At 36.1% G+C, this 72089-nt stretch overlaps 1 protein-coding gene and 1 long non-coding RNA gene across 4 annotated transcripts; one reads left to right on the forward strand and one right to left on the reverse strand.

Annotated features, from left to right (window-relative positions):
* Window positions 1-5503: 5503 nt before the first annotated feature.
* LOC110462508 (failed axon connections-like) lies at window positions 5504-31793 on the reverse strand. Of its 3 annotated transcripts, none has more exons than XM_021516481.1 (6): window positions 31623-31793; window positions 12274-12442; window positions 11157-11353; window positions 7452-7563; window positions 6957-7094; window positions 5504-5716 (listed from the first exon to the last, which is right to left on the reverse strand). In XM_021516481.1, exons 2-6 carry the CDS (start codon window positions 12436-12438, stop codon window positions 5558-5560), a joined length of 771 nt encoding a protein of 256 aa, XP_021372156.1. In that variant the 5' UTR covers window positions 12439-12442; window positions 31623-31793; the 3' UTR covers window positions 5504-5557. The 3 variants fall into 3 exon arrangements, with proteins under 3 accessions (XP_021372156.1, XP_021372155.1, XP_021372154.1); XM_021516480.1 differs by lacking the exon at window positions 31623-31793 and adding an exon at window positions 31245-31312; XM_021516479.1 differs by lacking the exon at window positions 31623-31793 and having other exon boundaries at window positions 12274-12522.
* Window positions 31794-55170: 23377 nt separating this feature from the next.
* Window positions 55171-58350, forward strand: LOC110462446. The gene is made up of 4 exons (XR_002464284.1): window positions 55171-55205; window positions 55807-55925; window positions 56844-56970; window positions 58234-58350. It is a non-coding gene; the product is annotated as an uncharacterized LOC110462446 (long non-coding RNA).
* Window positions 58351-72089: the final 13739 nt, after the last annotated feature.

Below are 72089 nucleotides of genomic sequence, written 5' to 3' on the forward strand. Positions count from 1 at the left end.
GTAAATGTCAGAGATTATGTAAAGTTTTCATTTCTTGAGGACAATTACTAAACGGATTTTCTATTGGGAAGTCGTGCGCGCGTATAATTGGCTGATGACGAGTGGGAGAGTTTGATGCTGGTTGCAACTCCCACTCGTCAGGACGGAGTTGAGTTGCTGCTCTTCGACATGAATTCAAGACTTTAAATTGAATGTGACCTGATATGAATTAAACTAAATAATCCGTATCTGAATCGGAAACTGTACTTATCATTTGTATTGTTTGGTATTATTTTGAAATCTCTATCCAGAGGAAATAAATAATCTGTCTGTCTGTCTGTCTATGAGTGAAAACCTAACACAACTATGGGTATCAATAGCCTCGATACGTCAAGTCATTTGAAAGAGAAAATGTATAAAACTGAAAGAAAAAAGCACTACCCTAAGACAGGAGAAATCACCAAAAACTCCTCATATGTGTTGAGGTCATTTCATTACGAACCGACCCCCTAGGAGAACTTACTATAGTCAGAGACGTATACATTACAATAATATATACGTCTCTGCTATGGTTTATACGGGGTTTGTTTTGTCTTCACTATCTCTATACCTGCAAAGAATATATAGTTTCATACTTGGTTGGTAACGATAGCAAATAGAATACGTTTTTTATGGCATGGAACCTCGGGAATTCCTAAAAATGTCAGAAGTTGTTGAGATGAGAAGCATTGGTCGTGTTACAACAATGGCCATACCTTAAGTTCCTCAAGGAATCAAGGAATCTTGTTCCTGCCAAACACGTAGCTTAACCCCCGCCCCACCCAAACGCCAAGTTATTTATTTTGCTCATACGGAATTTGTCTTATTCTTAAATTTTATAATATTCTGCAGTAATCCATGCCATAGCTTGACAACTGAAATTGTAATCTTACTATACAATAATTGAAATAAGCGAGCATTAAAAAGAGTATGTCATTGACTGGCGTCTTTCTGTGTTCATCGTTCATGACGTCGATTCAAATCAAAGCGTTAAAACTTCAATAAGATATGCATATAATTCGATTTGGCTTCTTTTTATGTCATTTAAAATGCGTTGTAACGTGTTTATTTCACGTTATTACTACTTTTAATTTCGCGTAATTACGTGTTTATTTCGCGTTATAACATGTTTATTTTACGTTATTACGTTTTTATTTCACGTTATTAAGACTTTTAATATCGCGTTATTACGTGTTTATTTTGCGTTTTTACGTGATTTTTCGCGTTAATACATGTTTTGTTCGCGTCATTACGCGTTTTGTCGTGTTATAACGTGTTTGTTTGCGCAGTTACGTGTTCTTTCGCGTTATTACGACTTTACAGTATATTTATTTCTTATATGTGATCCTAATAGGCTTTCATAAATATAGATTATAAGCCACAAACAATATATATTTGGGGGTTTAGAAAATTACTGATGGAGTTTCGATTACGTCCAATTTTCGACTGAATATTGTCATCATTGTTATATTATATTAAAAAATGACAAATTACCACAACTCTGATTTTTGCCGAATTTTTATATGATATTCTACATGCATTACAATAAACACCTAATTAAGTTATGTATTCAACAAACATCCGAATTTTGTAGTTGAAAAACGCGCGCAATATATGCATGTATATATTTCAAAGCTGCACTTATACAAAGGTTAAATACTGATTTTACCCTTTTTTCCGGTAAAGTGACTGAACTACTGGAATCGGGGCTGGTGAGGACCGTTAAGATAGGATAACTCGTCCGGACTTCGAGCAGGTTTGGAATATTCTTTATTTCACCCCAACGGAATTATACTAGTGTAACGACCCGTAGAATAGTAGTTAGTATTAATTTTTATTTGGAAAGCGTTAATTTCTGATAAAGTTTAATGTTTTTGCTATTAAATTAACTTGAAACGTTTATTTTGTCATTAATATTTTAATTGCATTTAAAACTGTTCATTTTTACAACAATGCATCTTGTCGCAATAATAAGTCTCAAGAGCTAATGTTCGTTGTTTACCTGTATGCGACGTTAAATAAAGTTTCTTGTATCTTGTATCTTGAGTTACTCTGCTCTGCGCACAACTACAATACTAAGATCGGAGTACTTTGGTTGTGACATTTAAAAAGTCAGCTGATAACACGTAACTGTGTTTGAAGTTACTTTTCAAATTTTGAACATTGTGTGGCAAATAGAATTTTACGTTGTTGTCCATTTCATATTGAATTTATTTAACTCTTTCAATAATTTGATACGACACTCGTCAAAAGGATCGTGTCATATAAAATTATTGAACAAGCTTAAGAAATTCAATATGACATGGATACTCACCTAAGATCCTTTATATATGTAAATATGCACCACGTTAACCTAGCGTTATGTAAATTAATTATGTTGTAAATCAATGTATGTGTATTTTCATATTATTATTATGTTTGTATGTATTCTCCATTATTGTAGTCAATACACGAGATTGATAATATCAATAAATAGTATGTAAGTTTTCAGTTATGAATATATGCGCTACTCTCCGGAAAGGTGATCATATCATGCCCACTAACAGTACCACTTCATGTAGTCGATACTTTTGATTGCATGCTAAACATTTAATTTTTGTAGACATTTTTAGTTTTAATATATTGATGATTCATTCCGTTCTTGCATTTAAAAGACTGTAGGAATTATTAAGACTCTTGAAAACAATACAAGGTTAATTAAATTGGTATCATCACACTGTTCAGTCCACATGTATCGCAAAATAAACTGAACTCTGCATTTGTAATCCCCCCGGGCTTTTAATATAGATGTTATTGTATCAAATCTTTAAATTGATATGATGTAATGTAGCCAGAGCTACCTCTGCCTCTGGCTCCAACACCAGACACATTTCAGTTCCTTTGAAAAAAGCAAAACAGGTTGCTTATTTCATTCGGAGACACTGATCCCTAAAGGTAACTAATAGGATCCCAGTAGAGTGATAACCAGCCCCCCTCCCTATCCTGGATACTCAGCAGATCTGTCCAGTGCCATTACTAAATATTGTCACAGCCAAAGTCAGTTGGTGACAATTATAACGTGTGCTTGATAGAAATCTGCCTGACGCCAAGATCCTTTGTTGAAATTGTTGAAAAACCACAATTAGTCATCCCTGCCCTGAATTCACATGTGAGGTCTTGATGTGTAATAAAGACGGTAACAAGTTAAAACAATTTGTATTTTTGTTCCCGTCTTATTTATTTTTTGTCTGGTTGAGTTATTGTTTTTGTAGTTTTGTTTGTTTGTTGCTTGTTTGAGGGGGAGGGGGCACGGATCTGCGCCTAAGTTGGATAATGTGAAAGAATCTTCGCCCTCGACTGAGAAAAACCGATCCAGCTAAGTACTAGTAGTCATCCTCGATACTCCAGGGGTTACGATCACGTCCACTCTCTTTAGCCCTGCATTATGTCATGACCAAATCGAAGGCTCGGTGTACACTCCCTGAAGACAAGACAAGGAGGCTAGTTTGATCTTTGAATGTGAACCAAAAGAAATGTCCGGTAACGGTAAAATTGACTGACGTTTAGGATGTTTAGTTTAGTCGATTTTATATCGCCGATAACACCACTACCAGATTCCAAGTCGTTTGTCATATCAATTTCAGATTTTATATCACCGATATCACCACCACCACTATAGATTATAAATCACTGGCATCACTACTATATATTCTAAATCACTGGCATCACCACTACAGATTCTAAATCAATGGCATCACCACTACAGATTATAAATCAATGGCATCACCACTACAGATTCTGAATCACTGGCATCACCACTACAGATTATAAATCACTGGCATCACCACTACAGATTCTAAATCACTGGTATCACCGCTACAGATTCTATATCGCCGATATCACCAGTACAGATTCTAAATCACTGGCATCACCACTACAGATTCTATATCGCCGATATCACCACTACAGATTCTAAATCACTTGCATCACCGCTACAGATTCTAAATCACTGGCATCACCAATACAGATTCTATATCGTTTTGCATATCCATTACAAATCTATATATCACTGGCATCACCACTACAGATTCTATATCACTGGCATCACCACTACAGATTATAAATCACTGGCATCACCACTACAGATTCTAAATCACCGGCATCACCACTACAGATTCTATATCACTGGCATCACCACTACAGATTATAAATCACTGGCATCACCACTACAGATTCTATATCACCGGCATCACCACTACAGATTCTATATCACTGGCATCACCACTACAGATTATAAATCACTGGCATCACCACTACAGATTCTATATCACCGGCATCACCACTACAGATTCTATATCACTGGCATCACCACTACAGATTATAAATCACTGGCATCACCACTACAGATTCTATATCACCGGCATCACCACTACAGATTCTATATCACTGGCATCACCACTACAGATTATAAATCACTGGCATCACCACTACAGATTCTATATCACCGGCATCACCACTACAGATTCTATATCACTGGCATCACCACTACAGATTATAAATCACTGGCATCACCACTACAGATTCTATATCACCGGCATCACCACTACAGATTCTATATCACTGGCATCACCACTACAGATTATAAATCACTGGCATCACCACTACAGATTCTAAATCACTGGCATCACCACTACAGATTCTATATCACTGGCATCACCACTACAGATTCTATATCACTGGCATCACCACTACAGATTCTATATCACTGGCATCACCACAACAGATTCTATATCACTGGCATCACCACAACAGATTCTATATCACTGGCATCACCACTACAGATTCTAAATCACTGGCATCACCACTACAGATTCTAAATCACTGGCATCACCACTACAGATTCTATATCACTGGCATCACCACTACAGATTCTATATCACTGGCATCACCACTACAGATTCTATATCACTGGCATCACCACTACAGATTCTATATCACTGGCATCACCACAACAGATTCTATATCACTGGCATCACCACAACAGATTCTATATCACTGGCATCACCACTACAGATTCTAAATCACTGGCATCACCACTACAGATTCTATATCGTTTTGCATGTCCATTACAAATCTATATATCACTGACATCACCAAAACTGTTTATTACACCTTTAAAGCCACTACAGATTTTCGTCAATATAATGATTCTTAAAAGTGTTTTACGGCATTGTCCTTTTATCGTTATTTTTCCGATGATTCAAATTAACAAACCGATCAGTGAGCGCTCAATATCCACTGTTTGGATATTTGTGAATACATGCTTGCGATATACATATGCGGTATTTTGATTCGTATTTGCGCATCTCTGCGATGTAACGTAAAAATGAAATTTTCTTGGAATATCGGTCATTTTCAGTAAACAATACACATTGCTTCGTAGAAGCATGTTTGCACGTTGAGCAAACCCCAAAAGACTTGTAAGGAAACAAGACATTCATAAATATACCTTAAATCAACGCAGGTGCCATTGTTTTGTCATACTTTTAATATTTTTCATTTATAATTGTTGATCCTCCCAGTGAGGCCAGAACTGTTCCTTTATTCTATTGATGTAATCCAGTACATTTGAACATTCCTCTTGTATGACCGTCTTCATTGGAAAATCCAACGGCACAAATATTATCTGGGCAAGAAAACCAAATAATGTACAGTCAATCTGTGAATGAAAATAGATGACACAACTTAGACATACAACTTATAGATGCTTCGCGTTTGTAAAAACAGAGGTTGTGACTGGTTCACAATTGTATGAACAGAGGATGTGGCTGGTTCACGATTGTATAGACAGAGGTTGTGTCTGGTTCATGTTTGCATAAACAGAGGTTGTGGCTGGGTCATGTTTGTATAAACAGAGGTTGTGGCTGGTTCATGTTTGTATAAACAGAGGTTGTGGCTGGTTCACGTTTGTATAAACAGAGGTTGTGACTGGTTCACGATTGTATAAACAGAGGTTGTTTCATGTTCACGTTTGTATAAAAAGAAGTTGTGACTGGTTCATGTTTGTATAAACAGGGGTTGTGGCTGGTTCATGTTTGTATAAACAGAGGTTGTGGCTGGTTCATGTTTGTATAAACAGAGGTTGTGGCTGGTTCATGTTTGTATAAACAGAGGTTGTGGCTGGTTCACGTTTGTATAAACAGAGGTTGTGGCTGGTTCACGATTGTATAAACAGAGGTTGTTTCATGTCCACGTTTGTATAAAAAGAAGTTGTGACTGGTTCATGTTTGTATAAACAGGGGTTGTGGCTGGTTCATGTTTGTATAAACAGAGGTTGTGGCTGGTTCATGTTTGTATAAACAGAGGTTGTGGTTGGTTAACGTTTGTATAAACAGAGGTTGTGGCTGGTTCATGTTTGTATAAACAGAGGTTGTGGTTGGTTCACGTTGTATAAACAGAGGTTGTGGCTGGTTCACGTTGGCTGTCGATATTTAACATTTATACAAACGTGTAGTGAATGTTCTCTGAGAGTCATCTGCTATACATATAGCTAACGGACAACATATGAGCGACAAGGATAATCAATGCTGATATATCATGCTTAGATGATAGTGCCACCAAATCAATAACATTGAATTCCATATTTAAAACATTTTATACCATCCTTTTTAGATTGATAATCTTATTTTTTCGCAAATGTGGATAGATAGTATGCATTCCTTCCTTGAGAATATGATAGAAAAACTTTGATAAAAAAGGTTAAGATTTCGTTGCCGCACAGTTCTCATAGTAAAATTTAGTTTCAGAGAAATAGAACTGTCACCAAGCTATACTAAGAAGTTTGTTAAAACCTAAGGGATCACAGAGAATACACTGGCTGCTATAATTGAAATACAATAATTGAAGGTTTCAAGGAATATTCTTCATATGTATATTAAGGTTTATTTCTTCGTAATTACCAATGATGGCGTATCTCCAAGGAAGTACTTCTTTTCCCCAAGGTAGGTAGATATAGCTCTGATGTCGTCACTTCCTATTTTGTAAATTTCTTCGCTACTATGATGACCAATTCCATGCTTCCATGCTCTGTCTTTTACCTAAAATGAAAACTATTACCTGTTAATCCCTTCCTCTACAAAAAATCACCCTGCAGGTTTGTGGAAAGAATATGCCTGCTGTGTCCCAATGCGTGTCCTATAATGCTTCCTATTTGGTGCCCTGACAAATCGGGGTTTTTCTTCGGTGTTGTCTGCTAAATGGACATTGAAGAAGCTCATATGAATCTAATGCCCCCATTCCAACATTTTTTAAAATTAACATAATCTTTCTATTTTCACTTATTTTTCATTTTCTTCTGCCTTGATTCGCAATACCTCACTTTTTGCCGTATTGTTGAACGTTTATCCAAGTGAGGAAGGCAATGTGTTATCAGTGTATTCAGGCGATCAACTTACGCTGCTGGACAGACCGGCCCCGACCTTTTCTTGCATCTCCTCTGGTACTTGGAATTTAAGGTAGTTTCTGTACTCTGTCATATGTTCAACGTACCGGTACCAGAATATCGACCTTATATAGTGCAATAGAATAAACAGAATAAATATATAAATAAATAAATAATAATAATAATAATAGTTTCAAAGAAATAAGATATTTCTGGAATATTTACATTTCGTTATTTTTTACTGTCCTTTAGTGTTTAGAATACAATTTGTATGTCGTCATTTTAACTGTACGTAACTGCTTAGATTACAATATGTCGGGCAATATTTACAATGTTTGGATTGTTCCTTAGAATTTTAAATGTCCATTCCGTCCGTCTATGTTTCGATTATCCCTTATTGATTTAGACTCTCCGTAGTGTTTGTGTACTGTTCGTGAGTGTTTGTACTGTCCGTGAGTGTTGGTATTGTCTGTGAGTGTTTGTCCTGTCTGTGAGTGTGTGTACTGTCTGTGAGTGTTTGTAGTGTCCGTGGGTGTTTGTACCGTCTGTGAGTGTTTGTACTGTCCGTGAGTGTGTGTACTGTCTGTGAGTTTTTGTACTGTCCGTGGGTGTTGTACTGTCAGTGAGTGTTTGTACTGTCTGTGAGTGTGTGTACTCTCCGTGAGTGTGTGTACTGTCCGTGGTTGTTTGTACCGTCTGTGAGTGTTTGTACTGTCAGTGAGTGTGTGTACTGTCCGTGAGTGTTTGTACCGTCTGTGAGTGTTTGTACTGTCAGTGAGTGTGTGTACTGTCTGTGAGTGTGTGTACTGTCTGTGAGTGTGTGTACTGTCTGTGAGTGTTTGTAGTGTCCGTGGGTGTTTGTACCGTCTGTGAGTGTTTGTACTGTCCGTGAGTGTGTGTACTGTCTGTGAGTGTTTGTAGTGTCCGTGGGTGTTTGTACCGTCTGTGAGTGTTTGTACTGTCAGTGAGTGTTTGTACTGTCCGTGAGGGTGTGTACTGTCCGTGAATTTTGTACTGTCAGTGAGTGTGTGTACTGTCTGTGAGTGTGTGTACTGTCTGTGAGTGTTTGTACTGTCCCTGAGTGTTTGTACTGTCTGTGAGTGTTTGTAGTGTCCGTGGGTGTTTGTACCGTCTGTGAGTGTTTGTACTGTCAGTGAGTGTTTGTACTGCCAGTGAGTGTGTGTACTGTCTGTGAGTGTTTGTAGTGTCCGTGGGTGTTTGTACCGTCTGTGAGTGTTTGTACTGTCAGTGAGTGTGTGTACTGTCTGTGAGTGTGTGTACTGTCTGTGAGTGTGTGTACTGTCTGTGAGTGTGTGTACTGTCTGTGAGTGTGTGTACTGTCTGTGAGTGTGTGTACTGTCTGTGAGTGTTTGTATTGTCCGTGGGTGTTTGTACTGTCCGTGAGTGTGTGTACTGTCTGTGAGTGTTTGTATTGTCCGTGGGTGTTTGTACTGTCCGTGAGTGTGTGTACTGTCCATGAATGTGTGTACTGTCTGTGAGTGTGTGTACTGTCTGTGAGTGTGTGTACTGTCTGTGAGTGTGTGTACTGTCTGTGAGTGTTTGTATTGTCCGTGGGTGTTTGTACTGTCCGTGAGTGTGTGTACTGTCCGTGAATTTTGTACTGTCAGTGAGTGTGTGTACTGTCCGTGAATAAGTGTACTGTCCGTGAGTGTTTGTACTGTCAGTGAGTGTTTGTACTGTCCGTGAGTGTGTGTACTGTCCGTGAATTTTGTACTGTCAGTGAGTGTGTGTACTGTCCGTGAATGTGTGTACTGTCCGTGAGTGTTTGTACTGTCCGTGAGTGTTTGTACTGTCTGTGAGTGTTTGTACTGTCTGTGAGTGTGTGTACTCTCCGTGAGTGTGTGTACTGTCCGTGGGTGTTTGTACCGTCTGTGAGTGTTTGTACTGTCAGTGAGTGTTTGTACTGCCTGTGAGTGTGTGTACTGTCTGTGAGTGTTTGTACTGTCCGTGAGTGTTTCTGTCCGTGAGTGTTTGTACTGTCCCTGAGTGTTTGTACTGTCCGTGAGTGTTTGTACTGTCTGTGAGTGTGTGTACTGTCTGTGAGTGTTTGTACTGTCTGTGAGTGTTTCTACTGTCTGTGAGTGTCCGTGAGTGTTTGTACTGTCCGTGAGTGTTTGTACTGTCCGTGAGTGTTTCTGTCCGTGAGTGTTTGTACTGTCCCTGAGTGTTTGTACTGTCCGTGAGTGTTTGTACTGTCCGTGAGTGTTTGTACTGTCCGTGAGTGTGTGTACTGTCCGTGAGTGTTGGTACTGTCTGTCAGTGTTTGTACTGTCCGTGAGTGTTTCTACCGTCCGTGAGTGTTTGTACTGTCAGTGAGTGTTTGTACTGTTCGTGAGTGTTTGTACTGTCAGTGAGTGTTTGTACTGTCAGTGAGTGTGTGTACTGTCCGTGAGTGTGCGTACTGTCCGTGAGTGTTTGTACTGTCAGTGAGTGTGTGTACTGTCCGTGAGTGTTTGTATTGTCTGTGAGTGTTTGTACTGTTTGTGAGTGTTTGTACTGTCCGTGAGTGTTTGCACTGTCCGTGAGTGTTTGTACTGTCCGGGAGTGTTTGTACTGTCCGTGAGTGTTTGTACTGTTTGTGACTGTTTGTACTGTCTGTGACTGTTTGTACTGTCCGTGAGTGTTGGTACTGGCTGCGAGTGTGTGTACTGTCCGTGAGGGTGTGTACTGTCCGTGAGTGTTTGTACTGTTCGTGGGTGTTTGTACTGTCAGTGAGTGTTTGTTCTGTTCGTGAGTGTTTGTACTGTCTGTGAGTGTTTGTCCTGTCCGTGAGTGTTTGTACTGTCCGTGGGTGTTTGTACTGTCAGTGAGTGTTTGTTCTGTTCGTGAGTGTTTGTACTGTCTGTGAGTGTTTGTACTGTCGGTGAGTGTTGGTACTGTCTGTGAGTGTGTGTACTGTGAGTGTTTGTACTGTCTGTGAGTGTGTGTACTGTCCGTGAGTGTTTGTACTGTCGGTGAGTGTTGGTACTGTCTGTGAGTGTGCGTACTGTCCGTGAGTGTGTGTACTGTCTGTGAGTGTTTGTACTGTCTGTGAGTTTGTATACTGTCTGTGAGTGTTTGTACTGTTTGTGAGTGTTTGTACTGTCCGTGAGTGTGGGTACTGTCCGTGAGTGTTTGTACTGTCGGTGAGTGTTGGTACTGTCTGTGAGTGTGTGTACTGACCGTGAGTGTGTGTACTGTCCGTGAGTGTTTGTACTGTCTGTGAGTGTGTGTACTGTCCGTGAGTGTTGGTACTGTTTGTGACTGTTTGTACTGTCTGTGAGTGTTTGTACTGTCCGTGAGTGTTGGTACTGTCTGTGAGTGTGTGTACTGTCCGTGATTGTTTGCACTGTCTGTGAGTGTGTGTACTGTGAGTGTTTGTACTGTTTGTGACTGTTTGTACTGTCCGTGAGTTTTTGTACTGTCTGTGAGTGTTTGTACTGTCCGTGAGTGTTTGTACTGTCCGTGAGTGTTGGTACTGTTCGTGGGTGTTTGTACTGTCTGTGAGTGTAGGTACTCTCCGTGAGTGTTTTTAATGTCCGTGATTGTTTGTACTGTCCGTGAGTGTTTGGACTGCATGTAATTTTGTTTTGTTTTGCAATATTCCCTCGTTTGATAGTGTTTTTTCTACATTTTCAAAAAAAGCCAGTGCATTACACACAGCGTAACATGTACATGTAAGGATTGGTTCATTCAGCTTAAATAAATTTGATAATACCATGTTGTGTTTTCCTCCACCATCTTTAGAAATGATCGACCCACCGCCTTTTGTTCAGGATTCATTCCTGGGTATGTATCCTTTTTGAAATATTTTGATAAATATTCAATGATGAAGTTGGAGTCTGGCATTTCCTCTTCGTTAAACATTATAAAGGGAGATTGTTTTTTGCTTGAAAACCCCATGTGATCAATAATCTATAAAATAAAAAAACGTAAAACATATAATTGTTAGTTATTTTTATCTCTTGTAAATTCATATAACGTAAATATACAATGATGGACTTGTGTAGGTTAAAACGAGGATTTGTCGACCTTAAAAACGTGGTAAGTGTTTCCCCTGGACCTTGGGCTCAACGAATATAACATTTCTCGAGTCGATTAATCCTCGTGTAAGACTATATAATGTTACATAAACAGACGGGGCCACACTTTATCATCTATATACTACTTTATACCACCTACCGGTACCATGATAAATTCATTATTATTGGTTGTCGGTATGAGAAGAAGTTGAGAACGATTTGAGAACAACTTGAGAAGAACTTGAGAACGGCTTTTCCCATTCCACAGCACTTGGGAACGCATTTCGCAAAAAAGAACGTATGCTTGCGCCAGATGACGCATGAAACCGGAATTAGTGTCCTTACAAAAGTGATCCGCGTAAGAAAATAGGGTGTCATAAACATATGAAAACAAAGTTACGGAAAAATATTGTGAGAATAACAACACCATTTTAGGTGAAAATGTGCATATGGAAAAGCCAATGACGATAGGATTATTTTAAAAATATTTTTTTCCATGTAATTTAAAGGTTCATTGTATTCCTCCGCGCAAAACTTCTATTTGTTTACGTTTGTCACAGGCGATCGTTGACCATTGAACTTAGAAGTCATTTGGAAAACATGTACAAATGTATAAGGTAGTAGTATATAGATGATAAATAGTTTATCATACAGTATTTGCAGTATTTGTCGTTTGAACAATTTTCTCATCGCTCGCACGTAGATAAAATCGAGAGGCCACCGCAGGTGGACTCGAGTGTTTGTACTGCATCAATGAGGCAGAGCAGACAAGAGAAAAAGAGAAAATACAATGGGTACATAGCACTGTATTACCTCATAGGATATATCGTTCATCCTCAGCCACGTCTCTAACTTCATGGCGAATGGTGATATGTTTGGAACACATTTCGCCATTGCTCTTGGAAACACATGAAGATACACGACATCTGTCTTCCACTCCGACTTCCACTGCACTTTGGCCCCATCAGTCTCTGCCATTCTACTGCAATGGAACATTGGTGTACATATCAACATTTATTTGACAAAGAGCTATGGCGGGTCCCCAAAGGTGAGACTGCTATATAGTGCGCGCGTGCAACCGTGTACTGTTATGACGCGTCCTCGGGTATTTTTTATACAGATAGCTCTATCTGAATCCTGTGTCTTAGAATAGATTAATGTAAACAGACGAATTCAAGGCTACGGCTATTGATGCATGCGTTTCACGATAAAGACTCAGCAAAATGCTTATTTCGCGCAATTTCTATGAATTTAAAACAAATAATATGCTGTACGTAACACTCGTAAAATAATTACCAACAACTTTTGAAAGGATTTAATTTCCATTACTACTGCCTGCGTCATGCCGTTACCTCCTTTCTTACAAAACACACATCTTGATTTTGTTTTTCCTGCACCTATGAATGGCAAAATGATAAATACAATTTTTAAATAGCATGTCTTACGTGTGTGTTGCGATCCTTACTTTGTGTTGCAATCATCCTGCATTTCAGACAAATGAAACTATCCACAACGACGATTATTCCCTTATTCACTTCATATTGTTTGTTTGGCCTTCTTTTGTTCTCACGTAACAGTCCCACATTTTTTTTTTTTTGTATTTCAGCATAATTTGCTTGTGTTTAAATAATAGATAAAATTACTTATGCCAATTCGAGAGTAAAACAATTCTTAAATATCTTTTAAGGTGATGTCTTATCTACAAAGCGTAGCTGTACTGTACACGTGCACAGTGATTTGTTGACATGATTCCATAGAAGATAAATCAATAGGTATGTAATTAAAATATCAATAAAATGTACCATTGATTTGAAAAATATTTTATTAATAAATTAAGGAAAAAGATTACATGCCTAAATATTAAAACAAAATGAACGTGGATTCGAACTTGCACAGTTCACTCCGTCTGGTCACAAGTCAACTGCGTTACACATTCGGCTACATGAGACATAGACGAAGAGAGGATTACAAACTGTTTTAACCAAAGAAACACACCTGTCGAAGTTTAAGAAACTCGCTCATCCCTGTTTTTCATCATTTTGAGCACTTTCCCAAAGGAGGACCACTTTTCCGGAATACGATTTGTTTTTTGTATATTATATCATGGAATAAAAAAAGTTGGTTCTCGGATGGGAAAGTGTTGAAAGTATTTTGTTAAGTCTGGGAAACCCCATCATTTTCATAGATATAGTGAATATGGCTATATTTGCAGTATCATATTAACAATACCTAATATCTCAGCAGTTCAAAAAATCATATTCAATTGGTTTTATATCTATTCTATGCATTTGCGCTGCTAGAACTTATTTATTGATTAATATTTTTTCCGCTTTTCATAAATGCCGACTTAGGGAAATATGGGCAGTTTCCCGCCATAGCTCTTTTTGCTTTTGTGTTTATGGAAGTGGGTATTGCCCTACATGACCGTGATAGGTGACACTAGCGGTGAATGATTAGTGTTCAAGTCATAATTGATTGAACATAAACAGTAACTTATTGGAGTTCTACAATACGGATGTATACAATAAAATACATATGTAAAAACCATCAAAACTTATAGGGAGTGTACGATTAGGTTAAATCAGTACAATAGGGGGATTACAATGGGGGTCTCCTATAGGGAGGTCTACCATAACATAAATACATAACAAGGATAAAAACGTGTAGGGAGTGTACGATACGATTTGATCAATACAATAGGGGGATTACGTTGGGTTCTCCTATAGGGAGGTCTACCATTATTATTCTCTTTATTTCCTCCAATTTGAAGATTACGTTTAAACAGAATAATGCGCACATATTTACATTACAAAAAAATCATATTGAATACACATAAGCACCAAATAACATACATGACATATACAGACTTAATTACATTGAAGTCATACATTCAATAAATATCATTAATGAGTGTATATATGATGAGGTAATACATACATCTTTTATCGATTATTTGATTTATATTAATCTTTATCAGGATGTGAGATTATATCTACACACTACCTGTAGTATAGTTTGTGCATCTTTTCGACAGCTGCTACTGATTTCAATCTAAATTCATTCATGTCTAATACATTTAATTCGTAAGTCAGTTGTCCCCCAATTAGAATATGAATTAATTTGTGATCTGTCAGAGAGTGTATGTACGCACTCAGCAGAATACCAGTATCACTAATGTTTTGCGATAGAGCACCACAACTTGTCCCTTAGGTGTTCAGTATAGCTACACTTTAATATAATATGAGTTAATATATCTTGGTAAATAATACCATATCTATGACATATCTCTATGGCTTTACCAGTACGAATATTTATTATTAATTTCGTAACATATAATATCGAATCTTTAAACTCCGGGAATTTCATTGCCAGTTTTCATAGTATATGTGGTTGCAATATATTATGAACCATTACAAATCTGTTAAAATCACTATCATTTGACATTCGCTCTTTCCAATCATGTTCCTCTTTCAACAACACAGATTTATTCACAATTATTTTCCATTGCCGTTTTAATGGGAATACACTCATTCGAATATACTTGTTCAACATATTATAAAGATTGAACTTTTTGAAAATTCTCAAAATATCATTTAAAAGTCCAAAATGGTCACCAGATCTGTTCAGCATTGATGCGTATAGTCTTCTTAAAAATCTACGTGATGACAATGTATTTTTATCTAAATAACACAACCTTCCAAAAAACAGCAATTTTCTTATATCTATATAACTTTCTATGGATGTCCATCCTATCAATCCATAGCACATATCAGTACGTGTTTTGTTGCTAAAACATTGAATTGATTTTAAAATAAATCTTTGCGCTCTTTCCAACAAAAGTAACTCTTTCTTTGATAAAATCCATAGTTCACAACCATATAGTGCTGACGTATATACAACTTGTTTGATAAGTTTTCAGGCAGTAACTGGATTTAACGCACAAGGATGTGCACCACTCTTAATTAAACTCATTGTACCACTTTTTAATTTGCTACAAGTACGCATTGTACGTTCATATATTTGGAATTTATTATTTAACATTATACCAACGTGAACAATATCTTCCACTTCCGGTATAATATTATCACATAAATAAAAACTAGTAGCATATTTCACTTTTTTCTTTCTTATTAAAATACATAATCTTACTTTTGGTGTTAGAAAACAAAAATCTCCATTTTTTTACTATAATCTTCACACATCCGTAGCATATATTGCAAATCAGTATATTTATTGCTTACGAGGCATATATCATCAGCTTGAGTGGGTATATTAACTCTAATGTCGATGATCATTGATCCCTTGCCACTCTGTTCAATATTTTTCAGCAACATATTAATAAAAACTAAGTACATTTTCGCAGATAATGCGCTCCCTTGTAAAATACCTCTCTCCATGGGTACCCATCTTGATTGTAATACATTAAAAATAATGCAACTTTTGACACCAGTATATGTTCCTTTCAGTAATTTCCATACTTTCGAGTTCAAGCCAATTTCATAAAGTTTGTATAGCAGGCCTGCGTGCCATACCGTAACAAAAGCGTTATTGCTATCTAAAAATCCAACATACACATTATCATCATTTTCTAAGTTATATCTTATACATTCCTGTACATTAAATGATGTACATAAACTACATAAACCTTTCTGATAGGCTGCTTGTTGCCTACATGGAAATGTATCTGATTCAAGAATTGAACTTATTCTTTCTGATATTAACATTTCAAAAACTTTAAAAATAACTGGTAATAAAGTGATACCTCTGTAATTATTGGGATCATCTTTTGGTTTATTGTTCCCTTTATATAACGTAACAATATTTCCTTTCTTCCAATCAGAAGGTATATATTCATTATCTATTACAAGGTTAAATAACCTCGTTAAGTATCTAAATAACTGTTCGTTCCCATTAATAAGATGCTCGTACACTACTCCATCAAATCTTTACAAATTTTCTCGACTTCTGTAGCAGTGACTTGATTATTTAAAAAAACGTCGCGCTCGTTGTGTATATTCTTTTCAATATCTCTTACACTTTTTAAAATGGTATCGTAAAACTGTTTGTCGAAAAGATTACACTGAACATCTTTAAAAAGGTTTTCGGAATGTGTAGCCCAAAACTTCCACTATATCATTAAGTTTGCTGAATGTTTTACCGCCATGTTTTATTTTAGTCTGCGTATAAATAAATCCCATAACAATACATAACAAGGATAAAAACGTGTAGGGAGTGTACGATACGATTTGATCAATACAATAGGGGGATTACAATGGGTTCTCCTATAAGGAGGTCTACCATAACATAAATACATAACAAGGATAAAAACGTGTAGGGAGTGTACGATACGATTTGAGCAATACAATAGGGGGTTTTCAATGGGGGTCTACTATAGAGAGGTCTTTCATAAAATACATACATAACAAACATCCCAAATGTAGGGACTGTGCGATAACGTTAAATCAATTCAATATGGGGATTACACTGGGGGTCTCCTATATGGAGGTCTACCATATATAATACATAATAAAGTTAAAATTGAGGGAAGTACTGTATAGCAGTAAACTTTCACGGGGGTTTTAATTTCGCTATATTCGCGCTTTGACTAATATCCGCGAATTCTAAACACCAGCGAAATAATCGAAAATGTTAACCACTTTTACGGACCTTACCACAACACGTTGAAAATACTTATAACCTAACGCTGTAATGCAAGCTTAAATTAACCCAAATCAGATTATCATCGGACAACTGGACAGTCCATGTAAAAACAACATTTACATATAAGTGGCCTAACAGGTACATACACATTTGATTTTCTTTCGAGTGAAGTCACTGGCGGATGACGACGCTCGGGATCAGTGTTTTTCAAACGATTTACATGTATTTCGAGGTTTAACCCTTACATGATGACACTCAAACTGCTTTGCTCGACACATGGGTTCGGGTGCACAGCGAAATTTAGACCCCGCGAATATGTACTGAATACGAAACCGCGAAATATTAACCCCGCGAATTTAAAGCGCTATACAGTATACGATAAGGTTGAATCAAAACCGAGGGATAACATATATGATCTAAATTAGCAGGGTATGCAGTAAGAAGTACACAACAAGAGGTCTACAATCGAATGCACGTGATAAGGGTCTACAATGGGAAGTTCATAATAGGGGTCTACAATGGGAGGTACATACTAGGGGAGTCTTCAATGGGAGACACATATTAGGGGGTCTAAAACGGGAGGTACATAATAGGGGTCTAATATGGGAGGTACATAATAGGGGGTCTTAAATGGGAGGCACATAATAGGGGTCTAATATGGGAGGTACATAATAGGGGGTCTACAATGGGAGGTATATTATAGGGGGTCTACAGTGGGAGGTCCACAATAAGAGGTCTACGATAGACGGTACACCATAGGGGGTCTACATAAGGAGGTCTGCATTAAGGGATCAACGGTAGGAATTAAACATTAGGGTCTACAATAGACGGTACACCATAGGGGGTCTACATAAGGAGGTACCCCATAGGGGTCTACATTCGGAGGTACACCATAGGGGGTCTACATAAGGAGGTCTGCATAAAGGGATCAACGGTAGGAAGTAAACATTAGGGTCTACAATAGACGGTACACCATAGGGGGTCTACATAAGGAGGTACACCATAGGAGGTCTACATTCGGAGGTACCCCATAGGGGTCTACATTCGGAGGTACACCATAGGGGGTTTACATTCGGAGGTACACCATAGAGGGTCTACATTCGGAGGTACACCATAGGGGGTCTACATTCGGAGGTACACCATAGAGGGTCTAGATTCGGAGGTACACCATAGGGGGTCTACATTCGGAGGTACACCATAGGGGGTCTACATAAGGAGGTACACCATAGGAGGTCTACATTCGGAGGTACACCATAGGGGTCTACATTCGGAGGTACACCATATGGGGTCTATATTAGGAGGTACACCATAGGGGGTCTACATTCGGAGGTACACCATAGGGGGTCTACATTCGGAGGTACACAACAGTATTGTCTTCAATATGGAGTCTACAAGGGTCGACAATGGAGTTGGCTACAGTAGAGGTGTACACACAGTAATATGTGTACATCATCGTGCACTCCATGATTTACATATGTCGACTTTGATAAATTATGATGCATTATTGTTAGTTTGTCATCATTTTTGTTTTCTCCTTTTCTCCACAACGAAAATAACATACAGCATTACAAGTATATAACACATATCAAACGTAAGATTAATAACATACAGCATTACAAGTATATACCACACATCAAACGTAAGATTAATAACATACAGCATTACAAGTATATAACACACATCAAACGTAAGATTCATCACCAACTGAAAGCAGCAAAGCACACATGTAAGTATGTCAACTAGAGTGACCTCGGATAAATGCCTGTATAAATATACACTTTATTGGTGCAATGTAAATTAATGATGATGCGTCTTAAAACAGAGCTGTACAATTAACACATCAATCAAACGATGTTATGTACACATTTTCCGTTCGAGTTTTATTGCTCATATCTAGGTCTCACAAACGTGAAATATCTGCTTTATCTCTTTTACTGGTTTCGAATGGTAATGTATCTTTTGCAATTTCGATACTTTATTATACTTATGAGTCTACGTCATTTACATAATATCAAGAATGCACAGATGTCTCGTCTAAACATGCGATGATTGAATGTTATGTGAGTCTCGATCCATGAAAACGTATGACATTTACGAGCTTTTGCAATCATACTTTTTACATGATGTTTACTAATATAAGTTTGCCGTTTGATTTGTAATTGTATTCTATCATTAATAAATTGTAATTATGTAAATGCAACAACATAAACAACAGTACCACAAACCATATAAGACATATGAACTGTTTCTGTCAGCGACATACATGTATCTATGGAAACTCAATTGTTTGATAAAAATAACCTTCCCATCCTTTTAGACGTTCAAACATTACACTTCATTTTACATTTAGGGCATTCAGACTAAGGCCCTTTACCAAGGAAATAGTCTTTTATCACGAAGCTGTACTATAGTATATTGAATATTATTTTGTAAATTTATTTGAGTTTGGTACTTCTAATCAAATAAATAGAATAATATCAGTAAGAAAATTTAATTAGTTTGAATATTGAATCACCAATATTTCAATTATTTGCTTTGTTTACTTTACTAATGGATTCAGGTATGTGTCTAGACGGCTCGACATTACATTTCGAGTGCTCAACATAATATCGCGAGCATCGACATAGAATAAAGTTTACTGCTTTACTTAAACTATCTCGAGAGCTAGATTAATTGTCAAGCGCTTTACATCTTAAAATAAGGAAATATTTACACTACAATCCGACATAATGAAGAAAAGTTAATGAAGAAAGAGCAAAGATGCTGTAGTATATCTCCGTTTATTTGTCCAATATTCTCTAATCAGTTGTAGGATCGATATATACTAGAACTTATATTGCTGTTTCTTTCTGATTTAACTGACCATGGCGACGTGATGAAAATAAAGAAAAAACAATATCAACTGTATAAGTCAATAAGACGGGATTAGACTTTTACAAAGTTTGTCAATTTGCTAAATGCTGCCGACCTAAGTATTTTTTTCATGAATAAAAAGTGCATGTTAATTTGAAAAAAAAAATATATATTGTTCTTTAGAATGACAGAAAGATACTTTTTCACCTTATGAGAGTTGGATAGGAAAATCTTACTGTCGGGACTTTCAAAATTTGGCAAATCCATCGGCAAGTCTTGGATTTTACCAATATGGGAAACCCTTGGTTGCAGTATTCCTATCTTACAACACTGGGCATGACGAAATCTTTTAATTATATTTATTTGTCAACCATTTACGAAGAAAAATAACACCTCTTAAGCTAAATTACCTAATAATAAAGGTAGGTAAATACGGAATCTACTTTTGACATTAAACTCAATCGTGACTGTTCACAATATACTTTAGATTGACTATCGAATCAATAACACAACAATGATTCGAACGAGTAATCCAAATACTGTTCACCTCATCCGTCCTATGTGAGTACTAACTCGAAAAGTTTCTGTTTAATACTCTTAGTTAAAATATCAGTTTCACCTCACGTCATTACTCACGTGTGTTGGATTTATGCATCCCATTTCAATATGTTATATAAGCGTAAACCATAACTATACATCATTAATACAATGTATATAAACTTTATTTATTTTACAACAATTATGAAACAAGTTATGTCAACTTATATTAATCACTCTTGTTGGCCCGGATGTTAGCGCGCGGGAGGTCTTAGTGTGGGTTTTAACAGGAGTACGAGGAGAAAACCTCATACCTTTTCACATCCGATTGGGGAATCGAACCCCGCCGCCTTGGTGAAAGGCAAGTGCGCTATCCACTGTACCACCCAAATCTGTCTTCGAAGTTCTCAGAAAGGATCGTTCCAATCGTACACGAAAAAGAGTGTAAAATCAGCTTTGGATACTAATTGACTGGACACGCAGGTACATGTACGTAAGTGACCTAATTAGGTAAACTGCACCATCAAGGGAAACAGTCGGGGTTATAAATTACAAACTCTTCACACATTACTTCAACGAAATGAATTCAGAGCAAATGATATATTGTTGTATTATATTAAAAAAAACATACCAAGACGATTGCGCATGGGAACGAAAGAAGACAGATGTTAGCTAGCGCTGCATATTTAAAAGCTCATTAATCACAAATGCATCATTTAAAAGTAGTTATCGTTCAGGAAACAACGAATGAAACAAGGCCTCATTGTCTTAGTAACAACGGTAAGTACTTTAATTCAAAACTGATTTTTTTTATCTTTAATTCAATCAAGTACGGTTAATTTATTTTTTAAAAGATGAATTTTGTTATTTCTTCAATTTCCACTTTTTGTTTAGGTTTTAAATTCCGATTCTGTTTTAATGTGCTTTGACTATAGTAATTTGTGAGTTCCGGTGTTTAGCTTGTGTACTGACTTCTAGGTACATGCTGCCATCGATTGCTTACGCTAACGACAGTGTATTCAAAACGGGACACTTTTCCTTCGCTTAAATATTGATGTACATAAATGTATTTTATACCATAGCATCAATTCCGAAAATGCTTGTTCATTCTCCATAAAAATATATCATCCACTTCTCTTGCTTATTAAAAGTTGATATATCCAGAAAATGGTTCTATAAAACAAACGCAAATAGCCATAAGGTTATGTTTACATGTAAATATATCAGAGTAAAATGGGGTTCTGATTTAACTTCTCCAAATTAACACTTGTAGTGAACAAAATAAGCCTCCTAAAATTATATCTGAATAGATTGCGTCGCATGGCACGTAACTAAATAACGTTCTGTTTTCATTATTTTTTCTTATCTTAAACTGTCTGTGTCACCATGATGAACAGTCAATTAAGCCGATAGACAATTAAATTAAAGTAAAATATCATGCAGTAGAACAAATCATACATACAAATCCTCTTTGAGTTGCATGCCAATTTCGTTGGCTGCAGGTTTTGATATTGTTTCGTTTCGGGTAAACTGACGTTATGGTACACTGTAGTTCATAATTCCAGTCTTGTTTTTGAACGTTGACGTTAGTTTCAGTTCTATTTTTAAACGCTGAAATTAGTTTCATTCCTGTGCCTAAGTGCTAACGCTAGTTCCAGTTCTGTGCCTGAGTGCTAACGCTAGTTCCAGTTCTGTGTCTGATTGCTAACATTAGTTCCAGTTCTGTGTCTGAGTGCTAACGCTAGTTCCAGTTCTGTACCTGAGTGCTAACTCTAGTTCCAGTTCTGTGTCTGATTGCTAACATTAGTTCCAGTTCTGTGTCTGAGTGCTAGCATTAGTTCCAGTTCTGTGTCTGAGTGCTAGCATTAGTTCCAGTTCTGTGTCTGAGTGCTAACGCTAGTTCCAGTTCTGTGCCTAAGTGCTAACGCTAGTTCCAGTTCTGTGTCTGAGTGCTAGCATTAGTTCCAGTTCTGTGTCTGAGTGCTAACGTTAGTTCCAGTTCTGTACCTGAGTTCTAACGCTAGTTCCAGTTATGTACCTAAGTGCTAACGCTAGTTCCAGTTCTGTGTCTGAGTGCTAATGCTAGTTCCAGTTATGTACCTGAGTGCTAACGCTAGTTCCAGTTCTGTGCCTAAGTGCTAACGCTAGTTCCAGTTCTGTGTCTGAGTGCTAATGCTAGTTCCAGTTCTGTGTCTGAGTGCTAACGCTAGTTCCAGTTCTGTACCTGAGTTCTAACGCTAGTTCCAGTTCTGTACCTGAGTTCTAACGCTAGTTCCAGTTCTGTACCTGAGTTCTAACGCTAGTTCCAGTTATGTACCTAAGTGCTAACGCTAGTTCCAGTTCTGTGTCTGAGTGCTAATGCTAGTTCCAGTTATGTACCTGAGTGCTAACGCTAGTTCCAGTTCTGTGCCTAAGTGCTAACGCTAGTTCCAGTTCTGTGTCTGAGTGCTAATGCTAGTTCCAGTTCTGTGTCTGAGTGCTAACGCTAGTTCCAGTTCTGTATCTGAGTTCTAACGCTAGTTCCAGTTCTGTACCTGGGTTCTAACGCTAGTTCCAGTTCTGTACCTGAGTTCTAACGCTAGTTCCAGTTCTGTACCTGGGTTCTAACGCTAGTACCAGTTCTGTACCTGAGTGCTAACGCTAGTTCCATTTCTGTACCTGAGTGCTAACGCTAGTTCTAGTTATGTACCTAAGTGCTAACGCTAGTTCCAGTTCTGTTCCTGAGTTCTAACGCTAGTTCCAGTTCTGTGTCTGAGTGCTAATGCTAGTTCCAGTTCTGTACCTGAGTGCTAACGCTAGTTCCAGTTCTGTGTCTGAGTGCTAACGCTAGTTCCAGTTCTGTGCCTAAGTGCTAATGCTAGTTCCAGTTCTGTACATAAGTGCTAACGCTAGTTCCATTTCTGTACCTGAGTTCTAACGCTAGTTCCAGTTATGTACCTAAGTGCTAACGCTAGTTCCAGTTCTGTACCTGAGTTCTAACGCTAGATCCAGTTATGTACCTAAGTGCTAACGCTAGCTCCAGTTCTGTGCCTAAGTGCAAACGCTAGTTCCAGTTCTGTACCTGAGTGCTAACGCTAGTTCCAGTTCTGTGCCTGAGTGCTAACGCTAGCTCCAGTTCTAAACCTAAGTGCTAACGCTAGCTCCAGTTCTAAACCTAAGTGCTAACGCTAGTTCCAGTTCTGTGCCTAAGTGCAAACGCTAGTTCCAGTTCTGTGCCTGAGCTCTAACGCTAATTCTAGCTGTGTGGTTGTGTATTGACGGTTAAGTATTTTAAATTTAGGTTGAGTTTTCTATTTGTCTGCTTAGGATTCGGTGTTAAAAAGTTTCACTTCCGTCTTTTAGTGTTGACGCTCACATATATTTCCTACTTCACAGAGTAAAATGCTAAAGGTGGAAGTTGTGTTGTTGATAGTAGCAGTGGCGCTCGTATCAGCACATGCCTACTGGTGCAGGCGTCCCTTTCGGTAAGTAGGTACCTCTCAAAAGAATAACCCTTTAATTGATTCTCTTTTAATTGGTGGGTCTCATTGAGTTTCGGCGAATCAAGCAAATTTACAGTTGTTTCTTAAAGGGGACTTTCAGATATTCAAAAATTACGATATTACATTTTTTATCGGTTTGAATATGCATTAAGGTAATAATCACTTTACCGGTTTTTTGGGCATAGGTAGATGTGCACACATATATATTTCATTCAGGCAATTAGCACTTACTGTTGTTTTTTAACATTAATTCTTTTCGGACAGAATTTTACAAATGACTAGGAAAAAGAATGTTTCCTGCTAAGTCCTACATATAAAATTTAATAAATATATGCATCTATATATTTTTTTAAATTTATTTATAAGTTTTAAACAAGCAATATGATACGTTCCATTTTCACAGAACCTTGTTTACCATTTAGCTGTCGTATGTACAGCTTCCAGTGAAAAGTGAAACACATAATACCTACATTATAATTATTGTACATGTATATGCAAATAAAATGTGAATTGATTTAAACGTGCTTTGTGTATATAATCTTGTAAGATAATTAATAAAGATAAGGTAGTGCACTCATTTATTGGTACTTTTTGTTCCGCTTGTTATAATAACGGAGATGCTGAGTACCGAAAGGTTCATGTAACACAACCATTATTGTGTTTGTGTGTGACGTTTCTATAACTGGTATGCTACGTACTCTGTCTCCATCATCAGACGAAGGACCAGTGAGGCAGCGTATGTACACTAATGTGTTAAATATGAACGAGTTAAAAATAAATGATTTAGACGCCGATTCGGCAACGCTTTAAAGCATGTGAACACTATACTTGTTTTACATGTACGAATTGACGATTTAATGCGACACACAAATTTAGTCAAGCTTTGTTTAAGATAGTAGTTTATGGAAAAAAAGATTTATATGGATAATTGTTGAACTTCGAATATCACCTTCGTTTGCACCTTTTACCAAACGTTACATATTTTTCCCACTTGCGTACATACGCTTCACTGATCTTTTGTCTGATGGAGGTGACAGTACATACGCTTCACTGATCATTTGTCTGATGGAGGCGACAGTACATACGCTTCACTGATCATACGCTTCATTGACCATTTGTCTGATGGAGGTGACAGTACATACGCTTCACTGATCATTTGTCTGATGGAGGCGACAATACATACCATAACGGTCTTCGAAATGTCACACATAGGTTCTTCACTGGTTGCCCTACATGAACCTTTCTACAATTTATACTCACCGACTTGAAGAAAATGTTTAGAAAAATGGAGACTCTAAATTTAATTGATTTCGGTTGATTAGTCGATCCAAATATTATTGTTTTTATTGTTGTATGATTTCCCCCACATTTGGTAAATACGTATATTTTGGCACTGCGCTCCTAACAGCGACATTCATTTATCACAATGAAGATGTAATGGTGCGATCGATTTAAATTATGCTCAAACTTTGTATATATGCATATTGTGACACATACTGCAGTTTCGGTTAACCTTTTCGACAATGTTCTAGTAGGGCCTTTTTGTTTATTATAGCTAAGACTATGCTGGTGTAATTTTGCAATGCAAACTTTAGTTAGTTCACTTCATCTATGAGGGGTTGGTTGGATGATTTATGTCATGACAATCCCCCTCCTCCATTACAGTTGTATGTGGTACCCTTTGTCATTACTTTTTCTTTCTCGGTTAAACGTTTGTACCGGTATATTTGCTACTTTAAGAAGTTTCTGACCGGGTGTTATTACTACTCTACAAGACTTTTGATTGCCATGTGTAGATATGCAATAGTTATTTAAAATAATTACCGGACATCTATCTAGGCCGTGTGACACATATGTAAATGATTCTATGAGACGAACAGTTTATAAAACTAGTTGAAACTTTATAGACACCTTTATTATCTATCTAGGCCGTGTGACACATATGTAAATGATTCTATGAGACAAGCAGTTTATAAAACTAGTTGAAACTGTATAGACACGTTTGGTCAATGTGCATGAACAATCATGTACTGAACAATCATGTATTTATGAATAATGTCATATATATAATGCCTTTTCTAGTATTTTTTTTTTTTAATAAGACGAATGGGCAATATATTTTGTTTTGTGTTGGTGACTGGGATAAAAGTTAATGAGAAAGATGCTTACGCTAGTTTATCTTGGTTTGAGGAAGGAAATCAACCTTTTTGCAAGATGGCCGACATCGATTAACTTATTATTGGATGAGACAATTACAGTTCTTGCTCGAGTCCTACTTGTCTTGTTATGTTTATACTTCGTGGATGGGATATATAATCGTCATAGGGGAGATTAGGATATCTGTCTTAAGGTCCTTATTCAATGGTGCTTGTGTTTTATTATTTGTTTCCCTTTCCTTGAGAGTAATATTAGTAGGGTACTTATATTTGTAATTATGAAAATAGAAGCAATGGCACGGGTTTACAAACTTTATGTAGACTATACACTATAACCTTTCATAGAAAAAAAATCTAAAATATTCGTTTTTATTTCAAATGAAATGTACTTTTTCAGTGAAAAGAGTATTACAGTTTTTTTATCGAAGCTGTGTCGTCGAGCCGTTTAGGACAACTCCTGAACTTATTTCATCACTCATTTCTCGTTTCATCAATCTGAACTAAGTGGAAAATAGTTTAAAATTTTAATATAGTATTGTAAGAAAACAGTCAACAGTAGTGTTAACTCGTGTATATCTTTTCTAGCTCCTTGGGTTGGTGTCCCTCCCCACCACCATCGTCCATATCGGAGGGGCCCCATACAAGTGAATGATCCTGTAGGATATCTCAACTTCTAAAGGAGTAGGATCCAACCTGTATGGTTGTGAGAAAAAGACGTAAATCCAAAACCTAAAATTCAATCAATTATTTCGTAAAAGATAATTATTTGAGAGGGCCATGCTGTTCAGTTGTGTGTAGGGCAACCACAGAGTGTCTGTAGATAGGAGGAAATGTTGCCTTTGTAGGTAGGTGTAACATGGATGGCCATCTAATGCAATGATATTTTGTCAATGCATGTGAAGACTACAAAAATTGTCAAGATGTATACAAGTATCAATCAGTACATTTAGCTTTTGTATTTTGGATAAATATTACATAATATTATTCCACCTTAATTTTTTCTTTTATGTACGTTCTATTTGTTTCATACTTTTTTCTGCGTTTCAGGTACTGGTTCTAACAGATTCTCCTGATGACCATAACTAACCTGCAGATTCCGTAAAAAATAGAATTCATTCAATGTAAACTATTTTCTCTTGTTTTGTAGATAAAGATTTGAAATTTTATGAACTTCATTTGTTTGTGTCCTGTCCGCTACTTAAACTCCCATTTATTACACATACCTTTACACTTTCATTACGATGAGATTGGTTTTGATGAAAAAATCTCTATTAGAAATAAAATGCTGGATTGACGGTTTTGTTATTATTATTATTTCTGGAAATGGAAAAATACCCATGACTTGAAATTTGCACAAAACAGAGCATATATCTCAGAACACACCTACAATCCAAACTTCATGACGAACGTTATGAGTTGTGGTCATAAAATACAGGAATATTGCTAAAAAAACCACCTGCAAATGCATATTAAGCTCTAAATTATCTCATGTTATTTGGTCTCCTTTCCCTTTGCACTATCTATGAAATGTATTACTAGAGTGATACCACTTTCCATTCAAATGTGTTTAGTATTGATGCTTTTGGTATTACGTTCATTATCAACTACACTTGCCGATCTGAGTAGGAACCAGAATTTCTTAACCTGAATAATAAAGACACGACATTACCTTTACATGGAATTTGGATCATGTAGCTTATTGTACATCATTTGTAAATTTATCTTGAAATCAGAAGGCGACATAACATAATTTAAGTACAAGAAAATGCACGAAATAGAATTAATGAAATGAATAGAAAGGTTTTTTTTCTTCTTCTAGATTTCCGTCGATTGAATTCAATATCCTTTTAATATATTCTTAATGTGAACTGATAGTACTGCAGTATAACTGTTTAGGTTATAATATACAGACGATATTAACTACATGTTCAGTATGTTTCAGTATAATATTTCTTATCAGGAAAATTGCCTATCAACCTGCACTCTTTATGTTTAATACAGTGTCATTTTATTCCTTTTCAAAATGCTGCACGATTGATATTTTATTTCGCCCTACATGAACATGACATTTCTAGGGTATGACATCTACAGATGTATGACATAAACTGGAGTTTGACATTTACAGAGGAGGTATACAATCATAGATGTATAACATCAACAGGATATGACATGTACAGGAATACGACATTTACATAAGTATTACTATTACATCTACAGTAATATCACATAGATAGGGGCATGGTGCCTACAGTAATAGGACATAGATAGGGGCAGGGTGCCTACAGTAATAGGACATAGATAGGGGCATGGTGCCTACAGTAATAGGACATAGATAGGGGCATGGTGCCTACAGTAATAGGACATAGATAGGGGCATGGTGCCTACAGTAATAGGACATAGATAGGGGCATGGTGCCTACAGTAATAGGACATAGATAGGGGCATGGTGCCTACAGTAATAGGACATAGATAGGGGCATGGTGCCTACAGTAATAGGACATAGATAGGGGCATGGTGCCTACAGTAATAGGACATAGATAGGGGCATGGTGCCTACAGTAATAGGACATAGATAGGGGCATGGTGCCTACAGTAATAGGACATAGATAGGGGCATGGTGCCTACAGTAATAGGACATAGATAGGGGCATGGTGCCTACAGTAATAGGACATAGATAGGGGCATGGTGCCTACAGTAATATGACATAGATAGGGGCATGGTGCCTACAGTAATATGACATAGATAGGGGCATGGTGCCTACAGTAATATGACATAGATAGGGGCATGGTGCCTACAGTAATATGACATAGATAGGGGCATGGTGCCTACAGTAATATGACATAGATAGGGGCATGGTGCCTACAGTAATATGACATAGATAGGGGCATGGTGCCTATAGTTATATGACATAGATAGGGTCATGGTGCCTACAGTAATATGACATAGATAGGTGCATGGTGTCTATAGTAATATGACATAGATAGAGGCATGGTGCCTACAGTAATATGACATAGATAAGGGCATGGTGCCTACAGTAATATGACAAAGATAGGGGCATGGTGTCTATAGTAATATGACATAGATAGGAGTAATATGACATAGATAGGGGCATGGGGTCTATTGTTATATGACATAGATAGGGGCATGGTGCCTATAGTTATAATATGACATAGATAGGGACATGGTGTCTATAGTAATATGACATAGATAGGGGCATGGTGTCTACAGTAATATGACATAGATAGGGACATGGTGCCTATAGTAATATAACATAGATAGGGGCATGGTGCCTACAGTAATATGACATAGATAGTGGCATGGTGTCTACAGTAATATGACATAGATAGTGACATGGTGCCTATAGTAATATAACATAGATAGGGGCATGGTGCCTACATTAATATGACATAGATAGTGGCATGGTGTCTACAGTAATATGACATAGATAGGGGCATGGGGCCTACAGTAATATGACAAAGATAGGGGCATGGAGTCTATAGTAATATGACATAGATAGGGGCATGGTGTCTACATTAATATGACATAGATAGGGACATGGTGCCTATAGTGACATAGATAGGGGCATGGTGCCTACAGTTATATGACATAGATAGGGGCATGGTGCCTACAGCAATAGGACATAGATAGGGGCATGGTGCCTACAGCAATAGGACATAGATAGGGGCATGGTGCCTACAGTAATAGGACATAGATAGGGGCATGGCGCCTACAGTAATATGACATAGATAGGGGCATGGTGCCTACAGTAATATGACATTTCTCAGGTCGTTCTGCGTTGACCATGGAGAACACGTCACCGTAATGCTTGCGAGATATTACACAGATGAAAGACAGAATGACAGAGCAAAAGACACTGGTGTCATCAGTTAATTGACATATGTTAACCCATGTAATATGACCTGTCCGCTTTGATATTGGTTGTAAGTTTCAATTGCTTCAATTGTGACGTCACGCCTAGGACAAGCACCGAACGTCATAGACTTACTCACTGATGTCATAATGGCGGCTTTTTAAATTTCAAGATTGCATGAAAAATTGTCGTTTAACATGAATAAATACCACAAATCTTGATTATGCGATCAAAAAGATCTTACACTCGTTTTCATTTCATATGAAATTGATGAAACTCGCCAGAGGCTCGTTAAATTGAAAAATTCTTAGACTCGTTTCATACAGTTCATATGAAATCGAAATAGAAACTCATGTAAGATCCTATATTTCTTTTCTCTCTTATAAGTGCACCTTTACTCTGTCTCTTATCTTTTCTCGATTTTCTCTTTAAAACAGCTTGACTAAAATGTAGTTATCGAGACTAATATACGTACGGTATGCTTACAATCTGAGAAAGCTTTCGATAGCTATAGGGTTCAAATAATGTTATGTCCAATAAACCATCACATGTCACCGCGGGTCACATGACTGGTCAGTCAAGACACCACGTATTTACTTTACTCCAGTAGGTCAGACTTAAAACCACACGAGGCAGTAGCTAGGACGCGAGGAATTTGTAGGCTAATAAAGGAGTGTGGTCTGACATTATGAAATGTAAGGCGATTTATCAGGGGTTACTATTGGTGGGGGAAGAGTGGAGAAACGGAATAACCTCAGGCTACAATAAACAGAATGTGCGAACCCAAAAATCAATTTAAACTTCTATAAACAATCATGGTCTTAATGAGTTTGAAAACAAAACCAGAAATACTAAACTCAGCAGAGTGTGGAACCGTTGTGTATCAAGATATAACAAAACCCAACTCCTACAAACGACCAGTGTCTTGTACAGTTTTCCTTTCTGTTTATATCTCTTCTCCTATTGGATATCTCTTTAGGCAACCCTGTTTAGTGTTGTAAGAATAATACCGGAGATGATGCCATGTAATACTTTATGCAGTTATATATACATATCAGAGAAACAACGTTAAATATGGCCGCTGAGTAGCCCCGTCGTCCACGGATGTCGTTTTCATATTACCTTAGCTTTTGTGAAGGATTTTAAATGAAATATTAGAGGAGCAACGACACAAATACAAAGAACGAAGTATGATGTATGAAAACAGAGAAAAGTGCTTAAATTACCAGCGCTTCAGCATAGTAGACTCCAAGGAACTACGTCTCAAATCGGTTCACAAATTATTATCCGTGGTTCCTTTTAACACCCTGGAGAGCATACAGCCGGATCTGCCATTTCGGCACTAACAGCTAGCATTCAACAATTCTAGCACCGCCCAACCACGTACTAATTTACAGCTAAGTAGACTGGAACAAGCGGAGTGAAGTATCTTGCTCAAAGATACAACACAGTGCCGTGCCGTAACTCGAACCCGTCACCCTTCGAACACGAGCCCGACGTCCTACCACTAGACTACCGTGCCTCCATATTGCGTCTGATCCGCATGAAACGAATTAATCACATTGCAAATCGAACTTGTTGTCCGAGCATTACTTCCCACCTACCTGTTAAACGAGAGCTGGGTGTTATTCAACAGTCACTGGGTCGTCAATCTATTTCCAATGTTATTATTGTAGGTATATATCTATAAAATAACAGTCCATGTCTGTAACCTTTGAGTCTTGCTATCATGCATTACATACCAGGTGACCTTCACACGTTATCTGTGAATGTAAACAGAGGGGCACTACACCGTATCATATACGTATAGTACTAGTGTATACCCGTAGGAGAACAGTGCTTATGTAAGAAAGCTGAACACCTGTGGACGGATCTGGGTCATATTAAGTGTTAAAGGTGACACAGGAAGTGGTCTAAGTAAGCAGTCCTATGCTTATACACTGTTACCACACACATAAAACATGGGCATGCATACTGCAGTAGTATTATATAAAGGGACTGGACATAGGCGAGATAGGAAATAAACATAGAATAAAGGGAACCAACGACTCGACGGCATAGCTGTGACAAATCTCACTTAAGTCCCATTAGGTCTCTGACCTGCCGAAACCTTAACTGTTGGTAGAAATTTTGCACAAAGAGTTTACTAGTTTGTTAAAAGTTGATTAAAATCCAGGTTTTAGTTGTTGAATTTTTGAAGGGTGGTAGATTTTTTTTATATATAATATAAATCTCCTGATAAAACAATTCACATCTCATTTAAGATAGACATAGACATTTTGAAGGTCTAGATTTTCGCATAATTTACACCAAGGTAGAAATATTTATCGCGTTCTGCCCCTGGGTAATGCTGTAACCACCTGTGTTTCGTCTACAAGTGATTTAGTTTACCTACATTGCTTCGGCTTTTTGCGGCAACGTTCGGTGCTCCAGCCTAAAAATTCTGCTATCTGTTTAGCGTTTCATGCTTTTTGCAAATTTAAAAAATCCAAACTTTGATATTATATATACAGTACATACAGCACACTGCATGCAGATTCACGTTATCATGCGCTAAGATATCCACAGCCTGTCGTGACATTTATTACTACACACATCGACGATGTTGAACATACTTGTATGTCTATGCGACCTGATAATAAGAAAAACATCCACTATTTATTTTCTCATAGTAGAAAATGTATTTTCATCCATCCAAAATGATTGATTTATGGGTCAGGTATCAGATTTTACATAAGTGTAATCTTGTATTCAATTTAAGACGCACCTGCCCATATAAATACCAATATATAGAATGAATGAGTATCATCTTTTCACTGATGGACTCTTTTTGAAATCAGAGAAACCGACCATGGTCGTAACATTAATTTTTAAAGTGTGTTTGTTCTTTATATAATTATCCCCAACAAATGATCATATCCTGGAAATAATCATATATAAGACGTACTTGGCGAGAAACTTTCTGTTCATTAAAATATCTCAGGGTACTGATTAGTGTTTTGTGACATTTGTTAATGGTTTATTTAAAAACTGTTTGAAGCAATTGGTGAAAAGATATTTTTGTTAACATAGCTGTTTCTATTTTTGATGAAATAAATCTTGTTTCTATATTTGAACTATGATAAGGATCATATTCCATTAACACAGTTAAAATGTATGAATATGAATAAGGTAGAAAATGTGTGTTTTGAGAGGCTGTTACAAAATCCTCCGAAACAACAATGAGCTATTGTTTCCGCAAATGAAATGGCAGAAAGATATCATTCGAATTGGCTTTATATAATTCAATCTATGGACGTAAGTAAGTATATCATCCAATCAAAGTCGTTTGCATTATCTTCTGCTTACCACTCCTACCAGGTTTAAGAAAATCGGGCCGAATTAAACCCTTATTATAGCCAAAATTGTCTTTTAGCTTTTATATTCGTCTCATAGATGTTGCTTGTCATCCGGAGAAAATGCAAGACAAAAATACCAAACCATTCAGGATTATCTTGCAAAAAACGAATGCCTGATCGGTATGAAATCCCAAAATACCACAAAATGACATTGAAAATACTTTTTCAATAGTCTACGATTCAGTAAATATTCCTGCCATAATAGAAGATAACTTCTCAAAAAAGGTGTTAGCGGAATTCTGTGGCTATCGAATCGCGGGTGTTCATGTGGACCAATCAGGTTTCTTTTTATTACAAAATTTCAAGGATAAATCCTGACGGGCCTGCATACACAAATGTATGCCATTGCAGGCCTAGAAGTGTTTTCCGATGCATGCCAGAAAAACAACACCCGTCCCTATTTTATAAACAAACAATTCCGGTCAAACTGGTACAAACGGTCCAACCGTCCGAAGCACGATAAAACGAAAACGGCGCTGATATAAACAGTCAGGTTTTAATGGTATTTTTTTTGTGGCCATCCATAGTATAAAACAAGATGATAACCACAGTCCCAAATTCTATTTTCTTCCTCGTGGAGGGTCTTGAAGATACTAAGGACGCTAAAGTTAAACTTTCCATCTGGATTGCCTTTTTGGTTCTTTGTCGATGGTTATCCGAACGTCCTTGGTCTACTGAACAGCTTGGATACTTCGGAAGTGTATTGCTCTTCTTAGACGCTTTAACTGTTATATACTAGAGGAAAAAGTGACTGTGTAGGGCGATCATGCTGATAAAAACATAAGTTCAAGACATAAAACGATAAAAAATGCAGGTAACATTCTTTATTAGGCAGTTTGCAAAACTTCAATACATTAAAAATGCCACAGCATCCGTCATTTTATTAGTATTGGGGAAGAAAGACACGAGGGGTCAAAAACCTAAAAACGCTAAAAGCGTGTGTGTCCACCATTTATGTCGATGCGGGCCTGACACCGTCGCCTTATAAAGCGTACCGAATTGCTGAAGAATACCTGGGGAATGCCGTTTCAGATCTGGACAAACGTGTGACCCAACGCTGCCAACGTCACCGGCTATGTAGGCAGCTCACGTAAACGACGTTTCATCTCATCCCAGACGTGCTCGATCGGTGAAAGATCGTGTGTGACTGCAGGCCAAGGCAACAGGGATGTTATGCTGCTCTAGAAAATTACCACCGTAAGGTCTAGCGTAGTCTTGCTAAAGCGTGACGTGACGTTGCTGTACACAAATGGGATGACGTAAGCCTGGATAATATAGCCACGGTAGCGTACGGCGTTCAAATTGCCATCGATTGCCACAAGAGGTGTACGTCAGCTCCACAACACAGGCGTCATTGAAACGTTCTCAAATACGACGATAGACTATTGAACGGCCGTCGCTGCTGTCTAAGTGAAACCTGGACTCCACCGTACGCAGAATACCCGTCCAGTCTCGGCAAATAAAGCGCAACGTCTTGGCTACACCAAGCCAAACGTGCTACACAATGGCGTCTTAGCAGAATTGGAAGGACAGCTGGACGTCGAGGTATGATACGCCGTTTACGAATTCGATTCCGTACAGTTCTGGGGCTGATGGCACGCAAATCAGGAATGGTCCGCGCTGTCAGACTTGCCCTTTGTAAGCGATTCTGGAGGTGCACCAGTCGGATATGATTTTCCTGTTTTCTTGACGTCACGCTTGGACGACCTGTACGTGGTCGGTCACTCTCATTACCAAATTGATCAAATTTTCTCCACAAAGCTTGAATAGTGTTTATGTGAACACCAAAAGCGTAGCAACAGCGCGATGGTGCATACCAGCCTGGATGGTTTTAATTGCGCGAAGGCGGTCACTTTCATTTAGCCTGGGCATTGCTCTACTACCACTTTCAACAGAAACGAACTACTTTCTTGTTTACCAGCTTTCCAAACAATGACAGTTGCAAAGTCGATAATAACTGGCACAATAAATATAAAATGCTTTCTCTTCTTCTAATACACATCTTGCAAGAATTTTAACTAAATATCAGGTACACAATATCATTCAATGTCCTACAAGAATAACTAATACATCAGAAACTGGTATTAACATATTCTATGTTAACAATCTAAACATAGTGCAGAGTTCAGACAGAAGTTTTATCACCACTATGTAGTGACCACAGTCCTATTGTTATGAATTTATGTTTCAAAGTATTAAGAGTAAAATCATTTGTAAAAGAAATTTTAAATTTAGTGAAGCTAACTGGAATGAAATAAATAGATGTCTTTTAGAATTGATTGGAATACATTAATTGGACATAATGATAATGTAAATGAGATAAATAGTATACTTGTAAATCAAATAAACTTGCTTACTGAAAAGTATATTCAATGCAAAGTAATAAGAATAAAGCCAATTGATAAACCATGGATAACTAATGAAATAAGAACACAGTTAAGGAAAAAAAATAGATTTCATAAAATAGCAAAAAATACTAATAAAGAAAATGCCTGACAGAAATTTAGAATTTTGAGAAATAGTGTATTTGACCTTATTAGAAAAGCTAAAGATACATATCTTAGGAAACTTCAAAAAGCTCTTGTAGATAAGACCATACCACCTAATAAGTGGTGGCGTATTGCCCATAAGTGGTCTTTCCAATAAAAAAGAAACTTCTCATCCTCTTAAAGCTGGTAATGATATTTTGATTCATCCGTTGGATAAAGCAGAAGCTATTAATAATGTATTTACTTCTATTTCCAGCTCTGTTGATGGTACTGTTAATATTAACAATCCTGATATGGATTTACCTCCCCTTAGTCAAATCAAACTTGGTGAAATTGTAATATCAGATCAAGACATAATTGATCAAGTCCAGCTAATTAAGGATAATAAACCTCCTGGGCCTGACAATGTTTCCCCTTAAAATAATAAAAAAAATCCTTCTACCTTCTATAATTATACCACTTGATATTCTCTTTAATAAAACAATTACTTCTGGTACTATTCCTCTAGCCTGGAAGTCTGTTAATGTTTATGCTCTATATAAAGGTAAAGGAGCTATTGATGATCCAAATAATTATAGACCAATTGCCATCACATCCATTTTAAGTAAAATATTAGAGAAAATATTTTTTAAGTATGTTTTTAATTATGTAATCAAACATCATATTATTAGTGAGCACCAATCTGGATTTCAACATAGAGACTCTACAGTCAACCAACTAATATCAATACATAATTTGATTATGGATAACATTGATAAAGGTAGGGATGTACGATTAGTGTTTTGTGATATAAGTAAAGCTTTGAAAAAAATATTGCATACCTGGAAATTTGTATAAATGGTTTCTTTCTGATAGAAAACAAAGAGTTATCTTTGATGGTTATAATTCTACATTTAAACATATAACTACTGGTGTTCCACAAGGCTCTGTACTTGGACCTTTTTTATTCTTACTTTTTATTAATGATATAACTCATGAAATTAATACTAATATGAAATTATTTGCTGATGATACCTCTCTCTATGTTATTGTTGATGATAATATTGTAACACCAACTGCTGAGTTAAATGACGACCTTAAAACTATTAATACTTGGCCTAAAATATGGAAAATGAATTTTTATCATAATAAAAAAGGTTGCACTAACTGTAAGTAAGAAACATAGGGTTCACCCTCCGTTGATATTTGATAATCTAGTAATTCAAGAAAATGTATTCCATAAACACTTGGAACTCATCTTAAATTCAAAAGGCACATGGGGTGGGGTGGGGGGGGGGGGGATATTTGTAATGATATATACAATAAAGCATGTAATTGTTACGTATGTTGAAACATAAAATGGATAGGAAAACTCTTGAAACATTATACTATTCATTTATTAGACCAGTTTTGGAATATTCAGATTCCATTTGGGACAATTGCACTATTGGTAAATCACATTTATTAGAATCTGTACAGATTGATGCAATGAAGATTATAACTGGTTTAAGAAGTGGAACTTCACATTATAAACTATATCAAGAAACTGGCATGGAGTAGTTAGAATCTAGGCGTCATACGCACAAATTATTTTTAATGTATAACATTATACATCATTTAACCCCTGATTATTTGTTTAATATCATTGAACCATTCATTAATCAACAGCAAAATATTCATTACCTGCGTCACCCCAGATTTTTCAATATCCCAAGGTCAAGAACTAATATTTATAAGACAAGCTTCTTTCCTAGTACCATGCAGGCATGGAATAGTCTTGATCCTTCGCTGACCAGGTCAGGTAGCCTAAGTTCCTTCAAAAGGAATCTTAAAAATTCTATAACTAATCCTATTGAAGCTATTTCTGATACTTTTAAAAACTGTAGTCTACGAAAATTAAATATTATTTTGTGCCAATTAATAAATGATGCAAGTGACTTGAATCATCAAAAATGTATAGATCATCTTATCCCAGATCCAGTTGGTGCCTGTGGTTCACCTGCTGAAAATACTGATAATTATTTTTTTACTTGTCCTAATTACTCTACTTCTAGGTATTTAATTCATAAAATTAATGAACCTATTTTAACTTATGTCCAATACTATATAAATGGTACTGAACGATTTAAGAGTTTATAATATAATAATTGAATGATTGAAATTTACTGAAGACATCTATTATTGTACAGTCTGGATATTATATATATCACTATGACATATATATGTAGTAATTTTGTAATAATGTAGACTACTTACTTTCTTAGGCTGAGTACACATCTTTTATAGATGTGTTGTATGTGTGAGGGTGTGTGAGGGTGTGTGTGACATGTAGGCATGTGGGTATGCAAGTATGTATAAGCTTGAGTAGATGTTTACATATCTAATTATTATACATTACCCGAAGTAATCATTCTACTCTCTGAATATTGTGTAATACTACCATCAATGCTTTCATGTTAAAATCTATTTCTCTTTTTATATATACATTACTATCTAATATCTATTATTTACTTTATTCACTTTGACTTGTATATATGTGGTACCTATTGGAGAGGACTTATGTTGAAAGGAAATAAAATGCTAGGCGACAAAAGCGTGCAAAGCGACTCTTCTCCAAGAAGCAAAACGGCATGTTCAAATATGGCATAGACTCACCGATAGTGTGACGGTGCGTTCACTGGTTAGCTGTGCAAAACATCAAGCTAAAAATTGAGCGGTGTTCATTTTATCCATTTTTAGGTTACACCGTTATTTTTTCCGTTAGTATATACTTACTCAATACGTACATCGTGGTATTAGTTTGATATTAAACGAATAATCGCATTTTGTTTTTGAACAGTTTACCGATTTAACACAAGAAAATCATTATAAACGTAACAATTGAATGTCCAATTTTACAAACATATATCAGCCGAAATTTCCTCATTAAATGTGGTATCTCATTTTAAACAAAATTCTTTCAATACGGTTATTATTATGTACACTATTTTTATGATATTGCTTTTGTTATATTTACTATGCTTTGTATTCATGCTATAATTGCTTAAGACTGAACGACTGTGCTTCTTTTTCCAATTTTTGTCATAAACATTGTTTAATTTCATATGTGAATACTAATGCAAAGTGGTCGTAAACAAAGTGTGGCAGTGTGGTCTATAAAAGAGATGTGGGGTCTACTATAGAGGGGATACAACAGACGCGACTACAATAAGGTGGTCTACATCAGGGGGTACAATGTACAATATAGAAGGTGTATTATAGGTGGTCTACAACAGGGGGTACAAAATAGAAGGTCTATTAAAGGCCGTCTACAACAGGGGGTACACAAAAGAAGGTGTATTATAGGGGGTCTTCAACAGGGGGTACACAATAGAAGGTGTATTATAGGGGGTCTACAACAGGGGTACAAAATAGAAGGTCTAGTATAGGGGGTCTACAACAGAGGGTACACATATGTCTACAATAGGGGGTCTTCAACAGGGGTACACAATAGAAGGTGTATTATAGGGGGTCTACAACAGGGGTACAAAATAGAAGGTCTAGTATAGGGGGTCTACAACAGAGGGTACACATATGTATACAATAGGGGGTCTTCAATAGGAGGTATATTGAAAGGGATCTACAATAGATGCATAATAATAATAATAATAATAATAATATAGTTAAATCAATGCATTCCACGACATACACATATCGCCTTCAATCCATAGTTATTTATAGGTACTCAAACGTCAGATTAATCATTGTCTTTGTTCCTTTCAAAATGAAGTTTTAACCAACAGAATATGTTCATGTAATACTTAAATAACACTTAATATACACATGCACAATAATCGAATAAAACTAAATGTGTAAACCACTTTCTCAATTTTTACCCCCGGAAAGTAAAGTTAGAAAGCTATTCGTTATTATGATTAACGAATAAGTTTCCAACATTACTTTGCTGAACACGGCACAAAACTCTTGTTCTTGGATTCAAAGTTTTTGTTTTACGTTTTTTTTTATTGTGTAGAGCGCTTTCTTTAAGGTTCTGCTTTACCAAAGTGCGAATCAATATGTAAAATATACATAAACTCTACAAAGGATGTCGAATTGAGTGTAATTACAATGAAGTCAAGTTAAGGTAGAGATATCTTACCTGCATTATAGAATTTGAATCTGTAATGAATGTTGCTTTACTTGACTTTAAGGTATGTTATGGCATATTTAATTAGGACATCACACCTGTGAAATCCAAATAAATGAATATGCAAATTAAGTGTATACTGTATCATGAATAAGTTGACACGAATCAGGTGATGTGAGATTCAAGGTTGGCTTTCCGGTTTATAGCTCGATATAACAGATTATCCTTATGACCGACATCCACAAGCAGGTTTTGTGAGAATTAGGAATTCATTTAAGGAAATTATTCTTTCCTGTATAACCTCAAAATAAATGAATTGCAATGTCATTTGTTTCTTTGTTTTGTTTCTTTGTTTTGTTTCTTTGTTTGATCTTGAAACTCCATTGCACGGAATGTCCCATTTCTGATTTGTGCTACTATCATGAAAAAGACGACACTTAAAGAAGGTTTATATTACAATAAAGTGTCTGGTGACCAACTAGGCAAATATTGCACGATAAAGACTTGCATTTGCATCTAACATTGGTGCATTTTTACATTTATACTATTACGACTGTTTAAGTACTTTTGATTGGTTTAGAAGAATCCAATATTAATTGGGGTTTTTATGACACTTAGAATGTATTCGGGAAACTTTAACTTAAACCACAATTAATTTTTCAGTTTAAAAAAATTATTAAATTCCTAACTGATGAGCATAACGCCAGAATTGTCAATACATCAATTTGAAAGAAACATATATCATCGCAACCTATCGAACAAACAATGATTGTGCAACGGTATTTGTGAATATTGATAAAAGCTTATTCAAACTGAATTCGCACCATCAATTACAAGATTTTCAAAGCACACATGGTGCCGTGTACACCAACGTGGGTTCATTGTTGCCTGTACCCGATTCGTAACAAAACGAACCACTACGTATAAATCGTTATTTAAGTAATAGTATCTGGTACGACAGTTATGATAATAAGCTGAATTTATCTATTTTGATTACCTCCCTTCTGCAACAAGGGATGACTCGAAATTCCGTTCGACCTTCTCCGTATTCTCACGAAAATAGTAGAGGTTAACTAATTTATCACTTCCTTATATAGATTATAACTTCAATACAAGTGTTGTCTACCGAAGATAATTTATTTCATTTTCGTCAGTAATTGTTTTTATCATATTGATGAAACGGATATCAAACGTGTTATTTGAAAAACTGTGAAAATGTCCTTTACTGTACTGTTCCAGAACGGCACTTTCTATTTGCTTTATTCAAAGTCCCTTATTTTCTGTTCAGATGATGCAATAATAAGAACAAGTGTTTTCTTTGGTATTTCTTTATTTACACAATTACATGTTTTCCATTGTTCTACGCAGATCTTACAAAGTTGAAACATAAAACGATAGAAACATGTTGAGTATTTCATTCAAAATGGCGCATATTTTGTTTAATTGTCAAGCGTGACCTCACTAGAATATTGCGACAAATGATGGTACATAGCCTTTAAGATAGCCATACATGCCTAAGCTAATCTCAAATTATGAATTCAGGATGTACAATGACCATTTAAATTACGTGTTAATAGACCATGTTGACCAGTTAGACAAAACACTTACATTCAGTCTTGCACTGGGTTTTTATAACCGATACAATTATAAGGTTAAGTGTTACAATATTATAGTCTGGTACGAGGGCATTTCACTAAACTCTGTATCTAGTGTCAGGAATTACATGTATGGTGTAAATAGTTTGACTTTTCTATTACAATCTTCCAAGTATCCTCCCTTAGCAGAAACGCACTTTGACAATCGGGCTATCCGTGACGTAAACGCTGCATGGTCGCCACCCTTTAATATACTGACGAGACACTGGAAAATTACAATAACCCAGATCACTCCTAGAGGTATACCGTTTCCGAGAGAAGATTTGCTTAAGCAAAGGAAACATGAAGAAGTCATAGGGAATTAGATCTGGTGTAAAGGGGGCGGGGTGTCAATCTGTGCTACTTTCGTTTGATTCAAAAATGCCTATTGCTTTTGTAGGATGAAGCATAGTCGTAAATTATATTGATGCCATTCAACCGTTTACTTGGACGTTTTTTTTATGTAGAATCTGTTAACAAACATCAGTACTTTGGGTCTGTAAATTTTACAGTGATACTTCCCCCGTCCTTACATGGTATCTGAACCACAGGCCCACTAGAATTAAAAAAGAAGATATACAAACTGTTCATGGTGCTTTGTATACGCCTTGGGATTCCTGAACTTTCTTGATTTGTTAACGTTTAATTGGTTTAATATTAAGGCCTAGCTAAATCGGTTTGTAAACCTTGAATTGGTTTAATATTTAGCCCTTGTTAAATCGATTTTGCGTTTGAATTGTGGTTTTGTTGACACTCTAGTATTCCATTGGTTTAGTTTGTCCTCATTATACCGTTTTGTGTGTTCTCTTGCTGTTGTTTTTTCTTCGTTAGCCCTGATGGCACTCAAAATGCTATTACATTGTACATAAATTATAAAGAAATTAGTATGTATAATTGTGACATATTTGACAAGTCCTAATGGCATTTATCAAACGCGACATTATTCGTTAGCAAGGGAATTCATGTACTGAAAGGAAGCTTCGATCATTTCTTCATCCGAGAGAAAATTAAATCCAATTTTGTGTTATAAAAATCGAATTTGAAGATCAAACAAAGAACCAAATCTATAAATATAGGAAAACACAAAATAGAACAGTGTTTTTCGATTTTATTCCTTTTCTTTTACAACCTGCATGTAGAAAAAAGAAAAAAAGACCAAAGTATAAATAAAACGACCAATGTTTATTAGCATTTTGTAGTAGTTTATCAACAAATAATCACAAAGAAACTTGAAAAAACATTGACTATTTGTGTAAGTCGAAATTAAAGAAAAAAAAAGTTCCTTTAATTACTTACTTTTATATTTCCTAACTTGATGTAGACTGAAACATTACAACGTGAAATATTGCTATATGATTAGAGTCGATTGACAAATCCGATAAGTGACATTTAAGAGGGGTTTGTTAGGCGACATCTAAAAGGGGTTTGTTTAATGATACACAAAAGGGTCTTCTTTAATGACATCTAAAGAGGATGTGCGACGTTACTGTCTGAAGCAGTTTTCTCAAGAGTAGAAATACTAATTAATCTAATTGATAACCGTGCATCTGATGCTTGCTCGTTACCATATGTCTGTTGTTTGCTCAGTACCGTTTGTATGTTGTTTGCTCTGTACCGTATGTCTGTTGTTAGCTTGCTACCGTATGTCTGTTGCATACTCACTATACCGTATGTCTGTTTTTTACTCACTATACCGTATGTCTGTTGTTTGCTTACTTCCGTATGTCTGTTGTTAACTTACTACCTTATGTCTGTTGTTAGCTTACTACCGTTTGTCTGTTGTCAACTTACTACCGTTTGTCTGTTGTCAACTTACTACCGTATGTCTGTTGTTAGCTTGCTACCGTATGTCTGTTGCATACTCACTATACCGTATGTCTGTTGTTTGCTTACTACCGTAGTATGTCTGTTGATAGCTTACTACCGTATGTCTGTTGTATACTCACTATACCGTATGTCTGTTGTTTGCTTACTACCGTATGCCAGTTATTTGCTTACTTCCGTATGTCTGTTGTAACCTTACTACCGTATGTCTGTTGTAAGCTTACTACCGTATGTCTGTTGTTTGATCACTACCGTATGTCTGTTGTTAGCTTACTACCGTATGTCTGTTGCATACTCACTATACCGTATGTCTGTTGTATACTCACTATACCGTATGTCTGTTGTTTGCTTACTTCCGTATGTCTGTTGTTTGCTTACTTCCGTATGTCTGTTGTTAGCTTACTTCCGTATGTCTGTTGTTAACTTACTACCTTATGTCTGTTGTTAGCTTACTACCGTATGTCTGTTGTATACTCACTATACCGTATGTCTGTTGTTTACTCACTATGCCGTATGTCAGTTGTTTGCTTATTTCCGTATGTCTGTTGTTAGCTTAGTACCGTATGTCTGTTGTAAGCTTACTACCGTATGTCTGTTGTTTGATCACTACCGTATGTCTGTTGTTATCTTACTACCGTATGTCTGTTGCATACTCACTATACCGTATGTCTGTTGTATACTCACTATACCGTATGTCTGTTGTTTACTCACTATACCGTATGTCTGTTGTTTACTCACTATGCCGTATGTCTGTTGTTTGCTTATTTCCGTATGTCTGTTGACAGCTTAGTACCGTATGTCTGTTGACAGCTTACTACCGTATGTCTGTTGTATACTCACTATACTGTATGTCTGTTGTTTACTCACTATGCCGTATGTCTGTTGTTTGCTTATTTCCGTATGTCTGTTGACAGCTTAGTACCGTATGTCTGTTGATAGCTTACTACCGTATGTCTGTTGTATACTCACTATACTGTATGTCTGTTGTTAGCTTACTACCGTTTGTCTGTTGTCAACTTACTTCTGTATGTCTGTTGTTTGCTTACTTCCGTATGTCTGTTGTTAGCTTATTACCGTATGTCTGTTGTAAGCTTACTACCGTATGCCTGTTGTTAGCTTACTTCCGTATGTCTGTTGTATACTCACTATACCGTATGTCTGTTGTTTGATCACTACCGTATGCCAGTTGTTAGCTTACTACCGTATGTCTGTTGTATACTCACTATACCGTATGTCTGTTGTTTGCTTACTACCGTATGTCAGTTGTTTGCTTACTTCCGTATGTCTGTTGTTAACTTACTACCGTATGTCAGTTGTTTGCTTACTACCGTATGTCTGTTGTTAACTTACTACCGTTTGTCTGTTGTTTGCTTATTTCCGTATGTCTGTTGTTGGCTTACTACCGTATGTCTGTTGTTAACTTACTACCGTATGTCTGTTGTTTGCTTACTTCCGTATGTCTGTTGTTAACTTACTTTCGTATGTCTGTTGTATACTCACTATACCGTATGTCTGTTGTTAGCTTACTACCGTATGTCTGTTGTTTGCTTACTTCCGTATGTCTGTTGTATACTCAATATACCGTATGTCTGTTGTTAGCTTACTACCGTTTGTCAGTTGTTTGCTTACTTCCGTATGTCTGTTGTTAGCTTACTACCGTATGTCTGTTGTTCGCTTACTACCGTATGTCTGTTGTCAGCTTACTACCGTTTGTCTGTTGTTAGCTTACTACCGTTTGTTGTATGCTCACTACCGTATGTCTGTTGTTAGCTTACTATCGTTTGCTGTTGCATGCTCGCTATCGTACGTCTGTTGTTAGCTTACTACCGTATGTCTGTTGCATCCTCCGTACCGTATGTCTGTTGTTAGCTTACAAATCGTTTGTCTGTTGTTAACCTACTACTGTATGTCTGTTGTTTGCTTACTACCGTTTGTCTGTTGTTAGCTTACTATCGTTTGTCTGTTGTTAACCTACTACCGTATGTCTGTTGTTAACTTACTACCGTATGTCTGTTGTTAACCTACTACCGTATGTCTGTTGTTTGCTTACTACCGTTGGTCTGTTGTTTGCTTACTACCGTATGTCTGTTGTTTGCTTACTACCGTATGTCTGTTGGTTGCTTACTACCGTATGTCTGTTGTTTGCTTACTATCGTAGGTCTGTTGTTTGCTTACTATCGTTTGTCTGTTGTTAGCTTGCTACCGTTTGTTGTTGCTTGCTCACTACCTTTTCTGTTGTTAGCTGACAACCGTATGTCTGTTATTAGCTTACTACCGTTTGTCTCTTGTATGCTGATTATTTTATGTCTGTTTTGTAACATTTGTTAATGTCCGCTGTGTTTTGTTATGTCATGTGTTTTAGGTGCTCCGTACTGTATGCCTGTTTTATTTTGCTTAGTAACGTGAGTGTGATATGCTCATGTTTATATGGCTGTTTTGTGCTTATAACTATAAACAGCTGCAAGCATGCCCTCTTTTTCTTAGTACATTAGTTATGTTGTATGCTAAATAAAGTTGTAAAATATAACTATGGTATGCTCATTTCCATAGTTCTTGCATAAGCTGGGTGATTATTGCCTAATGCACACATTACATTTTTACAATGTGTGATCCGTATGTCTGATAAAGTGCCTTAGAGTAGATTTGCGAATTATAAAGGGCGTTATACAAATGTTGTAAAAACATTTTTTTATTATTATTTACGAAAAAGAAATGGTATATTCTTCTTCTTCCCTGATTTTTTGGCCACCTTATCTTTTGATTGGTAGCAGATGTGTTAACAGTCTTATAAGTATATTGTAGGCCAAGGTCAAAAGGTAGCATTGCAACATTTTCAAGTAGGTCAAAAATCCAATATGGCCGCCATGACGTCATAGGTCAAAATCTTAAAATGGCCACAACTCAAACTGTTGTTTGTACAGCAGTCATGCAATTATATTATTTGTAGATATTTGTCAGGGCTAACTTGTTTTCATTACATGTTATTACAAGAATGGTGAAGCAAAAATCCTCGCTGTTGGGTCAAAGGTCACCAATTTTTCAACTTCTTTATTTTTCAATATTTTTGAAAAATTCTTTTAGAAATCGATGCAATATGTCATTCCAATAAATTTGGTATCTTTAGTTTTTCTATAAAATATATTTCGTTTGCACTGTACGCCATTTTTGAAATGCCGAAAATATGTTAAAATCATTTTGTCCTAATCTCAAGGTTATAGGGGTCAAATGTCTTAAAATCTTAATACGGCCTCTTCTCAATAACCAAGAGACCCAGGGCGATGATATTTGGTAAGTAGCATACTGATTTCAATTGTTATTAATTGCAATAAAATAATTGTATCAAAATTCAATTTCCGGTTTTCGGTAGGAGTCAAATTTCAAAAGTGCTATATTAGGTAACACATTTAAACAATCTTCTGCTTACGTTCTACAAGGTCTTGGGTCTTGACATTTCATATAAAAGGTTCTCAGGTGATTGGCTATTAAGTTTGTGAAATTAATTGACCTTGACTTACTTTCAAGGTCGAAGGGGTCAAATGTCTAAAAATCTTTATACGGCCTCTTCTCAATAATCAAGAGGCCTAGGGCGATGATATTTCGACTGTAGCATATTGCTATCAATTGCTATTTATTGCAATAAAAAAAATCGTGTCAAAAGCCAACTTCCAGTTTTCGGTTTTTGTCAAAATTCAAATGCATTCTTTTGGGGTAATAAACTTTGAAAAGCTTGTCCTGAGGTTGTTTAAGGTCTAGAGTCTTAATATTTGATATGAAGGATGCTGGATGTTTTGCTATAAGGCCAAACCAGTCCAAATAGTGAAAACCCCTCAAATTGTTAGCCAACAATTTCTAGTTTTGTATGATATTGTGAAAAAAAAAATGAATTTCTCATAACTTTTTATTAGTGTGGCCAACAAAAACATTTTCGAATTACAGACGCAATTCAAATTTAAAGAAATTAAGAAATGCATGGTACGGGTCTGTTATGTTAGGTATGTAATACACCTAAGAGTCACGTCGTCACAATGTCTTTGATCCAATGTGGCTTTACCAAAGAAATAATGTTTGAACATTTTTGAGCATTTATGTCTTAATATATTCTGACCGATTTCCTATAAAAGTTGTTAACCGATACAGTATGCCAAATAAATAGTACTGCACAGTACAGTTGTTTCACCCTACTAGGACTAAACGACGATGTTAGCGGCCAAATAGTTGGACACTTACATTGGTCTCAAACTTCTGTCGAAACAGCATAAGAGCGAAAATATCCTTGATATATAAATTTCATAATAAAAAGGGTACTGATTAACATCAACACGCGAACATCACTAAAAGTCCAGGAGACCTAATACTTTGATTCACAAAAGAAAGCGATATTGATAAGAGTTTTGTTTCTGTTGAAAACGTATCTAGTTACTCAAAGTTGCCGCCTGCATAAACGGGTCGTGTGACTCAAAGTACCAGTCTGCGTGAACTGTGACGAAAGCCAATGCCAGTGCCAACAACACTACTACCACTCTCAGCATCATTCTCCTCCTATACAAGTAGAAATGTATTAATCAGCGTCAGCAAATCAGAGTATGATTTTAATGTAGAACAAACATAGAACCATCAATATTGTCAAGCTATCAGGACTGGATCGAAAATCAAAATCGATGAAGAAAATAATAATCACAATTACGAAAAAGATATACGTAAACATAATATCTCACTAGGAAAGAAACAAATAGACAAAAAGAGACCGCAGCATCAGGCAACCAATGACAAAATCTGAACTGATATTTCGCTTTCTTTCTTACACAGTTTAAAACAATTTCGAACATGTCGTTAAACAGTAGACCTGTGTAGTTTAATTTGATTTTTAGTATCAATCGATAGTTCTCAATTCTAGTGCAGTACATACATGCATGTCATATTTATGATAGCACAGCTATGTATTTCGTATTTCTAATTAAAGAATTGTACTACTTGAAATGTAATATATAGTTCTTAATCAAAACTATAGTAGGCTACATATAACATGTGCTTCATAATTCTCAATGATAGAACTTACCCTTACTGTAACCAGTGCGTCTTAGACAACGACTCTAAATGAACGCAAGGGGATGTCCTACTTATAAGGTGTTGTCTGATCCTTATTTCCTGAAAATGATGAATGTGAGATCGTAAAATGCTAGAAAAATGATATCTGTCTGAATTTCCTTGATGATGACTCATTTAATACTATGATTAAGCTGTTATCTTTCTTTTCCGAGAGTTTTTAAACGTGAATGTATATAGACGTACGGTCGCCTGCTAGCTTTGCACTAGAGACTAATTCCTTTAATTCCATTGGTAGAGCGGAGGACGTCTGAGCCGGGGTCGATAATTCGATCACCAGACGGAACACACTACTCTTTTACTGTTTCAAATGGTGCCCGTTGCCCTCCCTGTTATGGCAGGTTCAACACGTATGAAATAAGGGATAGAATGGTGTCGCAGGTTTAATTCTACTTATGAGCATGGTCGCCGTCTAGCTTTTCTTTGAAAAGAATATACCTTTAACATATTCTGTAAAACAGCGGACTGGAAAGCTGTCAATGATCCTTGGTCAAAGCACACTACTCTCTTTCATGTATCATTCAAATAACTTCGGTAGCCTTTTGTGTTGACCTTGTAATGTTTACACTCTTATTGCCATTGATTATGTTTTACAATTTATCTACAGAATAGTCTGCATGTATTTGTTATGGCGTTATCTGTAAATCACAATGTGCTTTAATATAGTAGGGTATTTTAAATTTAGTCTTAAACTGCGTTTTATAATTGAAAGTAGCGACTAGTCTCGAGTGCATACGACTCAGAAATGAATAACAAACAATGAAATAAAATAAAAATAAGTCTGTTCAGACCTTTAAGTATTCCCTTGTTCGTTCGTACGGGAGCTGTTTAGCGGCAGAATGGATTGAATGACCCTCGTTAAATGTTTCACCTCTTGAGTATTTGCATAGTAATATGTCATTACATTTTACGTTTGCATACCATACTGATGCAATGCAAATAACTGAATATGCAAATAATATATTATGTATCAAAAACATAACATATCTGTATGTGATTAACACATCTATCACGTGATGCTTTATTTACAATTATCGTTTACGTTATACGGCTCATGTCTATTTCTTATATGCGTCAATCATCGACTTTAATTTTCTAGGTGTCTAAAATTTAAAACCTCTAATCGTGAAAACAGAGGACATTTTTTTTTTATAATCACACTAAATACACTTAGAAGCGTCTTAGATGTGCTGTGTCCTTCAAATATGTTCTTTATGAATATGATGAACTAAAACTGAATATACATACGATCGTTCAAGTGCCTGTAAGATACACGGAATATTTATACTTTGATTAAAGGCTACGGCGCTGCCATAGCGTCTCGTTGTCCGCTTGTGGAGATATCAATGAGATTGACCGATGAGTCAAGATGGTGATTTGTGTTTTAATAGAGAAAATACAATTTCACGGGGAAAACATTCTGAACACATTTTCGTTCAATTAAATATGGCAAAATGAAAACAAAATTGTCAAGGAATACCCTTTTTCGTGTTCGTTTAGTGACTATAACGGTTTCCTCTTTTTTGCTCTGTATAATTTATGAAACTATCACGTGTCCATTACATACCTCAGAAGATATCCTGACAACGGCAGGATTCGCTTTTGATATTGAAATCAATCGTCTACATTAAAATATGGCTTTGTTATTGGTTTATGGCCCAATATATCATGTGTCTTTTACTTACCTCAGAAGATATCCTGACACGGCAGGATTCGCTTTGGATATCAAAACCAATCGCCTACATTGAAATATGGTTTTGTTATTGGTTTGTGACCCAATATACAAAAAGATTTAAAAATAACCGTGAAATGCAAAAAGATAAGGCTTTTCGCGTAATATATGAATATACATTCGTAGACGTTTTATAAGTGAAATGCATTAATGTGAAATAGTTTTACTTCAGAGCAGGTTAAAATAAGAATACTCAGATGCGGTTTAGATTTTGTAAAGAATTAGTCCTTCATTGGATAGAAACAATCTTAATAAAACCCAATAGCAATGAAACTTAAACTTTTACTTTACAAATTATTAAAGCTCATGAGATATGATGACGTCTTCCACTAAGGACGGATCATTTTAACGTCATATTGAATTACAACGAATTTCAACTTTGCAAAAAGTAAGTAGCATATTCTAACAAAGTCATTATTTTTGACACAGTATTACGTATGCATGGTATTTCTGGATAGCTGACAAATTATATAGTCCAGCAGATTATGCCAATATATAAAAAATATTTCAATTAATGATGCAAGCACCAACTTTGGGAATGGCACCATTGAAGTATTCTTCATTTAATTTAATTCGTTAGCCACACGAAATTTTCAAAATGACGGCCATTTTCCAAGATGGCAGCCATGGGGTTGCTATAATTATGTTTTTTGTACTGAATAATTGTTTTTTTTGGCTCTACTGGTTGGAATTTGTTTTGTTTGCATCTTGAATCACGGTAAAACTATACTTACATGCTTTTTAAACTGTTTAGAAACTTGAAATACGGTTTTGTCAAAACAATAGAGTGAATGTCAAAGCACAACCAGGGCACACTGGTGACATCACTGCTGTGAAACTCGGCATGGGGTTCAGTGACATCTCAACTAATTAAGCATAGCTAAGTGACCCAAATGCTACCGTACTAGCCCCTGACACATTATTATAGTATTAAACATAATGTTATATGAAACCTGAAGCCGCGCCTGAATCGACAGGATGTGACAGCGCGGGAGAACCGAGACAAGGGTAACGGGGCATATGTTACCCGGAGGGTGTACATATCGCACGGGACTTAATAATTGTCACTAGATGAACGATCGGACTAGGTGTAGGATAGTATTATAGATCGAACCTAGTTGTATCCCATACTACAAAGCGCTTTTTGACAATTTTAGGTGATAAACCCTCGACCTTAAATTTTGTCGGTTATTTTAATCATGCAGTAGTTTACTAAATTAGTAGGATGAGTACAATTACATCAACACCTTTGGCGTCTACTTTGGTGACTGACTGGAATAGATGTTGTCTCTGTCAAACAGAGAAAGATGAAGAATTGAAATGTCAACCATCTCGCTACGACAGAAACAAGGATGGCGATGGGTATGCTATGATAGCTAGAAATGTCCCTTTCTTTAAAATCATCAATCAAATGTCAATCATTATGGACCCTGCTATATTGGCATAGAGGAAACACGCAGAGAAAACAAAGCAAAACACCATCAAGGTTGCCGGCTTTTGTTTAATATCAGTGAACTTGAGAAACGAGGAGCAGATCTGCCAATTCAAAGGATTTAAACGAGGGTCCAGTACCAGCTAAAAGTAGACGAACAAGCCTTGATAATCGTGTGTGTTTCCTTTGCGAACAAGAGGCACCCCGATCTGAGCTAAGGAATGCCATGACAATGGATCTTGATAAAAGATTAAACGAATGTGCTAGAAACCTGAATGACGGGAAACGATTAGCAATACTAAGTGGTGGTGATATTGTTGCACAAGAACTGGGGTATCACCGCTCTTGCTTGACGACACTTTCTTCGAAAGAATAAGAAGTCAACCCAATAGTGTTTTCTGAGCTTCTTGTATACGTAGACGATTGGCCTGTAGTATTCCGACTTGCAGATCTTGTCGTTCTTTACAACCAACGACTACAACAATTATGAGTAGAAACACCAAATGCTAATTCTACAAGATTAAAGGACAAGTTACTGCAGAAATTCCTGATTTGGGGGCCCATTAGAAGAGATATTCTGTTTGCACTTAAGCAGGATATTGGTGAAGCCCTGTCACAGGCAGTTGACTATTCGGAAGCTCTCATGGTTACCAAAGCAGCTGGAATCTTATGAAGGCATATGCCCAAGCACAAGGCTGCATTCAATGGAATGTTCCATGATAATTGCATAGAAGATGCCGTACCATCTATTCTTCTTCAAATTGTTTGTATGATTGAGCACGGGGCTGACATAAAATCACAATAACGGTTTGGTGCGTCTAAGACTGATTTGGCCATGGCGCAGTTGCTCCAGTACAATTGCTATGCAAAACACAAGGAGGGAGCTAAAACCTTTAGACATTCCAAAGATCGAGAAACCCCATTTCCAGTCTTCATTTCCACATATGCAAAAACAAGGAAAAGGCTCTGGTAAAAATGCTGCACGGACATGGTCTAAGTATTTCTTATGACAGGGTTCTTGACGTGTCTGCTCAATTTGGGAATGCAGCTGTGAATAGATACAAGAACGAGGGTGTTGTGTGTCCATCTGATCTGAGGAAAGACCTTTTTCCTACTGCTGCAATGGACAACATTGACCATAATCCAACTGCAACTACCGCAACAACATCCTTTCATGGCACCAGTATTTCAGTGTTTCAACACCCAACATCATTAAATCAAGGCCAAATACGAGAGAGGAATCTAATTGACAGCAAATCTAAAAAGGTACCAGAGCTACCAAACTCTTATACGAACATACATCCCTCTTTCTTTACACAAAAATAGCCATGTCCTACAACTATCGAAACACCTTTTGTTCTTCCCGCATTGCAATTAATGCCCGAATTTGACTGGTTGCAAAAGGTGAGTGTAACTGAAACAGGTGACGATGAGGAAGTCAATATATCGTGGTCCTCCTATCATGCGTCCATGAAAAGAAGCCCTGCCTTTCAAATAAGCATTACGGCGCTATAACCTTTACTGCGAGAAAAAGCACACTCTGTCGCCACCATTAGACATGTCAAGGATAGAGTGGAAATAGTTTCCCATTTAAATCCTGGTCAGTCGCCAGTCATAGCTGCTGATCAGCCACTCTATGCAACCGCAAACCAAATACAGTGGCACTGGCCAGATCGATGTGGTGAAGATAATTTTGTTATGATGTTTGTTGGATTGCATATTGGGATGGCAGCATTCACGTCCATTGGCACCCTGCTTCAAGAGAGTGGGTGGACTAGTTCTCTTGTAGAGTCAGGAATAGCGTCATCTAGCACAGCATAATCTTTTCTGTCGGCTTTAAGTGTCACAAGAACACGCCAGATGCACCAGATTGCAGCGTGTACTCTGTATAAGCTCCAGATTGAAGTTTATAACCGCAAGACCTCAGAGGTAAATGATAATGATGATCCCAATCCGACTTTTGAAGAACGGATTGCCCGAGGAAGCAGATACCAGGATCTTTGTACATGCCAAACATGCTGTTGCAGAGGGATTTCGATCTATAATGATAAAGGCAAATGACACAGATATTCTTGTTATAAGTGTCAGTGTGTTGTCATCTTTTCAAAAGTAAGGCCTACAGACACTTTGGATTGATTTTGGTCAAGACAAAAATCAAAGATGGATTCCTATCCTTGATATCAATAGCCCGATTGGCTATGGTAAATCTGAGGGAACATCACTTTTTCATGCCTTTACCGGTTGTGATATTGTATCAGATTCTCGGGGTAAAGGGAAGAAGACTGCATGGCAAACTTGGAATGTGTGTCCTGAAGTTACGTCCGTCTTTGCAAAACTCAGTAAGTATCCCCCTGTAGTTAGTGAATCAAATCAAGATATTTTGGAAATGTATGTCATTGCTATGTATGACAAATCAAGCCCTACTGCAAATATCAACAATGCAAGACTTGATCTCTTCGCTCGAAAGAAAAGATCCTATGAGTCAATCCCTCCAACACATGGAGCTCTAATCGAGCATACTAGGCGAGCTGATTACCAAGCAGGTTGCATCTGGGGTCAGTCTATCATATCCAACATGGAAACTGAATGTCCTGGGGAATGGGGCTGGAATAAAAAGGGGGATATTTGACAAATCGTGTGGACAAAACTTGCTTCAATTGCCCAGAGTTGTCAACAACTGACAAAATGTGGATGCAAGACGGAATGTTGTGGTCGACGCAAATGTTTCAGATTAAGTCTACCTTGCACGGCATTGTGTGGTTGTAACTGTGAAACATAGATATACAGCTGTGTTGCAGTTATGACATTTAGATACCATGTTAAAATTAGATTAGTGACAGGAGCTCACAATTTAAAATGAGGGGAAAAAACGTGTAAATATTTTTGTTTATTTTTTTCGCTTTATTTGTAGATATTATGATTTTAATTTTGCAAAAGGAAGGCTTAATAAAACCTTATGTGGTCTTTTCTTTTTGTTTTATTGTTAAATGTCATGAGATAGCTTTTAAAACTATTTTGAGATGAATCAGTACGGTTAGTTTCATTTCTTTACCAAAAAAGGTAAGGAGATTTTATCAAAAAAATCCATTATGGCGTCCATCTTGGAAAAAGTGGCCGCCATTTTGGAATTTCAAATGGCTAACGTGCTTTTTGAGTTAAGTAGTGTTTAAAGAGTGTATGTACCAAATCCTATGCTTGCATTATTTTTTTTTATTTTTTTTTTACTATTCGGCTCAACTAATAAGGAATTATAAGGCGACCGTAGTCCTACATACATTTAAAAACGTAGAAAACAGACTCATCATGATATTCATTGATTTACCGCCAAAAGAATAGACGTATACTGTTTTTCTAGCATTTTATTATCGCACATGCATCATCGTCAGGAAAAACGGATCAGATAGCACCTTATAAATACGAAATCCCATTGTGTTCATTTAGTATCGGTGTCACAGACGGACTCTTTAACGGTGAGTACTATCATTGAGATTTACGAAGTAAATGCTAACATACTTTAGCTGAATTGAGAACTATATATTACATTTCAATAATAATGGTCATTCATATTTTGGTATAAAGTAGAACATGTATATTAAAAAAACCAATGAGTAATACGTAGCTATGCACCGACATATTGTACAAAGTTTTAAACATCTTTATTTTGTTGATTTCCGAGAGAGAAACATGTTACTGTTTCAATGATTTTCTGCAGAATGAATATAATGCTAATATGCAGCAAAAGAGCAAAACCTAGAAGTGTAAATTGGAGATACGATAGCTATCACGCTCCACAGATTGTATACAGCATTATATGTGCGGTTTATATATTTTGTTTACGTATTTCACTTTTCCAAAAGTGCTTATTATTTACTTTATCGTTTTGACAATAGTAAGATATTATGTTTATGTATATATCTTTTTCCTATTTGTGATTATTATTTTCTTTACTGATTTTGATTTTAAATCCAGTACGGATAGCTTGACAATAGTGATGGTTCTATGTTTGTTCTACATTAAAATCCTACTCTGATTTGCTGACGCTGATTAATACATTTCTACTTTGTTGTATAGAAGGAGAATGATGCTGAGAGTGGTAGTTGTGTTGTTAGCCATAACCTTGGCTTTCGTCACAGTTCACGCAACCTGGAACTATGATACACACGGCCCGATTCATTCAGGCGGCACTTTGAGTAAGTAGATACGTTTTCAACAGAAACAAAAATCGTCAAATATTGTTTTCTTTTGTACATCGAAGTACCAGGTCTCCACGACATTTTAGTGATGTTCGTGATTTGATGTTAACCAGTTCCCCTCTTAATTTTGTTTACATATCAAAGAGATTTACACATATCAAATTCTCTTTAATCAGTACTTTAGACCAATTTGAATGTGCACCTATTTGGCCACTAGTACCACAGGTGATTCTCAGAAGGATTAAACAGCTCTATGGTGCAATGTAGTTCGTTTTTGGCATACCCTTTTAGAACAAATGTTATTGGACATTGGTCAAACTGTAAGACATTAATGCTCAAATATGTTTCGAAGATGACTTGGGTAAAGCCGCATTAAATCACGGGCATTGTGACGTAACGATTACGATCTGTTGCCTAACACAGAGGTGTGGTACATACGTCACATCACAGAATCGTCCCCATCTATTTATGTATTTCTTCATGCGTTTCGCATTATTTTAATGTGGACTGCGTCTGTTATGTACGACGTACTACTACGATGTTATGGAAAAGTAAGTTGTTTCTACTTTCGCATTATGATACCAGACCACCAACACGAATACAAAAAAAGGTCAACATTTGACTAAGGGGTAAAGGTTATAACAAAACCTTCAACAGTACATGATCCTACATACTGAAAGTTTGGCAATTACACAGTCCAGTGTGTTGCTGTATGCCAAGATACCGCCTAAATCACGATTGACATGTTGACGGGAAGAGGTTGGGAATGCTTCACTACCAACGTTTCAGACAGTACATCACATATCATGTCAGAGGGGATAAGAAAGAAACACATAAAACATATTATCTGTGTACTGTTATATTATAGCTTTGAAATAAAAAAAAATATTACTGAATCCTATGTAATCAATACAGATCATTGGCCCGGAAGGCACTACTACCGTCGTGGATATTACGGACACAGAATACGTCTTCATTACAGAAATCGGTATAGGAGAAGGAGGTTCCCACGTGGTGGATAATCACACAGCACACTCTCCGGGTAAGTTCCTCTCTGCGTCATAAAGAATCAAAACATGAATCCATATCATATCCCTTTTGTAAATAGTAGTAATAATATATCACATTTGTAAAGTGCCTTTTATTATTTGCAAGGCGCATTATCAGATATACGGTACTGAGCACATCACAGTCATGTTGTAATGTGTTCATTAGGCAATAACCGCACAACAGACATATGCTACAGACCACACCATGGCATGTACTACTGAACACGCATTAGACATAAGTAGCTAATATACAACAAACATACTGTAAGAACACAGAGTGGGCATAATTACAGTTGTTTGTAATACAACATAAACATAGTACTGAACATACAACATACACACTGTACTGAGGTTACAACAGACATACGTTAATGAGCATACGCCATATAAGAGATAGTGAGCATATAACAGACAAACGGTACTGAGCACATTTGGCAATTATCTTACACGTCTAACTTATCACTTAACTAGTATATCTACTCTTTTGATTGTAACGTCACATATCCATTTTAATTATCATTCAAGAAGATCCTTCTGTATACCATTAAACAAAGCCCTCCTTAATGTCACCTATTAGGTTTTTTATACTACACTAATCATTTATTAATATTTCAAGTTGTAATCTTACAGTCTTCGTCAAGTAAGGAAATCAAATGGCTTGCATTTCATAATCTGTTTTTTTTCTATTTCCTCCTTTGGTTTAAAACTAAAACAGTTGTGATATCGCACAACGTATCAAAATAACCGCACGAAGTGTGCGCTACAGATTAATCAATCAGTCGCCTCGTTGTGCGATAAAACGTGCACGTATGTGTGATATGGTAAGATCGGTTGTTTGATGTTACGGAATGAAAAAAACCCAAAAAGATCGAGAGAAATAAGATACATCGTATACGTATTAAACACAACAGATATTCGGTAAGAAATATTTAGTAATGTGAAGACAGCAAGCATATAGTAATGCGAAGACAGCAAACATATAGTAATGTGAAGACAGCAAGCATATAGTAATGTGCACACAGCAATGATATGGTAATGAGCACACAACAGAGAAGTAGTAATGTGCACACAGCCGACATACGTTAACACGTTATCTTCAATATACTTCTGGGATTACACAAATTGTCAACGCACTGGAGCTAACACAAGTAGTCCATATTTACTGTGAGTTTTGCGACTTAATGTCGATTAACTAGTACAGAATGCTACTGAACATTGAGGGTTTTATTCATACTCACTTTGTGTTATATTTTCAGATCCTGTTTCTTACAAAATATTTGGATAACCAACCACTGACAGGTTCTGTAAAGATTAGGAAAGTCATCGAAGAACATTGTTCTTTTTTGTGTTTTATATAAATAAAAACACAGTCAACTGCTATTTAGTTTTCTTTCTTTGTCTGGCCTTCAAACCCAATTTGTTTAAAAAAAATATGAGACATTACTAACTCTTTTAATTGAAATTAAAATAGAATAGAAATTATCTAAACTTTATTTTTTAACATGCATTTCTCCGCGAATCCAATAAATAATCAAAAGTGTGATGAAAAAATATCAGGGATAACATGCCAAATAAGTTACAATTGTATACATTAACGCCGTTATTGTACATTGTACCAAGACATTGAGCGTCACCAGGGGTAATGCAGGAAGAAGTACGTTAACGGCTTATTTCAGACGTGGCATTAGGATTCACAGGCAAAAAAAGTTTAAATTATCATACCTAAAAACGTCTTAAGAATCAATGTATCAACATAGTATCGCTGTACGTAATAATTCAACAATTTACACGCCAATGGCAAAGGTTAGGGAACACGTTTGAGTTTGAAATTATCCCGCCGATTTACGACCGTATAAAAAAAACCCACATAAATCCTTGTAAAGTTTACCGTCTATGCTTTCATTATCAGACGATCGTTCAGGTACTTCAGGAAAATATACATGTATATTGAAACAAATGATACAGAAATTAGAATAAGAAGTTATCTACAACCCTATACTAATTACATATTTGTACCATTAATTACAATGAGGGATGTTTCCAAACGTACATACAGTATGTCATATAAATAGAGACAGGATATTTAATGGTTTCTTGCTATCCCGTTGTTAAAGACGTCCTTCTGTCTGCTTGTAAATATATCACAGGGATTAATCGGTAAGTCAAGATGACGATTTCTACTGTTATTAAGGTAATACAAATTCATAAGGAAAGTTTTTAATCATATTTTTAATACAAATGCTCATGTATTTGTGGAAGTCATTTAAATTGTTCTCTCACAGCATAGTCTAGATACTTATCGAAAATGTATGTTACCCCACTATAGGTAACTAGAGTTTAGACGAATGTTGCCGTACAACATATTAACATATATACACGTATATACAATGAATGGAGAATTAAACCTAGCTTTACATATAACTGTAAAGATTACGAAATATTAATGGAATAGTTAATGGCTACGTCACCGCCAAAGCTTATCGCTGTCTACTTGATAACATATCACTGAGCTTCGCCAATAATTCAAGGCGACGATTGGTGTTTTTATAGAGAAACAAACATTTCATGAGAAAAACTCCGACCTATTTTTGTCACATTTAAAATATCACAAAACGAATACACAAAATACTCATCATCGATTCTTTTTTCTCGTAAATCCTAGAATATCTTTGCTTTGTACAATGTATTAAAAGGTCACGTGTCCTACTCTAAGCTGATCATACATCCTGACAATAGCAGGATTCACTTTAGTTATTAAGCCCCATTAATGAGTTATTCAATATTATTTATATCATATATCTACACACAACTGAGGGTTTTACGTATTTATTTCTAACCCTCTCTGATACGATTTGTGATATTCTTTCTAAATGTTTGCAAATTTACAAGAAAAGCATACAAGTCCTGTATATATTACCTCTGCAGATATATTACATAATGAATGGAAACGAACTATGGTGTACAGGTTACAAGTTCCACACGCATAGGTCAATCGAAGTTAACTAAATGAAATAGGAAAGAGAGTTGTGTACCTTAACCATGGATCAAGGCCAGCTTTCCGGTCCGTTGCTTTGCAGATAGTGTTTAAGGGAAATTCTTGCAAACGTGAAGCTAGAAGGCGACCATCTTTCTTTCTTTCGTTTTAGTCTACATCGTTGTAAGCGTTTTAGCTTTTGAAGATGTCTTGATTGAATTTCGTTTACTATTTCATAATGTTCATCCGGTTACGCATATAGCATACATTGATAAAAAGTCATAATCATATAAGCAATTCAAACCTATCACACTTCCCCCTCCCCCCTCTTGTTATAAATTTAAAATGTGTTCATCCCGAACACCACACATTCCTAGTCATCACAAGGAGGGCCACGAACACCATTTGAAACAGGAAAAAGCGTAGTGTGCTCCGTTGGTGATCAAATAAGCGACCCCAAGCTCCCAAGTCGGTCGCTCCACCAATGGGATTAAAGGGAATATTTCTAGTGCAAAGCTAGAATGCGACCGTCATCCTACATACATCTAATAAACTTTTTAAGAACAATAAAAAAAAGATTCATTATTTTATATTTAATATTTTTTCACTAAAAATGTAGGCGTATATTGTTTTTACTAGCATTTTATTATCACATGCATCATCTGAAGGAAAGACGGATTGATTGATTGATTGATTGATTGATGGATAGGTTTTACGTCCGCTTCACTACCGAGTATTTCGGTTATCCAGCAGACGGAGAACAGAAAGGAAAATGAGTAGAAGGGATGAAGTATGGAGTAAAAGAGTAGAGGAGTGGGATAGGTTAGAGAAGGGGCCTTCTATCCTATATATATTAACTGTATAAGTTTAGTTTTTGTAAGACGGCTCCTAATGCCTAATAATGCCTTAACCTAACACTCATCGTACAGCATCACCAAGTCAGTGCCGGAAGTGAGGTACTGTGCCGCCTCCAGCCACACCAGCCCCTGCCTATTCTATGAATTTGGCTTGTATATAAGATTTGGAAGTCCATCTAAATGTCTTAATAAAGAGACCCTAGTTCTAACGGCCTAAAATTTTGGATAAAGTTTTCACTATCCTCTGTGTCGGCGTTTACGCGCCTACTCTTTTTCGAAAAAACAAGAGGGATTTTGTTCGTGCGAGATTGGACAGTTCTCACACGGGTCTCCATTTATAGTCCCATCCGACGGACTGTATATTAGTGGTAAGTGTCATGCATGTGCTGTTTTTTTGTTGTCCGTTCCATGTACTCCTCTCCTCATTCATCACTGAGAATAAACCTGACTATACTTGTACCAATGACATCTTTCTTATAAACCTCGACTTGCCTTTCATTTATTTCTGCTCATCGTTCGTATGGGTTGGTTTGTTAGTTGTGTGAAGATATTTAGTGGTTGTTGTGTTTACTTTTACGTGTAATTAATCATGTATACACATATATATATATAGTATTTTACTCGATTAGACATAAGATTGCTGTGGGGTGGGAGACTCGTCCATTTCTTAAAAACGGAACATCCCGCACGTGGTCAGAACACATACGTTGCAGCTTTCTTACATCAACCGAAAGTGAAATGTTTTTAGGTTTTGAATAATTAATTAGAGTTTTTTGATTTGAATATTAATTAAGTTTGTTTATTAGTTTGAGTGATTGGATATTGTTGTTATTACACTATTCGCTGTGTCAGATACACAGATATTGATTATTAGTTCATTATTCGATTATCCCGTTATTCCTACCTAACTAATAGGTCCATATAGCACCGTTGGCCTCGAAGCTCCCTCCTTTACCACCGCTAACCTTGTAGGGTTTTACGCCGAATGAGCAAGAGGGCCTATTTTATGGGTCGTATTATACAGTTTATAGTGGTAATACAGTTCTATCCTAATGTATATCCACCGTTTAAGCTTTGTACAGTCGAAAAACGGTTGCACATCGCTCTCCAGCGGTACATATATATTTATTCATGTGTATGTGTACATGTATACACACATATATATATATAATATTATACTCGATTAGACATAAGATTGCTGTGGGGTGGAAGACTCGTCCATTTTTTAAAAACGGAACATCCCGCACGTGGTCAGAACACATACGTTGCAGCTTTCTTACATCAACCGAGTGTGTAATCATAGTTTTTTTGTTGTTATTAACTTTAATGATTTCATTTTTGTGTTTTTTGCTTGTGTTTGCTTTTGATTTTTCCTTAGTATCGGGTGCTGGTCGTTTCATCTTGATTTTGTGCCAGGTGGTGTTTATTTTATAGTACGTTTGATTATTTCTTTCCTTGTGAGGCTTCTATTTGTTTATTTTAGAATCGGGTGCCGGTGGTTTTTTTTATTATTAATTTTTTTAAATGGCTTTGTTGTCCAGGTGGTGGTGTTTTTATTGTGATTTATAGATTTTGTTATTTTGTTATTTTAATACTTATTAGTTGATTTCTGTAATTTGCCGCTGGTTTTATTCTGATGGATATGTATATGTTTTGTTTACTTGGACATTATTTTCCTGTCTGTATAGGTTTGCTTATACACAAGTTTGGTCTATATAATGGTTGATATGTTTTAAGTACTTACATTCTATCTTAGTCATCATGATGAAGAAGACCTTATACTTTGGGAGCAGTTTTATACAGCGTCTGGGGAGATATGTCGGAGACAGGGATGGAAGTGCGAGTTATCATGGACGGGGAGGCCCTAGACTTTGTCAGGTTACGGCAGAGATGCGTCGGCGTGTGATCCAGGAGAGGGCTGACGTCGTCATCATGCAGCTAGGGGCAAATGACATCGCACCTGATCGGCTCCCCGGGGATATTGTTGATGACATGGACAGACGGATCAGATAACACCATATTAATACGAAATCCCATCGTTCTAATTTAGTATCGTTGAGTACTATCATCCGATTTATATTTAAGTAAAATACACGTGTGCTTTTCACCGACATATTGTACAAAGTTTTAAACTGTGTAAGACAGAAAGCAGACTTTCATTTCAGATTTTGTCCTTGTTTATTAATACTGCGGTCGATTTTCATTTTATTTTTGTTACCTAACGAGTGAGAAACATGCTGCTGTTTCAAAGATTTTCTACAGAATAAATATAATGCTAACATGTAACAAAAGAGCAAAACTCAGAAGTGTAAATTAAAGATACGATAGATATCACGCTCCAGAGATTGTATACAGCATTTTATGGGTGATTTATATATCATGTTTACGTATCTCTCTTTTTTCCAAATTGTGATTATTCAATTAAATCCTGATAGCTAAACAATAGTGATGACTGTGACGAAAGCCAAGGCTTTGGCTATGGAAATGTATTGATCTGTTATCTTTCTTTTCCGGGAGTTTTTAAACGTGAATGTATATAGGATTACGGTCGCCTGCTAGCTTTGAACTAGGGACCAATTCCTATAATTCCATTGCAGGTCGGTGGGATAGGTCGAACCTGGGAAAAAAAGTTACTATGTTATCAAACTCTTCTGATTTCAACTCATCAATGTCTCTAGTATGCTAGAAAAAAAGACCCGAAAGATTCCCTTTGGGGAAAACAATGAGGCCATTTTAAACTTTGACCTATTTTTCACCTTTTTTCGCCAAAAATGAAGAACGAGAACATATCGGTTAGATGAAAAAAAATTCAGATTTTTGATATTTTCTTTGTTACAAGAGTGCTGCAAATATGTTAATTTATTACACATAACTCTATAACCTACTTTGACAAAATTAACTGGCTCTGGTATTGGCATCATATTTCAAAATCCAAGATGGCTGACAATATCCGGATAAAAAAATTTGACACAAGCGTACTTCGGCCTGGTACAGGTATATGATAATATAATATATTGTAATAATATAATATATTGTAATAGTAATAATATAATATATTGTAATAATATAATATATTATAATAATAAACTAACACTAATGTTGCATATGTGACGTGCTATCTGATAGTGTGAAAAAAAATGTTGGGTACATACAGAGAATACAGTTATTAGCAGCAAGCATGAACAGGATGGTTAAATAATACTTTCTCCAGAGTAGCTCCTAAGCCCTGTATGTACTTTTCAATACGAATTGCAATACATCATTTAATTTAACTGAAGATGTATATTGTGTATTTAAAGCACATATAAACTTGTTGTAATTATTATGTAACATTGCAGAAAGTATGCAGTATAACCACAATCTGTTTACAATCTGGATTTTTGGAAAAAGTGGAATTTCATTGAGAAGCAGCGGTTTTGCAGCAAGAATTGTCCACGTTGGTTGTTTATTTGTTATTAATGATTAATGATTATATGTATTACTTTTGTTGACAATAATTGTAACAATGTCATTAAACGTTACGATAAGCCCCTTTTTGTAAACATATATTTTGCTTGTCAGGACTAATGTACACAGGATTGGAACGGTTTCGCTAAAACAAGTGTGTCTAATATAACTCTTTCGTCTTTGTCATATACTGATGCCTTCATTTCTGTCTTTTCAGGACTTGATATACAATAATGGATGGTCAGCACGTCCAAGATTGCGATTTCCCTCATGTGCCTGGTTGTCTGCATGAGGTATGTTGTGTGATTTGTCGTGATGCTTTGGGGGATGACAAACAAAAGGTTCACAAGAAAGGACTTGATACTCTCATTCGTGTCAGTAGTCTGCGAGGGGACACTGATTTGCTAATATCTACTTAAAAAGTCACACTCTTCACCTATCGGAAATGTGTTTGTGAATAATCTCAAACGATGCAGAACTAATTATACTAGGGAACCCGAGGGTGAGATGAGAAGGGCTAACACCACAGAGAGTGAGGATGCCATCTCAACAGCCAAATGTTTATATTTGCATAGTAACATGTCATTACAATTTACGTTTGCATACCATACTGATGCAATGCAAAAAACTGAATATGCAAATCAAATAATATGTATCAAAAACATAACAGATCTGTGTGTACTTGACACATCTATCACGTGATGCTTCATTTACAATTATCGTTTAAGTTTTACGGCTCATGTCTATTTCTTATATGCGTCAATCATCGACTTTAATTTTCTTGACATACTTCCGTCTGGATAATGGTGTAAGTGGTATCTCGCTTTTCACCATATGGTGTTTNTTTTGTACAAAGTTTTAAACTATGTAAGAAAGAAAGCAGAATTTCGTCTTTTGTTGTTGATACTGCGGTCAATTTTTGTTTTTCTTGATTTTCGAGGGAGAAACATGCTACTGTTTCAATGATTTTCTACAGAATGAGTATAAAGCTAAAACCTAGAAGTGTAAATTGGAGATACGATAGCTATCACGCTCCACAGATTGTATACAGCATTATATATGCGGTTTATATATTTTGCTTACGTATTTCATTTTTCCAAAAGTGCTTATTATTTACTTTATCGTTTTGATTTTAAATCTAGTGATGATATCTTGACAATAGTAAGATATTACGTTTATGTATATATCTGTTTCCTATTTGTGATTATTATTTTCTTTACTGATTATGATTTTAAATCCAGTACTGATAGCTTGACAATAGTGATGGTTCTATGTTTTTTCTACATGAAAATCCTACTCTGATTTGCTGATTAATACATTTCTACTTTGTTGTATAGAGCGAGAATGATGCTGAGAGTGGTAGTAGTGTTGTTAGCCATAACCTTCGCTTTCGTCACAGTTCACGCAACCTGGAATTATGATTCACACGGCTCGATTCATTCAGGCGGCACTTTGAGTAAGTAGATACGTTTTCAACAGAAACAAAATTCGTCAAATATTGCTTTCTTTTGTACATCAAAGTACCAGGTCTCCAAGACATTTTAGTGATGTGCGCGATTTGATGTTAACCAGTACTCCTCTTAATTTTGTTTATATATCAAGGAGATTTACGCATATTCAATTCTCTTTAATCAGTACTTTAGACCAATTTGAATGTGCACCTATTTGTCCACTAGTACCAAAGGTGATTCTCAGAAGGATGAAACAGCTCTATGGTGCAATGTAGTTCGTTTTTGGCATACCCTTTTAGAACAAATGTTATTGGAAATTGGTCAAACTGTAAGACATTAATGCTCAACTATGTTTCGAAGATGACTTGGGTAAAGCCGCATTGAATCACAGACATTGTGACGTAAAGGTTACAATATATTGCCTAACACAGAGGTGTGGTATAAACGTTACATCACAGACTCGTCCCCGTCTATTTATGTATTTCTTCATGCGTTTCGCATTATTTAGATATGGACTGTTTCGGTTATTTAAGCCGTACCACTACGATGTTATGGACAAATAAGCTGTTTCTACTTTCGCATTATGCTACCAGACCACCAACACGAATACAAAAAAAGGTCAACATTTAACTAAGGGATAAAGGTTATAACAAAACCTTCAACAGTGCATGATCCTACATACTGAAAGTTTGGCAATTACACAGAACGGTGTGTTGCTGTATGCCAAGATACCGCCTAAATCACGATTGACACGTTGACGGGAAGAGTTTGGGGATGCTTCACTACCAACGTTTCAGACAGTACATCACATATCATGTCAGAGGGGATAAGAAAGAAACACATAAAACATATTATCTTTGTACTGTTATATTACAGCTTGTAGCAAATTCTTTCATTGCTGAATCCTATGTCATCAATACAGATCATTGGCACAGGCGGCACTTCTACCGTCTTGGATATTACGGACACAGAATACGTCCTCATTACAGATATCGGTATAGAAGAAGGAGGTCCCGAGGTTGGTTTGGATAATCACAAAGCACACTCTCCGGGTAAGTTCCTCTCTGCGTCATATATAATCAAAATATAAAAAGCAGTAATTGTATATCACATTTGTAAAGTGCCTTTTATTATTTGCAAGGCGCATTANGATTCAAAATATAAAAAGCAGTAATTGTACATCACATTTGTAAAGTGCCTTTAATTATTTGCAAAGCGCATTATCAGATACACGGTACTGAGCACATCACAGTCATGTTGTAATGTGTTCATTAGGCAATAACCGCACAACAGACATATGCTACAGACCACACCATGACATGTACTACTGAACACGCATTAGACATAAGTAGCTAATATACAACAAACATACTGTAAGAACACAGAGTGGGCATAGTTACAGTTGTTTGTAATACAACAGATACATAGTACTGAGCATACAACAGACATACGTTAATGAACATACGCCATATACGCGATAGTGAGCATAAAACAGACAAACGGTACTGAGCACATTTTGCAATTATCTTACACGTCTAACTTATCACTTAACTAGTATATCTACTCTTCTGATTGTAACGTCGCACATCCATTTTAGGTGTGATTTAAGAAGACCCCTCTGTGTACCATTAAACAAACCCCTCCTTAATATCATTTTTAAATACGACATTAATCATATAACAATATTTCTCGTTGTAATCTGTACAGTCAATCTAATCAGGAAGTCAGATAGCATGTATTTCATATACACTTTTTCTATATTTCCTCCTTTGGTTTAAAATTAATACAGTTCTGATATCGCACAACACACTACTACCGCACATAGCACGCACAACTGTGCGATTTATCTCATTTGATCGCCCTGTTGTGCAATAAAAACGCGCACGTGTATGCATTATGCATATATACGAGTTGTGAACACACAAGGGGAAGGTAGTCGGTGATGTCTTTGTGATTGTATGTCGATTAGTTAATGCAACAAGATCACGATTATTGATTTATTTATTCATACTCATTTTGTTTGTATTTTCAGATCCTGTTTCTTAGATACTTTCTCAATAACCAACATCTGCATGCAGGTTCTGCAAATTAAAAGGAATGCAGTCATTGAACATTGTTCTATTTGTTTTGCTTTAAATAAAAGTGTGCAATGTCAATTGCTTTAAAGATTTGTTTCTATTTCTGGTTTTCAAACTCGGTTTTTATAAAAGGAAATCGGACGTTATTTTTGTCTTTAACGGGAGAAGTAATAATCAAAACTTCCTTTTCGTGCAGGACTTCCCTCGCTAACAAATAATACTCCGTTTGGTGAAATGCAATAAGGACTTGCATATAATTTACGTACATTGTAGCAGCATTTTGAACGTAAAAACCCCCCAACAAAACCATGCCAGCGAAAGTGTAATATGGACCAACAAAAACGGGAAAACCAGAGCTTCAACATAACCACAATTCCAACTCCAACTCGATTAAACTAGGGCTTAATGTTAACAAATTACAGGTTTACACGGTACCCCACATACAAAAATAATAAGACCCGGTGTTCCAGAAAGACAAGCGTATCCTGCTTCATTGACGGTACCCGCTATGTTACTCTTGTCACGTCCACATTTTGAGAATTTGGTTTATGACATCAAGCACACAAATAACCCTAATGAGCATAGTTAATAAAATAGACATCTTTACCATACACAGAAATAAAAGAAAAACTTTGAGATTATGACAGTGACCATAAAACCTTTCCGTATTCTTCATCAGTCTGCATCTTTCGAAAGCTTGCAGTGAAAGTTTGTCCGTGAGTATTCGACATCTATCACGGACGTCATGATATTCGGTACAAGCTCGTGAATATCGAATTAACTGCGACATGTAAAGATATTATCACCATAGATGTTACAGTCATCATCATTTTAATATCTTGTCCAACTCGTTAAGACAATTTCATACCACTACAGTCGGTCTCATTTCATTTCAACAACCTTTATTGACAAAGTTGATACAAGTCAATTGGATGGAATAACATGCAAAGCCTATATACATTCTCCCCAGCGGTGGCTTAAGTAACGGATTCTGTTGTTTTGGATTTGATTTAATTAAAACATCAATTTTGAAATGAAAATGATAAACACAAAAGTTAAAGGGATGTTACTCCTTCTTAATTAACATAACTGAAATACAAATACATTCAAACTTCTCACATTTCACACAAAACACGTCCACAGCTATTATTTATTTTTTATAACATTTTACAATGTATATAAGCTATATAGCTATCAAATCACACAGATATTGGCTGACATTGACCAAACGTCCATGTGCAAATATATACACAGGTCACAGTCGCCAAAACTGTTAAGCTATTGTAATTTTATATGCAAACAGATAGCTAGTCTATGTGTAATTCAATGTATGAGATTGAAACTGTAAAACAAGACAGATTAAACAAATCGTACAGCAAACAAACATGCTCAGCTGAAAACTCCTATGTCCGTAATAGAATACCATTTATAGAAAAAAAGGTAAAGTTGAAAAGGGATCTTTTCAAGAAATTTTACTTCTTTGTTGAGTATAATTGAAATAGGAATAGAAAAGTATAAAAGTAAAAAGTCATGGCTGGTTAGATCATATAGAGATTAAAACGCCTGGATTTACCAATAAATAGCTGTACATCATTAAGTAACTGTCTGTTTGTTAGTCCATCACAATCAGGACAGCCTTGTAGAAAAATGTTTGTATCAATATGGTTATGATTTCCATAATTATCAACAGAAGTAAATAAAGTAAGTCTGAGATCATTATACAATGGACATTCAAGAAAATAATGGAAAACTGTTTCATATTCAAAAGAGCAAGCACAAGAGGGACAGTCAGTTAAATGGTCATTGAATAAATCAAAATTTTAATTGCTACAAATTTTTTTTAACTTGACAAAGAATAATATTGGCCTTCTATTACAGTCGGTTTACAACTACACATTTACGTTCGCTTTTAACCTCTGTTTGTTCTTATCTATATTTAAAAGGACAGGTATACTTTTTGTCTATCAGGGTTTCCTTCTCGACGCTGACATAGAAATATTAAATGACATGCTTTAAATATGCACACCTTATTTGGGCAATGCAACCAAATGAATATGTTTTCTTAGTAAAATGTATCGTACTACAGAACAGATCTGTGTGTAATTAACACAATCATATCAAGTGATGTTATATTCAAGGTTGCCGTTTTGTTGACTCCTGCCCATCGTAGGCGTCAACGATCTACTATTCATCTTAATCAACTTTACAATTTCTTAATTAACTCAGTAATGTGCTCACTGCTGGATGTTGCTATAACGAGAGGACTATATAGGCAATGTTGTGCAATCTGAGTTATTTGTCAATAACATATTGTGAAATTGAAATAATTAAAATTAAATCTTAAAGAGTATTTGCCGGTTAAACTTGGTAAATAAAATCATATAAAAACCAATAATGTTTAATCATTGCTACAAACTTTCTCTGATTGTAATGTATGACCTATATAACGTCGTTACTGCTGTAACATTTTATGTCACAATTACATATATTACTTACTAGAAAATTACTTTAGTTATACACGTCTGCTTTGTATTAGAAATACTCGCCCTGTAATCGAATACTAGTCTGTATTGATATCATATTTAGTAAACATATGCACGTCACCTTTTTCCTTCCAGGAGTTTTCCTATCCATTACGATGGCATGCAACTTATAACAAACTGATCCCATGTTTCTTGAGAACGAGGAAGTATTTTTTGTCAGAAAACTTCATTTGATAGCCCAATATTGCCTTCTCATCAGTTGTAAAAATTTGATAAACTAAAAATAACATTTATTTGTACCATTTATGATTAAGTCACGTTTCCTACACTTATCCCGACAATTGAAGAATTCACTTTTATTGTCACCGTTCAAAACATCTCTTAGCAAAAGGTCTATGTCTTAATGTATTCACGACTTCAAAAATGTGTTGTTTTTTAAATTTTAACTGAGAACCCCTCTCAGCTGTCCGCCAAATTTTAGTATACACTACTAATTTTATAAAATGTATGGATAACAGTCAGAATTAAAAAATATATATAAATCATTTTTTAGTCATGCAACTTTTGTTTATAAATAATTATTGTATAACTTACAACAGACCCGTATGTTCCTTTGTTCATAGCACATCGTGGAATAACGCTCATTATGACGTAATAATGAAGGCAGTCGACATGATGTCATAACACTTTAACATATATTACGATAATACATAGTTGTTTCTAAATAGCGATATGGAATACTTGAGAATGGTTTGAGAATCCATTTGGTTTCGCAATTATTAGCATACATATTTGAAAATGTTAAACAGAGACCTAATATAATAAAGTATAACTGATAAAGGGGTATATCATAAAAAATTGGCATATCATAACATATAACAAAGTTTGTAAGACATAACAAACTAAGAAGAAACTAAAATTTTGACGACATACGGTAAAAAAGGTTTTACCGTACAAGGAAAAAGATTTTGTTTTCTCTAACCAAACCATATGGCGATCAAAATACATGTGCATATTTTCATCGGAGCAAGTGCTAAAATACAGAATCCACATCGACATGTAAACATCGTAATTTGTTGGAAGCAGATGTTACCAAAGACAGAAGGAAAGTCTACGGAAACATTAGACTGTGGAGTGTTAAGATTCTGTCAAAAATTCCGACTGAAATTTGCATACCATGTAAAGTCGGTTGACAAGATTAGCGTACCCTTCGAACCGTTGTTTTTAATGATTTACAGTGTAAGAGACGGGCTTATACTTTTGTCTTTTAATTGTTACCTCTTGATGTTCATAGAGTAACATTTAATGACGTTCTATGGACATCATATTGATGCAAAGTCATATGCATTTAAAACAGAACAGATATGTGTTTGATTAACACATCCATCACGTGATGACTAATTCAGGGTTGCCGTCTAGGTTTTGTGACTCAATGTCTTGTACTTACGGGCGTCAACGGTCCTCTGTAAATGCTATAGTAGATATCCTATTCTGTAAATGTTTTATTTTTATATGTTATATCGCTGAAAGCATTTAAACTTTAATTAAAATATTGTCATTTTCTCAGAGCTCATCTTAAAATGCAATTGCAGTTACATTTTGTAAGTCCATTGAGTCATTAACACGAATGTAAACAACTGATAGACAAACTTGTGATAAGCAAAGCAATACTTGTACTTCAAAAATGACATGACTGTGTATACTAAGGGTAAGACACGAGAGCTTGTTGACTAAAAACTCATCCCTCATACATCATCTTCAGAAAAAAATTACAACAAAAACACCGTACAAGTAAAAGTTTACGTGTTTTATATAAAATCAT

The sequence above is a fragment of the Mizuhopecten yessoensis genome, unplaced genomic scaffold (assembly GCF_002113885.1).
Source record: "Mizuhopecten yessoensis strain PY_sf001 unplaced genomic scaffold, ASM211388v2 scaffold10797, whole genome shotgun sequence".
NCBI classification, from domain to species: Eukaryota; Metazoa; Mollusca; class Bivalvia; order Pectinida; family Pectinidae; genus Mizuhopecten; species Mizuhopecten yessoensis.

Coding starts and splice junctions, on each gene's coding strand:
- LOC110462508 (XM_021516479.1), bottom strand. CDS start 12,474: ATGTTGATATGTACACCAATGTTCCATTGCAGTAGAATGGCAGAGACT. Junction 11,354..12,273: donor TGAACGATATATCCTATGAG/GTAATACAGTGC, acceptor TTTATTTTATAG/ATTATTGATCACATGGGGTT. Junction 7,095..7,451: donor GGGCCGGTCTGTCCAGCAGC/GTAAGTTGATCG, acceptor TTTTCATTTTAG/GTAAAAGACAGAGCATGGAA.